Source organism: Mesoplodon mirus (assembly GCF_964341445.2).
Source record: "Mesoplodon mirus genome assembly, chromosome: 1".
Lineage (NCBI taxonomy): Eukaryota > Metazoa > Chordata > Mammalia > Artiodactyla > Ziphiidae > Mesoplodon > Mesoplodon mirus.
In genome coordinates this window covers 19,392,069-19,464,157 of record NC_138976.1, presented here as the reverse complement: position 1 = coordinate 19,464,157, position 72,089 = coordinate 19,392,069, and the positions used below count along the sequence as shown (strand labels likewise).

The 72,089-nt window shown below is 42.5% G+C and overlaps 1 protein-coding gene across 1 annotated transcript; it reads right to left on the bottom strand.

The window, feature by feature from the left end:
- Positions 1–36,607: 36,607 nt before the first annotated feature.
- On the bottom strand, positions 36,608–61,889 carry TNFSF15 (TNF superfamily member 15). Its single transcript, XM_082633272.1, has 4 exons — positions 61,396–61,889; positions 46,721–46,763; positions 45,722–45,769; positions 36,608–42,033 (listed from the first exon to the last, which is right to left on the bottom strand). The coding sequence occupies exons 1-4, from the start codon at positions 61,618–61,620 to the stop codon at positions 41,579–41,581; spliced, it is 771 nt and encodes a 256-aa protein (XP_082489398.1). The 5' UTR covers positions 61,621–61,889; the 3' UTR covers positions 36,608–41,578.
- Positions 61,890–72,089: the final 10,200 nt, after the last annotated feature.

Sequence of the window (72,089 nt, the reverse complement as noted above, 5' to 3'; positions counted from 1 at the left end):
GACCAGGCTGTAAAAATAGAAACTAGACCATGTTTAATATTTACGGTGACTGGGCTTCCCTGGTAGCGCAGTGGTTGAGAGTCCGCCTGCCGATGCAGGGGACACGGGTTCGTGCCCCGGTCCGGGAAGATCCCACATGCCGCGGAGCGGCTGGGCCCCTGAGCCGTGGCCGGCCGCTGAGCCTGCACGTCCGGAGCCTGTGCTCCGCAACAGGAGAGGCCACAACAGTGAGAGGCCCGTGTACCGCAAAAAAAAAAAAAAAAAAATTTACAGTGACTGAGAAGTAGTAGAACAGAAGTGAACCATATTTAAGGAGGCTCATTATCCAAAGGGAAGGGAAAGCTGGACAGAGTATAAAAGGAGCAGGAATTTGAAAAATAAAGTCTTTCACTGTGTATGTACCAATAAATTGAGAGTCTCTTAATCCTTCCAAAAGCCCTGCAGCATAGATATTATCGCCTTCATTTCCAGAGACAGAAATTGAGAGTCATTTAAGTGACTTGCTGAAGGTCACCCAGCTAAAAGGTGGATCTTACAGTGTGATAGCAACACAGACTGGAGAAAGGCACGAGGTGGGGTCGCTCCTATCTCGGAGCGGAGCGGGTTTAAGGAAGGTCTGCTGGAAGAAGTAACATCTAAGCTGGATTTAGAGTGACGAATAGGATTTTCCTGCAATGAAGAGTGCTGGAGTCAGGAAACCCAGAGAGGTGGAGGGGGTCTGGCAAAGGTCAGATGATGCCGAAGAACAGTGGTCTGTGTGTGTAGAGCAACCGTACATCTTATGCAGCTGGATGTTTGATAAGTATTTACTGAATTTCTCTCCATACTTTCTCTGGCAATGTATGGAAGTGCCTTTTCCCACGAACCTTGCCTATTTTGGTGTTCACATAAAAGAAATTGCCCATGAGATTTTCAAAAAATGCCATCTCAGCATTTTATTTTGTATTCTCTGATTGCCAATGAAGTTGAAATGTTTTATTAGTCTGTTTATTGGCTATTTTATTTTCTTCTTTTGTATATATGTATCCTTTGCCCATTTTCCATGGGGGTGTTTGTTTTTCTTCTTGATTTGCAAGAATTATTTAAATAGTGATGTTACTAATAAATTTCCTAGTTTTGGGTTGATTTTTTAAATTCTAGTTTTTGATGAATAGAAATTTAAAATATTCATCTAGTCAAAATGTCTTTCACTTTATGGCTCCTATTGTCAGAGTTTATAGGAAGGTCGCCAGCTTTATCTTCATATGACTTTATCCCTGTTTTCTCCTAGTACTTTTGCTGTTTTATATTTTATCCCTACCTAATTTTATACTTCTTAGTTTTGGTAGGTTTGTAAAATTGAAAAACTTAGCAGAATTACTAGTAGGGTCATAATGAAGGCCTTGCCTTTTTTTCTTTTTTTTTTTTTTTTAAGCCAAGTTCGTGAACTTGAGTGCAGGTAATTTTGAGTTGTTTGTGGTTTCTCTCTCCCCTTCCTTACCTCAAATTCTCCTCTCACTTCCATCAGGCTATGGTCCTGTGGAAGATTAAAGATGGCCACAGCTTCTTTGCTAACCTTCTATTGAAAGGTGAAGACTATTTCCCCTCCCCTTGATTCTGGGCTTACTTTGCTTAGTAGGACATTGTAGAAGCAGTGCTTCGTGACTTCTGAAGCTAGCTCATCAGAATCCCTGCATTTTCTGCCTGGGTGGGTCTCATGGTCTGGTCCCTCTTGCGACACTCCTTCTCAGAACTGAGATGCCGTGAGAAGCCTAAGCTACATGGAGAGGCCACATGTAGTCAGTTTGGTCCATAGCCCAAGTGGAGCTCCCAGCTGACTGCCAGCATTAAATTCCATCCATGCTGGATGTTCCAGCTTGACTGATTGCAGATGACTGTAATCATTCCAGCTCACCACCCGATAACTACATGGAAGAGAGGAACTGCCAGTCAACCCACAGAATGGTGAGAAATAATAAATTGTTCTTTTCAAGTTCTTTTTAAGTACTTGGTGATCTGTTACTTAGTGACAGACAACTGAAACAGATTCCCACCACCACATTGAGACACTGCTTTTCAAGTGTACCAACCATCTTCATGTCAGATCCAGTGGTGGTCATTTCTTGGGTTTTACGTTGTGTGGTCTCCCAGAGTGTCCCTTCTTGAAACGCTCTATTCCCTTGGCTTCTGTGACCTCTCACTCTCCTGGCTTTTTCCCTACCTGACTGGCTGACACTTCTGTTTCTTTTGCCTTCTCTTTCACTCAACCTTTAAATCTTGGGATGTCTCAGAGTAGTCTTGGACTTCTTTCTCCATCTATATCTATATGAGTCTCTCTAGGTGACCTCATTTAGCCCTATGGCTTAAAAACTATCTCTGTGCTCATGGCTCCCTGACATGTAGACTGGTGTTGCTTTCTCCCTGGGACTGTAGATTTATATTGCCCATTGCTTGTCTGCCACCTCCACCTGGCTGTTCAGTAAGCGTCCCCAAACGTACACAGTGGAATATAACTCTGGACTCTCCCCACAGCCAAGGCCATTCCTCCATGTGTTGACTCTAGAAAATGGCAGCAACAGCCACCCAGATGCTAAAGCCCAGAAAACTAGGTGTTAAAGTAACCTTGACTTCTCTCTTCCTTTCAACGCCCACATCCAATCCAGTGTTAAGTCATGTGAGATCTATTTGAAAAACGTGATCCAAAAGAATCCACTTCTCTTGAATCTACATCTATAGACTATGGCTGCATTTTCTCTTGCCTTGGATCATCCAAACAGTCTCCTAACTGGTGCCCTTTTTCTCCTACTCTTGCACCTCTATCATCTCTTCTCTAAATTGCAGACAGATTGCTCTTTGAAAATATAACTCAGATTATGTCACTACCTTGTTTACTGTTAATGGATTCCAACTGCCTATAGATTAAACCCCAACTCTTTTTCCTTATACAGGGCCCTACATGATCTGGCCCCTACCTTCCTCTTTGACCCTATCTCCCACTGCATTGCCTCCCTCCTCCTCATTCTTCTAGGGCTACCCTGGCTTTCTCTTGGCTCCTTGAACACTTCAAGCTCATCACACTTAAAGTCTTTGCACTAGTTATTCTCTGTGCCTGGAATTGTCTCCCGTTTGATCAACTCTAATCTGTTCCTTTCTGCCCACTCAATCACTCCTGATTCCATCCATCACCATTTTTAGTTCTCCTTGTAGTGGCTGCTTTGTTACCAGTTTCCCCCACTAGAATATTATCTCCATGAGACCACAGATGTTATCTGTCCTGCTCACTATGGTGTTTCCAGTACTTCCACTAATATCTGGCATATAGTAGATACTCAACAAATATTCATTAAAATAACTCTTCTTTTTCATTTTTTTCATTCTTCTCTGCTCCCTTTGAGCCAGAGGTAAATAAAATGCTGTTTAAAAAGGAAAACAGCAGTAAGCTGTCAGGGCAGAGAGCTCACTAGAAGAAAGGAATCTCCTGGAAGCACCATCTTGCCTTGACTCTCATAACTCCCCCAACAAAGCCCCGAATCAAGGAGTGCCACACCCAGTTCCACCTGCCACTTCGATCTTATCCACCATTGCTGCTCTGTGTCACTCTCTCTCCCCAGTAAACTCATCTTCTTCCCTAAATAGCCAATTCTCCTCTCTGTTTCTGTATTTTTCCCATTGGTCCCAAAACCGAAATGCCTGTTCCTTTTGTCTCGACATATCCTGCCAAATGCATCCTCAGCCCCACCTCAGCAGGTTGGCACACCTTTATTGAGCTCTCACCACAGGTCAGGCCTGTTTAGTCATTGATGTCGGGCAGACTCAACAGTGGCAGCCACTCCTTACCTGCATTCAACCAATGGCCCAGGACTTGGTCTCTAGAGAGACGAAGAGAGTCAGGGGAAGCTGCATCAGGGAGGGGGAGGCTCTTGGAGTTTCTCCCATGTCACTTCATCAGAGCCACTCTGCTTTATCTGTTGTATAGTAGAATCCGATCCTAACCAGGGTGAGATTTTAAAGTCAGCCCGTGAAAACCCATTCAGAAGGCATGGCTCTGGAGAGAAACTCTCATTAAGCACTGAACAGCCAGTTTTATGTCCGGTAGAGCCACTGCCCCTTTACTTGAGCAGCACTGTCCTCCACTTACTGGGCATGTTTTATGGACAGTGCATATCTATACCTTTAAATGATGGAGCTACCTTCAGCTCACACTCTTAAAGGAAGCGTGGGCTGAGACCACCCCCTGCCCCACGGGTCCAGCAGCATCACACCTGCTCTCCTGGTGGAATGACTGGCAGAGCCCCACACGATCAGACTTGCTGATTTTGTGTTTGCGGGCAATAACCAAAGAAGTTTGGGATCTTGCCTAGTGACTGCCTTGTTTTCAAAGCATCTTATGTTTCATTTAAATATAGGGCTCTGCTATTAACATGTTGCAACCACATGTTGATAGCTGTACTTCAGCAAATTGCTGAATTTGCACTATGCAATATGCATATGTAGTATGTCTTGGAGATGATCTGAGGCCCACAGTGAAATTCTTGCTTTCAAGTTATGGGAGCAGGGAATTCATCACCTTGTGCTATAAATACAGCCATGAGAAATGTGGATACATAGGATTAAATCCAGCTGTTTTGGCTAAAAAGAGTGCTATCGAGGTGCTTTTTGCCCTTTTTATTCTAAATTCTCAGAATGTAAGGTTATTAAATCAGCAAGGTCAAGAGAAAAAAAGGTTCTCAATTGAAAAAATTGAAAGCAGCTTCACTAAGCATTGTGTGAACTGAGTAATTAGGATTTCCAATCTCTTGTTAAAATACCTCAGTGACTTTCAGGAGGGAAATTTTCCTGAAATTTACAACATATATACAGAAAGGACTTGATGATGGACTTGACTGTGCATTTTAGGAGGCAAGTGCATTCAGTTCTTCATTCACCCAATATTTGTTGAGTGCTTACTTGTTCCAGGCATTGTTCTATACGCATTAGGCTATAACCATTAACAAATAGGCAGGGTCTCAGCTCTCAAGGCACTTACATTCTAGTGGGGGTGGAGAGAGGCAATAAAAACAAACAAACATGATTTTTTAAAATTGAAGTATAGTTGATGTACAATATTATGTAAGTTACAGGTGTACAGTAGAGTGATTCACAATTTTTAAAGGTTATACTCCATTTATAGTTATTATAAAATATTGGCTATATTCCCTGTGTTGTACAATATATCCTTGTAGCTTATTTTTTTTTAAACATCTTTATTGGAGAACAATTGCTTTACGATGGTGTGTTAGTTTCTGCTTTATAACAAAGTGAATCAGCTATACATATACATATATCCCCATATCTCCTCCCTCTTGCGTCTTTCTCCCATCCCTCGAGGTGGTCACAAACCACTGAGCTGATCTCCCTGTGCTATGCGGCTGCCTCCCACTAGCTATCGATTTTACATTTGGTAGTGTATATATGTCCATGCCACTCTCTCACTTTGTCCCAGCTTACCCTTCCCCTTCCTGTGTCCTCAAGTCTGTTCTCTATGTCTGTGTCTTTATTCCTGTGCTGCCCCTAAGTTCTTCAGACCATTTTTTTTTCTTTTTAGATTCCATATATATATGTTAGCATACAGTATTTGTTTTTCTCTTTCTGACTTATTTCACTCTGTATGATAGACTCTAGGTCCATCCACCTCACTGCAAATAACTCAATTTCGTTTCTTTTTATGGCGGAGTAATATTCCATTGTATATATGTGCCACATCTTGTTTATCCATTCATCTGTCGATGGACACTTAGGTTGCTTCCATGTCCTGGCTATTGTAAATAGAGCTGCAATGAACATTGTGGTACAAGACTCTTTTTGAATTATTGTTTTCTCAGGGTATATGCCCAGTAGTGGGATTGCTGGGTTGTATGGTAGTTCTATTTTTAGTTCTTTAAGGAACCTCCATACTCTTCTCCATAGTGGCTGTATCAATTTACATTCCCACCAACAGTGCAAGAGGGTTCCCTTTTCTCCACACCTTCTCCAGCATTTACTGTTTGTAGATTTTTTGATGATGGCCATTCTGACTGGTGTGAGGTGATACCTCACTGTAGATTTGGTTTGCATTTCTCTAATGGTTAGTGATGTTGAGCATCCTTTCATGTGTTTGTTGGCAGTCTGTATATCTTCTTTGGAGAAATGTCTATTTAGGTCTTCTGCCCACTTTTGGACTGGGTTGTTTCTTTTTTTGATATTGAGCTGCATGAGCTGCTTGTATATTTTGGAGATGAATCCTTTGTCAGTTGCTTCATTTGCAAATATTTTCTCCCATTCTGAGGGTTGTCTTTTTGTCTTGTTTATAGTTTCCTTATCTGTGCAAAAGCTCTTAAGTTTCATTAGGTCCCATTTGTTTATTTTTGTTTTTATTTCCATTTCTCTAGGAGGTGGGTCCAAAAGGATCTTACTGTGATTTATGTCATAGAGTGTTCTGCCTATGGTTTCCTCTAAAAGTTGTATAGTGTCTGGCTTTACATTTAGGTCTCTAATCCATTTTGAGTGGGTTTTTGTGTATGGTGTTAGGGAGTGTTCTAATTTCATTCTTTTACATGTAGCTGTCCAGTTTGTGCAGCACCACTTATTGAAGAGGCTGTCTTATCTCCACTGTATATTCTTGCCTCCTTTATCAAAAATAAGGTGACCATATGTGTGTGGGTTTATCTCTGGGCTTTCTATCCTGTTCCATTGATCTAGATTTCTGTTTTTGTGCCAGTACCATACATACTGTCTTGATTACTGTCGCTTTGTACTATAGTCTGAAGTCCACGAGCCTGATTCCTCCAGCTCCGTTTTTCGTTCTCAAGATTGCTTTGGCTATTCAGGCTCTTTTGTGTTTTCACACAAATTGTGAAATTTTTTGTTCTAGTTCTGCCAAAAATGCCGTTGATAGTTTGATAAGGATTGCACTGAATCTGTAGATTGCTTTAGGTAGTATAGTCATTTTCATAATATTGATTCTTCGAATCCACAAACGTGGTATATCTCTCCTTATGTTTGTGTCATCTTTGATTTCTTGCATCAGAGTTTTATAGTTTTCTGTGTACAGGTCTTTTGCCACCTTAGGTAGGTTTTTTCCTAGGTTTTTTTTTTTTTTTTTTTTTTTGCGGTATGCGGGCCTCTCACTGTTGTGGCCTCTCCCGTTGCGGAGCACAGGCTCCGGATGCGCAGGCCCAGCGGCCATGGCTCACGGGCCCAGCCGCTCCGCGGCATATGGGATCCTCCCAGACCGGGGCACGAACCCGTATCCCCTGCATTGGCAGGCGGACTCTCAACCACTGCGCCACCAGGGAGGCCCTTCCTAGGTATTTTATTCTTTATGTTACAATGGTAAATGAGAGTGTTTCCTTAATTTCCCTTTCAGATTTTTCATCATTAGTGTATAGGAATGCAAGAAATTTCTGTGCATTAATTTTGTATCCTGCTACCTTACCAGATTCATTGATTAGCTCTCGTAGTTTTCTGGTAGCAACTTTAGGATTCTCTATGTATAGTATCACGTCATCTGCAAACAGTGACAGCTTTACTTCTTTTCTGATTTGGATTCCATTTATTTCTTTTTCTTCTCTGATTGCTGTGGCTAAAACCTCCAAAACTATGTTGAATAATAGTGGTGAGAGGGGACATCCTTGTCTTGTTCCTGATCTTAGAGGAAATGGTTTCAGTTTTTCACCACTGAGAACGATGTTGGCTGTGGGTTTGTCAAATATGGCCTTTAATATGGTGAGGTAAGTTCCCTGTATGCCTACTTTCTGGATTGTTTTTATCATAAATGGGTGTTGAATTTTGTCAAAAGCTTTTTCTGCATCTATTGAGATAATCATATGGTTTTTCTCCTTCAATTTGTTAATATGGTTTATCACGTTGATTGATTTGCATATATTTAAGAATCCTTGCATTCCTGGGATAAACCCCACTTGACCATGTTGTATGATCCTTTTAATGTGCTGTTGGATTCTGTTTGCTAGTATTTTGTTGAGGATTTTTTTTTTTTTTCGGTAGGTGGGCCTCTCACTGTTGTGGCCTCTCCCCTTGCGGAGCACAGGCTCCGCACGCGCAGGCTCAGCGGCCATGGCTCACGGGCCTAGCTGCTCTGCGGCATGTGGGATCTCCCCAGACCGGGGCACGAACCCGTGTCCCCTGCATCGGCAGGCGGACTCTCAACCACTGCGCCACCAGGGAAGCCCTGTTGAGGATTTTTGCATCTATGTTTATCAGTGATATTGGCCTATAGTTTTCTTTCTTTGTGACGTCTTTGTCTGGTTTTGGTATCAGGGTGATGGTGGCCTTGTAGAATGAGTTTGGGAATATTCCTCCTTCTGCTACGTTTTGGAAGAGTTTGAGAAGGATAGGTGTTAGCTCTTCTCTAAGTGTTTGATAGAATTGCCTGTGAAGCCATCTGGTCCTGGAATTTTGTTTGTTGGAAGATTTTTAATCACAATCTCAATTTCAGTGCTTGTGATTGGTCTGTTTATTTTTTCTATTTCTTCCTGGTTCAGTCTCAGAAGGTTGTGCTTTTCTAAGAATTTGTCTATTTCTTCCTGGTTGTCCATTTCATTGGCATATAGTTGCTTGTAGTAATCTCTCATGATCCTTTGTATTTCTGCAGTGTCAGTTGTTACTTCTCCTTTTTCTAATTCTATTGATTTGAGTCTTTTCCCTTGTTTTCTTGATGAGTCTGGCTAATGGTTTATGAATTTTGTTTACCTTCTCAAAGAACCAGCTTTTAGTTTTATTGATCTTTGCTATTGTTTCCCTCATTTCTTTTACATTTATTTCTGATCTGATCTTTATGACTTCTTTTCTCTGTTAACTTTAGGTTTTTTTTGTTCTTCTTTCTCTAATTGCTTTAGGTGTAAAGTTAGGTTGTTTATTTGAGATGTTTCTGGAGGTAGGATTGTATTGCTATAAACTTCCCTCTTAGAACTGCTTTTGCTGCATCCCATAGGTTTTGGATCATCGTGTTTTCATTGTCCTTTGTTTCTAGGTATTTTTTGATTTCCTCTTTGATTTCTTCAGTGATCTCTTGGTTATTTAGTAGCGTATTGTTTAGCCTCCATGTGTTTGTATTTTTTACAGATTTTTTTCCTGTAATTGATACCTAGTCTCATAGTGTTGTGGTCGGAAAAGATACTTGATATGATTTCAGTTTTCTTAAATTTACTGAGGCTTGATTTGTGACCCAAGATATGATCTATCCTGGATACGTTCCATGAGCACTTGAGAAGAAAGTGTATTCTGTTGTTTCTGGATGGAATGTCCTATAAATATCAATTAAGTCCATCTTGTTTAATGTATCATTTAAAGCTTGTGTTTCCTTGTTTATTTTCATTTTGGATGATCTGTCCATTGGTGAAAGTGGGGTGTTAAAGTCCCCTACTATGATTGTGTTACTGTTGATTTCCCCGATTATGGCTGTTAGCGTTTGTCTTATGTATTGAAGTACTCCTAGGTTGGGTCCAAAATATTTACAATTGTTATATCTTCTTCTTGGATTGATCCCTTGATCATTATGTAGGGTCCTTCTTTGTCTCTTGTAATAGTCTTTATTTTAAAGTCTTTTTTGTCTGATATGAGAATTGCTACTCCATCTTTCTTTTGATTTCCATTTGCATGGAATATCTTTTTCCATCCCCTCACTTTCAGTCTGTTTGTGTCCCTAGGTCTGAAGTGGGTCTCTTGTTGACAGCATATATATGGATCTTGTTTTTGTATCCACTCAGCCAGTCTATGTCTTTTGGTTGGAGCACTTAATCCATTTACATTTAAGGTAGTTTTTGATATGTATGTTCCTATTACCATTTTCTTAATTGTTTTGGGTTTGTTATTGTACGTCTTTTCCTTCTCTTGTGTTTCCTGTCTAGAGAAGCTCTTTTAGCATTTGTTGTAAAGCTGGTTTGCTGGTGCTGAATTCAGTTAGCTTTTGCTTGTCTGTAAAGCTTTTAATTTCTCCACTGAATCTGCATGAGATCCTTGCTGGGTAGAGTAATCTTGGTTGTACGTTTTTCCCTTTCAGCACTTTAAATATGTCCTGCCACTCCCTTCTGGCTAGCAGAGTTTCTGCTGAAAGATCAGCTGTTAACCTTACGGGGATTCCCTTGTATGTTATTTGTTGTTTTTCCCTTGCTGCTTTTCATATTTTTTTTTGTATTGAATTTTTGATACTTTGATTAATATGTGTCTTGGTGTGTTTCTCCTTGGATTTATCCTGTATGGGACTCTCTGCACTTCCTGGACTTGACTGACTATTTCCTTTCTCATATTAGGGAAGTTTCCAACTATAATCTCTTCAAATATTTTCTCAGTCCCTTTCTTTTTGTCTTCTTCTTCTGGGACCCCTATAATTTGAATGTTGGTGCATTTAATGTTGTCCCTGAGGTCTCTGAGACTGTCCTCAAGTCTTTTTTCTTTCTTCTGCTCTGTGGTAGTTATTTTGACTATTTTATCTTCCAGGTCACTTATCCGTTCTTCTGCCTCAGTTATTCTGCTATTGATTCCTTCTAGAGACTTTTTAATTTCATGTATTGTGTTGTTCATCATTGTTTGTTTGCTCTTTAGTTCTTCTAGGTCCTTGTTGAACGTTTCTTGTATTTTCCTCATTCTATGTCCAAGATTTTGGATCATCTTTACTCTCATTACTCTGAATTCTTTTTTAGGTAGACTGCCTATTTCCTCTTCATTTGTTTGGTTTGGTGGGTTTTGACCTTGCTCCTTCATCTGCTGTGTATTTCTCTGTCTTCTCATTTTGCTTTACTTACTGTGTTTGGGGTCTCCTTCTCGCAGGCTGCAGGTTCGTAGTTCCTGTTGTTTTTGGTGTCTGTCCCCAGTGGCTAAGGTTGGTTCAGTGGGTTGTGTAGGCTTCCTGGTGGAGGGGTCTGGTGCCTGTGTTCTGGTGGATGAGGATGGATCTTGTCTTTCTGGTGGGCAGAACCACGTCCCGTGGTATGTTTTGGGGTGTCTGTGACCTTATTATGATTTTAGGCAGCCCCTCTGGTAATGGGTGGCATTGTGTTCCTGTCTTGCTAGTTGTTTGGCATAGGGTGTCCAGCACTGTAGCTTGCTGGTCATTGAGTGGAGCTGGGTCTTAGTGTTGAGATGGAGATCTCTGGGAGAGCTTTTGCCATTTGATTTTACTTGGAGCTGGGAGGTCTCTGGTGGACCAATGTCCTGAACTTGGCTCTCCCAACTCAGAGACACAGGCCTGACACCCAGCCTGAGCACCCAGACCCTGTCAGTCACACAGCTCAGAAGAAAAGGGAGAAAAAAAGAATGAAAGAGAAACTAAAATGAAGTAAAATGAAGTTATTAGAATAAAAAAAATTATTAAAAATAAGAAAATTAAAAGGTAATAAATAAAAAAGAAAGAAAGAAGAGAGCAGGCTATCCAAAAAAGAAATCCACCAATGATAACAAGCACTAAAAACTATACTAAAAAAAAACCCAAAAAATAAGCGGACAGGCAGAAACCTAGGACAAATGGTAAAAGCAAATATATCCAGAGAAAAGCACACAAAGAAGCATACACATACACACTCACAAAAAGAGAAAAAGGAAAAGAAAATACATATATGTATAAAAAAAAGAGGAAGAGCAACCAAATCAATAAACAAATCTACCAATGATTATAATCTCTAAATACTAAACTAAGATAATCATAAAACCAGAAACAAATTAGATGCAGGAAGCAAACCCCAAGTGTACAGTTGCTCCCAAAGTCCACCACCTCAATTTTGGGATGATTCGTTGTCTATTCAGGTATTCCACAGATGCAGGTACATCAAGTTGATTGTGGAGATTTAATCTGCTGCTCCTGAGGGCCTGGGAGAGATTTCCCTTTCTCTTCTTTGTTCGCACAGCTCCCAGGGTTCAGCTTTGGATTTGGCCTCGCCTCTGCGTGTAGGTCCCCTGAGGGCATCTGTTCTTCTCTCGGACAGGACGGGGTTAAAGCAGCAGCTGCTCCGGGGGCTCTGGCTCACTCAGGCGTGGGGGAGGGAGGGGTATGGATGCAGGGCGAGCCTGCGGTGGCAGAGGCCGGCGTGACGTTGCACCAGCCTGAGGCGTGCCGTGTGTTGTCCCGGGGAAGTTGTCCCTGGATCACGGGACCCTGGCAGTGACGGGCTGCACATTCTCGCGGGAGGGGGTGTGTGGATAGTGACCTGTGCTCGCACACAGGCTTCTTGGTGGCTGCAGCAGCAGCCTTAGCGTCTCATGCCCGTTTCCGGGGTCTGCGCTGATAGCCGTGGCTCACACCCATCTCTGAAGCTCGTTTAGGTGGTGCTCTGAACCCCCTCTCCTTGTGCACCCGGAAACAATTGTCTCTTGCCTCTTAGGCAGCTCCAGACTTTTTCCCGGACTCCCTCAGGGCTAGCTGTGGTGCACTAGCCCCCTTCAGGCTGTGTTCACGCCACCAACCCCAGTCCTCTCCCTGGGATCTGACCTCCGAAGCCCAAGCCTCAGCTCCCAGCCCCCGCCCGCCCCGGCGGGTGAGCAGACAAGCCTCGCGGGCTGGTGAGTGCTGGTCGGCACCGATCCTCTGTGGGGGAATCTCTCCGTTTTGCCGTCCGCACCCCTGTTGCTGCGCTCTTCTCCGTGAATCCAAAGCTTCCCCCGCCACCCACTGTGTCCAACAGTGAAGGGTCTTCCTAGTGTGTGGACACCTTTCCTCCTTCACAGCTCCCTCCCACTGGTGCAGGTCCCGTCCCTATCCTTTTGTCTCTGTTTATTCTTTTTTCTTTTGCCCTACCCAGGTATGTGGGGAGTTTCTTGCCTTTTGGGAAGTCTGAGGTCTTCTGCCAGCGTTCAGTGGGTGTTCTGTAAGAGCAGTTCCACGTGTAGATGTATTTCTGGTGTATTTGTGGGGAGGAAGGTGATCTCCATGTGTTACTCCTCTGCCATCTTTAAGGTCTCTCATGGTGAGTTAATTAAATCATGTTTACAGCAGCTAAAGAAATGTGTCCAGAGGAAATAAACTTAATTAAGACTATTAACCTTTTGGCAAGAAGAGTTGCTTGAAAAGCTGAGGACATTGGGAGCAACATCAATAGTCAATTAAAAAAAAAAGGCAAATGATTTCAGCTATTTTCCTTGGCTGTTGATGAGTTGACAGGTGTTACCAATACTACTCAGTTGTTGTTTATTCTAGAAGTCACTGCCATTTGAAATGACTAAAGAATCAGCTTCTATGAATAGTCTTTGTGGAAAAATTACAGGTAAGAACATTTTCAAAGAGGTTGAGAAAACTCGAGTTCAGTACAACTTGAAGCGGGATCTGATAAAGATGTGTTACAACTGATGGTGGTAAAAATGTGTGTGAAGAAAAACTCTTAGTTGTGCAAATTTACAAAGGTTGTGAAAATGTGAGGTGTTTGAGACCAATGGTTTATTCATTATGTTATTTGTTCTCATTTATAAGCCTTTTGAAAATTGGAATGTTGAGCCTTTCCTGGTGTTTCTGCTGTGCAACTTCTCCATATGATCCCCTTTTGCCTCAAGTGTTTACAAGTAGGGAAATTAAGATCATAGGTTATTAATGATATATTTTCCTGCTTGGATGGGAATGAAGCTTACAATTAAATAAATGCAAAAGAGTGGTTAAATTTAGAAAAGGTAGCAGAAACTTAAAACCACTACCATGTGTTGTTGAGTAACTGCTATATTTCAGGTACTGGGCTAGTGCTTCATGCACCTTATCACATCTATACCTTGTAAGAAGCACGTGAGACAGCAGATAAAGTCCCAGGTCCTATGGCCAGAATATGGTTGGCTGAGTCTCCAGGTGAGAATAGAATGTTTGCAAAGAGGGGCCATCAGACAGGACTAGATGGTTCCTTACTCTTGCACACAGAGGGACCCATCATTTCCCCAATGGATTTAAGACTTATCTCATACATTCTTTAGCACTTATCAAATAGAAAAAAGTCTCTATTTTTAGATGATCTGAATTGATATTGGTGTATGGTTTTAGAATTTCCAAGCCCTAAACCTTGTAGATTTCATTTCCAAGGCTGAGCTGTCTTCATTAGTGGTAAGGGGGATTAGTATGTTCACCCAAAAATCCTTTAAAATTTTTAGTTTTTGTAATGCTCTTGGCCACTTCTTTAACATTTTTAATAGGGGAAGTATAGTGACTGAGCTCCCAAAGGCACAGAAGTCCCTGAAATACAGCTTCACTCTTCTTCCTGAATTGGCCCCAGGTAAAGAGCATCTTCTCCTTGGTTCTTAAAGATATCATTGCTAGGGCTTCCCTGGTGGCGCAGTGGTTGAGAGTCTGCCTGCCGATGCAGGGGACACGGGTTCGTGCCCCGGTCTGGGAAGATCCCACATGCCGCGGAGCGGCTGGGCCCGTGAGCCATGGCCGCTGAGCCTGCGCGTCCGGAGCCTGTGCTCCTCAATGGGAGAGGCCACAACAGTGAGAGGCCTGGGTACCGCAAAAAAAAAAAAAAAAAAAAAGATATCGTTGCTAACTGTGAGACTCTGCTCTTGTGAGCTAAGTAAATGAAGGTTTCCAAATCACTTGCCAAAGAATTATTTCCTTGATTTTTAAATGTTGTCCCTTTTAGAGCCTCGATTTTAGTCCATTTTACATGGAAATTCTACCCCTGTCCCACCAGGTAGAACTTCTTGCTCCTCTTAGGTTACTTCCGGAGCTCTGCCCTTCATGTGCATCTACCCCTCCCCAGTCTCCTCCAGGTCCAGGTCCAGCCACACTGTCCTCCTTGCTGTTCCTGGAAGATGTTAAGCTTCTTCCCTCCTTGGGACATTTGTACCTGTTGTTGCCTCTGCTTGGCATGCTCTTCCCTCTGATCTTTACCTGGCTGGCTCCTTCCCTTCATTCAGATCTCAGTTCCAACATCATCTTCTCAAAAAGACCTCTGCCCACATGAGCCAAACAACATCCTCACTGAAGGTGAGCAAACAATGATAAACTATTACTCTTTATCATATTATTTTAATTTTTTTCCTCCATGGACATATCATTATGTAAAAATTATTCTGATTATTTCTTATTTGCCTGTGTTCCTGCCCAAGAATGTAAGCTCCATGAGGGATGGAATTTTGCCATTTTTGTGCCCTGCTAATTTCCCCAGTGCCTAGAACAGTGCTGGGTTCAATAAACGTTTATTCAGAGAAAGAATCTAATGTAATTGTTTTCAAACTATTTCCCCCCTCCACCCCCCACCATGTTCTGTATCAAATGTTAGACAGAATGTCAAAATATAAAGCAAGTCAAAGAGAAGTGTCCCAACAGAGACGGTGACAGGGCACCCCACATCCAGTTAGTGCAGTGTGCCCTCCTGCTCCATAGGGGCCAAGAAAGTGCTCTGTGGCCACTGAGGGATCCATGGAACTCAGTGTGAGAACCAGTGCTTAGTCCAACCCTTTGATTGTGCAGAAAGGAAAGCTAAGACTCAGGCAGGAGATGGGACTTGCCGAGGTTCGAACAGTAAATTCACGACCTAGAGAAAACTGGAACCCTGGATTTTTTATTCCTATAGACCAGGACTTTCTATAGTGTTCTTCACTTCCTGACAGTGCTATTCACTTCATTCATCCATTTACTCATTTATTAAATGCATTTTAGGTCCTAGGCATCAAAAAGGGATTTAATTATTTAAGATTTAAGCCAAAGGGATGTCTTCAGATGATGCCACTTAGAGTTTCCGAGTCTCAAGCCCAGAGATCCTCATGTTTTTTGATCCAAACATATCAGAACAAAGTTTGCCAGAAAGTGGTCATGCACCATGCTCCGTGTTTCTTGTTAACCTCTGTGAATAACAAGATGCATATTCCATAAATGTGCAGTGGGTCCCTGCCATGTGAAAGACACAGGGACACAGAGGTGAAACAAGCAGAGTCCCTGCCCTCACAGGGCTCACCGTCCAGGGAAAGAGGCCAAATCAATGCAAATGACACAGCATAGTGGGCAAGTGTTATGGGTGACCTAAGCCCTGCTAGGAAGAAAAGAGGGAAAAGCTGACCCAGTGGCACATGTGGAGTCAACAAAGGCTTCCTGGAAGAGGAGACATTTCATCTGGGTCCCAAACAATGAGTAAGAGTGAGCCAGAGGAGACTGAGGGAGGGGAGAGGGCTGAAGATGGGAAAAGGCTTTCCAGACCTTTGCAATATCCCGTGCAAAGCATTCAGTTACCAAGGAGCTTTTCAGGGAGCTTATAGTGGCTCAGAGTGGCCAAATGTTCTGGGAACAGAGTACAATGGGCACTTTGGGAAGAAAGACTGTGCACTTTCATTCTAACCCTTAGTTCTATCAATATTATATCAGAATTGATATGGCCGAGGACAATGATCCTTAGATCCAACTTTCAAATTAGTTTTACTCCTTCACATGATTGGCACCACCCAATAGCATCCTTTGAACCCCCAAAGCAAGGGCAAAAGCAACAAGGCTGATAAGGTGGGGCTTTCCTGCTCCCTCTCTAAATGTAGAGGACGGTGAGGCCACTGGTGTGGAGGACTGGTCCTCTATGAGGAAGAGCAAAGGGATCCTCAGTCTGTGTGTGTGTGTGTGTATGTGTGTGTGTGTGTACACATGCAAGTGTAAATGTGTGTGAGAATATATGTGTATGTGTGTGTGCAAGCATAGGGGACCAATGCTTATAAAGCAAGGCTTTATAAGGCTTATAAATCAGAATCTCTAAGATTGGGCCTGGATAAGTATTACTTTAAATATTTCTAGGTGAGGTGATTCAGAATCTCTGATCTAATCCTTCCTTCTGCAGGGGAATAAGCTGATGCAGCAAGCAAATAATGAATGATCCCATTCCCTTGCTTAAAACCTTCCAATGGCTTCCCATTGCAATTAGAATTAAATGTCCACTGTGGCGATTTGCTGACTGTGATCTACAAGGCCCTGCATAACAGGACCCCACCTGCCTTTAACCACTCTCCTCCAGGGATTCTCAGGGACTTTGCACTGGCTGTCCTTGTGCTCATAATGTTCTTCCCAGAATTTTTTGTGCCTCACTCCTTCCTATCAGTCTCAGCTCAAATGTCACCTTCTTGGAGAGGCTTCCCCCAACTGTAGCAAGCCTGAACCCTACCCCTGCTCCCATCACTCTCTCCTTTGTTCCTGTTGTCCATACAGAGCATGTGCCACTATCCAAAATCATGTTTGTTTGTTTTTAAACCCAATTAAGAAATGGGCAGGAGAACTGAATAGACATTTTTCCAAAGAGGACCTGCAGATGGCCAACAGGCACATGAAAAGATGCTCAACATCGTTAATCAGAGATGCAAGATAAAACCACAATGAGATATCAGCTCACACCTGTCAGAATGGCTATCATCAAAAAGAACACAAATAATAAACATTGGTGAAGATGTGGAGAAAAAGGAACCCTTGTACATTGTTGCTGGGAATGTAAATTAGTGTAGCCACTGGGGAAAACAGTATGGAGGTTTCTCAAAAAAACTAAAAATAGAACATATGACCCAGCAATTCCACTCCTGAGTATATATTAAAAAAAAAAAACAAACGCTAATTCAAAAAGATACATGCACCCCAATGTTATAGCAGCGTTATTTATAATTGCTAAGATAAGGACGTAACCTAAGTGACCATTGACAGATGAATGGATAAAGAAGATGTGGTGTGTGTGTGTGTATGTATATGTATATACATGCACAGTAGAACACTATTTAGCCATAAAAGTAATAAAATTTTGCTATTTGCCCTGACATGGATGGACTTGGAGGATATTATGCTAAGTGAAATAAGTCAGACAGAAAAGACAGACATGGTATGATATCACTTATTTGTGGAATCTAAAAAACACAACAAACTAGTGAGCATAATGAAAAAGAAGCAGATTCACAGATATAGAGAACAAACTAGTGGTTACCGGTGGGGAGAAGGAAGGGGGAAGGGGCGTAATAGAGGTAAGGGGTTAAGAGGAACAAGCGATTAGGTATAAAGTAAGCTACAAGGAAGAAAATGGCAGCCTCCAGGAGACCTCATGTGGAGGAATATTCTCTGGAGCTTCTGCCACTAGTGTCTTTGTCCCCACAGTGAGTCACAGCCACCCCCACCTCCCCAGGAGACCCTCCAAGACCTCCAGGTCCTATGGAAACTTGTCTGCCTGGTGGAACAGTCATTGGAGCCTGCAGACACTTCCTGAAATCGATTTCTTGACCAAGGGCACTATCTATAGGGATCAGTGAACCCCCAGAGTTTTGGAGGCTCTCATCCATGAGCCAAGCACTTGGAATGGAAGCCGTGTGACTGACAGGGTCTTGGTGCTCCGGCCAGGTGTCAGCCCTGTGTCTCTGAGGTCGGAGAGCCGAGTTCAGGACATTGGGCCACCAGAGACCTCCCGGCTCCAAGTAATATCAAACAGCAAAAGCTCTCCCAGAGATCTCCATCTCAACGCTAAGACCAGCTCCACGCAACGACCAGCAAGCTACAGTGCTGGACACCCTATGCCAAACAACTAGCAAGACAGGAACACAACCCCACCCATTACCAGAGGGGCTGCCTAAAATCATAATAAGGTCACAGACACCCCAAAACACACCACCGGACGTGGTTCTGCCCACCAGAAAGACAAGATCCATCCTCATCCACCAGAACACAGGCACCAGACCCCTCCACCAGGAAGCCTACACAACCCACTGAACCAACCTTAGCCACTGGGGACAGACACCAAAAACAACAGGAACTACGAACCTGCAGCCTGCAAAAAGGAGACCCCAAAACACAGTAAGTTAAGCAAAATGAGAAGACAGAGAAACACACAGGAGATCAAGGAGCAAGGTCAAAACCCACCAAACCAAACAAATGAAGAGGAAATAGGCAGTCTACCTGAAAAAGAATTCAGAGTAATGAGAGTAAAGATGATCCAAAATCTTGGACATAGAATGAGGAAAATACAAGAAACGTTCAACAAGGACCTAGAAGAACTAAAGAGCAAACAAACAATGATGAACAACACAATACATGAAATTAAAAATTCTCTAGAAGGAACCAATAGCAGAATAACTGAGGCAGAAGAACGGATAAGTGACCTAGAAGATAAAATAGCCGAAATAACTACCACAGAGCAGAAGAAAGAAAAAAGAACGAAAAGACTTGAGGACAGTCTCAGAGACCTCTGGGACAACATTAAATGCACCAACATTCGACTTATAGGGGTCCCAGAAGAAGAAGAGCAAAAAGAAAGAGACTGAAAAAATATTTGAAGAGATTATAGTTGGAAACTTCCCTAATATGGGAAAGGAAATAGTCAATCAAGTCCAGGAAGCGCAGAGAGTCCCATACAGGATAAATCCAAGGAGAAACACACCAAGACACATATTAATCAAAGTATCAAAAATTCAATACAAAAAAAAATATGAAAAGCAGCAAGGGAAAAACAACAAATAACATACAAGGGAATCCCCGTAAGGTTAACAGCTGATCTTTCAGCAGAAACTCTGCTAGCCAGAAGGGAGTGGCAGGACATATTTAAAGTGCTGAAAGGGAAAAACGTACAACCAAGATTACCCTACCCAGCAAGGATCTCATGCAGATTCAGTGGAGAAATTTAAACCTTTACAGACAAGCAAAAGCTAACTGAATTCAGCACCAGCAAACCAGCTTTACAACAAATGCTAAAGGAACTTTGCTAGGCAGGAAACACAAGAGAAGAAAAAGACCTACAATAACAAACCCAGAACAATTAAGAAAATGGTAATAAGAACATACATATTGAAAACCACCTTAAATGTAAATGTATTAAGTGCTCCAACCAAAAGACATAGAATGGCTGAATGGATACAAAAACAAGACTCATATATATGCTGTCTACAGGAGACCCACTTCAGACCTAGGGGCACATACAGACCGAAAGTGAGGGGGTGGAAAAAGATATTCCATGCAAATGGAAATCAAAAGAAAGATGGAGTAGCAATTCTCATATTGGACAAAATAGACTTTAAAATAAAGACTATTACAAGAGACAAAGAAGGACCCTACATAATGATCAAGGGATCAATCCAAGAAGAAGATATAACAATTGTAAATATTTATGGACCCAACCTAGGAGTACTTCAATACATAAGACAAACGGGGAAATCAACAGTAACACAATCATAGTAGGGGACTTTAACACCCCACTTTCACCAATGGACAGATCATCCAAAATGAAAATAAACAAGGAAACACAAGCTTTAAATGATACATTAAACAAGATGGACTTAATTGATATTTATAGGATATTCCATCCAAAAACCACAGAATACACATTTTTCTCAAGTGCTCATGGAACATTCTCCAGGATAGATCATATCTTGGGTCACAAATCAAGCCTCAGTAAATTTAAGAAAACTGAAATCATCAAGTATCTTTTCCGACCACAACACTATGAGACTAGATATCAATTACAGGAAAAAATCTGTAAAAAATACAAACACATGGAGGCTAAACAATACACTACTAAATAACCAAGAGATCACTGAAGAAATCAAAGAGAAAATCAAAAAATACCTAGAAACAAATGACAATGAAAACACGACGACGCAAAACCTGTGAGATGCAGCAAAAGCAGTTCTAAGAGGGAAGTTTATAGCAATACAATCCTACCTTAAGGAACAAGAAACATCTCAAATAAACAACCTAACTTTACACCTAAAGCAATTAGAGAAAGAAGAACATAAAAAACCCAAAGTTATCGGAAGGAAAGATATCATAAAGATGAGATCAGAAATAAATGAAAAAGGAATGAAGGAAACAATAGCAAGGATTAATAAAACTAAAAGCTGGTGCTTTGAGAAGATAAACAAAATTCATAAACCATTAGCCAGACTCATCAAGAAAACATAGGGAGAAGGGCTTCCCTGGTGGTGCAGTGGTTGAGAGTCTGCCTGCCGATGCAGGGGACACGGGTTCGTGCCTCGGTCCGGGAAGATCCCACATGCCGTGGAGCGGCTGGGCCTGTGAGCCATGGCTGCCGAGCCTGTGCGTCCGGAGCCTGTGCTCCACAACGGGAGAAGCCAAAACAGTGAGAGGCCCACATACCACAAAAAAAAAAAAAAAAAAAGAAACAACTGACACTGCAGAAATACAAAGGATCATGAGAGATTACTACAAGTGACTATATGCCAATAAAATGGACAACCTGGAAAAAATGGAGAAATTCTTAGAAAAGCACAACCTTCCGAGACTGAACCAGGAAGAAACAGAAAATATAAACAGACCAATCACAAGCACTGATATTGAGACTGTGATTAAAAATCTTCCAACAAACAAAATCCCAGGACCAGATGGCTTCACAGGTGAATTCTATCAAACATTTAGAGAAGAGCTAACACCTATCCTTCTCAAACTCTTCCAAACATAGCAGAGGGAGGAACACTCCCAAACTCATTCTACAAGGCCACCATCACCCTGATACCAAAACCAGACAAAGATGTCACAAAGAAAGAAAACTACAGGCCAATATCACTGATGAACATAAATGCAAAAATCCTCAACAAAATAGCAAGCAGAATCCAACACCACATTAAAAGGATCATACAACATGGTCAAGTGGGATTTATCCCAGGAATGCAAGGATTCTTCAGTATACGCAAATCAATCAATGTGATAAACCATATTAACAAATTGAAGGAGAAAAACCATATGATTATCTCAATAGATGTGGAAAAAGCTTTTGACAAAATTCAACACCCATTTATGATAAAAGCCGTCCAGAAAGTAGGTATAGAGGGAACTTACCTCACCATATTAAAGGCCATATTTGACAAACCCACAGCAACATCGTTCTCATTGGTGAAAAACTGAAACCATTTCCTCTAAGATCAGGAACAAGACAAGGATGTCCCCTCTCACCACTATTATTCAACATAGTTTTGGAAGGTTTAGCCACAGCAATCAAAGAAGAAAAAGAAATAAAAGGAAACCAAATCAGAAAAGAAGAAGTAAAGCTGTCACTGTTTGCAGATGACATGATACTATACATAGAGAATCCTAAAGATGCTACTAGAAAACTACCAGTGCTAATCAATGAATCTGGTAAAGTAGCAGGATACAAAATTAATGCACAGAAATTTCTTGCATTCCTATACACTAATGATGAAAAATCTGAAAGGGAAATTAAGGAAACACTCTCATTTACCATTGCAACAAAAAGAATAAAATACCTAGGAAAAAACCTACCTAAGGAGACAAAAGACCTGTATGCAGAAAACTATTAGACACTGATGAAAGAAATTAAAGATGACACAAGCAGGTGGAGAGATATACCTTGTTCTTGAATTGGAAGAATCAACCCTGTGAAAATGACTACACTACCCAAAGCAATCTACAGATTCAGTGCTATCCCTATCAAACTACCAATGGCATTTTTGGCAGAACTAGAACAAAAAATTTCAGAATTTGTGTGGAAACACAAAAGACCCTGAATAGTCAAAGCAATCTTGAGAAAGAAAAACAGCCTGAGGAATCAGGCTCCCTGACTTTAGAGTATACTACAAAGCTACAGTAATCAAGACAGTATGGTACTGGCACAAAAACAGAAATATAGATCAATGGAACAGGATAGAAAGCCCAGAGGTAAACCCATGCACATATGGTCAACTAATCTATGACAAAGGAGGCAAGAATATACAATGGAGAAAAGACAGCCTCTTCAATAAGTGGTGCTGCACAAACTGGACAGCTACATGTAAAAGAATGAAATTAGAACACTCCCTAACACCATACACAAAAATCCACTCAAAATGGATTAAAGACCTAAATGTAAGGCCAGACACTATAAAACTCTTAGAGGAAAACGTAGACAGAACACTCTATGACATAAATCACAGCAAGATCCTATTTGACCCACCTCCTAGAGAAATGGAAATAAAACAAGAATAAATAAATGGGACCTAATGAAACTTAAAAGCTTTTGCACAGCAAAGGAAACCATAAACAAGACGAAAAGACAACCCTCAGAATGGGAGAAAATATTTGCAAATGAAGCAACTGACAAAGGATTCATCTCCAAAATATACAAGCAGCTCATGCAGCTCAGTATCAAAAAAACGAATAACCCAATCCAACAATGGGCAGACGACCTAAATAGACATTTCTCCAAAGAAGATATACAGATTGCTGACAAACACATGAAAGGATGCTCAACATTACTAACCATTAGAGAAATGCAAATCAAATCTACAGTGAGGTATCACCTCACACCAGTCAGAATGGCCATCATCAAAAAATCTACAAACAATAAATGCTGGAGTGGGTGTGGAGAAAAGGGAACCCTCTTGCACTGTTGGTGGGAATGTAAATTGATACAGCCACTATGGAGAAGAGTATGGAGGTTCCTTAAAGAACTAAAAATAGAACTACCATACAACCCAGCAATCCCACTACTGGGCAAATACCCTGAGAAAACCATAATTCAAAAAGAGTCTTGTACCACAATGTTCATTGCAGCTCTATTTACAATAGCCAGGACATGGAAGCAACCTAGGTGTCCATTGACAGATGAATGGATAAAGGAGGTGTGGTACATGTGTACAATGGAATATTACTCAGCCATAAAAAGAAACAAAATTGAGTTATTTGCAGTGAGGTGGATGGACCTAGAGTCTGTCATACAGAGTGAAGTAAGTCAGAAGGAGAAAAACAAATACCATATGCTAACACATATATATGGAATCTAAAAAAAAAAAAAGTCCTGAAGAACCTAGGGGCAGCACAGGAATAAAGACACAGTCGTAGAGAATGGCTTTGAGGATACGGGGTGGGGGAAGGGTAAGCTGGGACAAAGTGAGAGAGTGGCATGGACATATATACACTACCAAATGTAAAATAGATAGCTAGTGGGAAGCAGCGGCATAGCACAGGGATATCAGCTGGGTGCTTTGTGACCACCTAGCGGGGTGCGATAGGGAGTGTGAGAGGGAGACGCAAGAGGGAGGAGATATGGGGATATATGTATTTGTATAGCTGATTCACTTTTTTATAAAGCAGAAAGTAACACACCATTATAAAGCAATTATACTAAAGTAAAGATATTAAAAATAAATAAAATTGCTTTCTAAGTAATAAAAAAAATTAACTCACCATTGGTGAGTGATTTGTCCTTGCTTGGCTAACATATGAGCTACTTGGAACTTACTTTTATTGTGGCTTCATTTCCGTTTCTCATTTTTGTGCAGAGATTGTGCTGTGAGGACATTTGTTATTTCTAAATTTTCTAGTTCTTCTGACCATTGCTAGCTCACGAATGGGGAATATTGTAACAAATGCTTAGTCTGGTAATGTTGACATATATTGTATTCTTTTCATACAGTTATAGTGCCATTGCATAATAAACGTACTATATTGCCATCTATTTGGCAAAAAAATAATCCACACTCCACTGTACCTTAAAGCGAGACCTCGGAAGTCCACTTTTTTTTTTTTAACATGACAGATTTGCATTGGTAATATTAAGAAAAGTTGCATAATAGGTATAAGCATGAAACTCAAAATGCTCTTAAGTTATGACTGCATTACTGTGATTTACAGTTTACTACATAGCAGTGAGAGGTGATGGGAGTGGCAAATACCGGTTCTGTTGGTCTACTGTGCCATTATTGTGCAAAAGCAGCCATAGATGCTGCCTAAGCAAATGAGCATAGCTGTGTTCTATGCAGTGAGTGTTTTTATGGACAGTGAAATTTGAATTTCATTTAATTTCCCACATGTTGTGAAATGTTATTTCTCTGTTGATTTATTTTCAGCCATTCAGCATTAAAATTTTTTTATCTTTAACAAGCCGTTGTACCTTGTGGGCTGTACAAAATTAGACAGCAAGCCAGATATGACCTGCTTGTTGTAGCTTGACAAGCTCTGCTTTAAAGTCAACTGTCTTTTTTTTTTATTGGCGTATAATTGCTTTACAATGTTGTGTTAGTTTCTGCCCCACAGGGAAGTGAATCAGCCATATGCATACACACATCCCCTCCCTCTTAGACCTCCCTCCCTTCCCCATCCCACCCAACTAGACCATCACAGAACACGGAGCTGTCAACGGTCTTTTAAAAAATTAACAAATAAGGGAAAATTTCTTTTATATTCTCTCTTATATTTGCCATTTCTGGTGTTTTCATTTCTTTGCATAGATCTTTGTTTCCTGTGGTTTCATCTCCCACAAACCTGAAGAAATTCCTTTAATATTTCTTTCAGTGCAGATCTACTACTGATAAATTCTCAGTTTCTGTATATTTTAAATGGTTTATTTTGCCTTCATTATCCCCCCCCCTTTTTTTTTTGATGTGGACCATTTTTACAGTCTCTACTGAATTTGTTACAATACCGCTCCTGTTCCATGCCTTGGTTCCTTGGGTGTGAGGCAGGTGGAATCCCAGCTCCCTGACCTGGGATCGACCTTCCTGCCCTGTCCCCACACTGGAAGGTGAAGTCTCAACCACTGGACTGCCAGGGAAGTTCCCATTATGCCCTTTTAAGTATTTTTATTTTCACAAAGACAAAAGAAAAAAGCAGTGCACCAAATAATGACAATATTAATAACATTTTAAGGAAATTAGAAGCAATTTGTAGTTCTATTATGTAATCACTCATTTATATTCCGTCTTGGCTGTCAAAATATCCAATACTATTAATTTCCAATTAGCATTCACACTGCTTATTAGATACATTTTTCTCCTTTCTTTAGTTCCAACATGATGCTGGTACATTTGTTTATGTGATAATGCACATCTCAAGAGGTGTGTGTAAATAGGTGTATGTGTGTGGTATGTGCATGCATGTTTTGGTCCTCTACCCACAAGTTTACAAATGTCAAGAAAATCTGGAGTTCCTCTTTTCTGGATCTTCTGTGTTACACCCTCTCAGTTGTCTCCATCAAGGCTTCGTGAAAGCTAAGGTCTGCTTTAATTCCAAAATATTATATTCCTCTGCTCTCAATTTGACTCTTTTTTAAACTATCAACCAATTGAAGTTATTCAGTTAGATGAAAATTCAAATTCTTAAGGTTACCAAAATAAAATTCATGTGTGCTTAAAATTCAGCATATGGAACTCTCCATTAAGGAGAAGAAAGTGCGGATATATTGTGGCTTTCAAGACTTTTTTTGGTGATCAAGTTTAAGCTGAAATATTTTTATATGTTTCATAGTTTTCATATACCTCAGGAATAGAATTAACATTCTTTGTAGTATGTTTATACCTTTATACTTGAATTTCAACTTAAAATTTTATCTTACAGACTGGCTGTAATTAAAAACTATAAAACTACTTAGTGTAAATATTTAAAGATGTATGATATCTGCATTTCTGCCTTTCAGTAAGCTATTTTCCAGTTGAGTATTCATTCAGCACTTTTGTTACGTAGTCACTATAGTTAGGGCGCTGTGTTAACTGCTGGGATTCTTCAGTGAAACGGCAGATATTCTGCCTTATAAGCACTTGGAAATAAACTATGTGAGGTGACATGAAGGAAACAAAAGAGATGCAGGGCTACATGTAGAGTTTCAGGGAACTCTTCACTAAGGAGGTAATCAGTGAATTGGACGACTTTGAATAATGACTGATAAAAACATGGGTGAGAGGGATGGTCTCTGTGGGCCATCTGAGAGAACAGTAGATTCATTTCAAGTTACTTGTAGCCATTTGGAATCTAGTTTCCTTTCGTTCAGTCTTCGAAGCGTTCCTATGTGTTGCTGCTGAACTGGAGCTATTGCCTATTGCTACAGCTGAGCTGTATTACCTCCTGAAATGTTAGTTCATCAGTGCCCTGAAAGAGCTGCTGCTGCGAACTGTGGTCCAAAAGACCTAGGGTAGCTTCTGAAGAGTCCACTGGTACCTGAATACCAAGACTGTCAACTATAAAAAGTCCAGATCAACTTGTTCCAGGTGTCCAGATTCTGTGTTTCAGCATTTGAAAATCCTTCAGCTAGGGCTTTATTACCTATAGAATTAGGAAGAGGCCACAGTTCATCTGGGGGATTAGTACTGGGGCCCAGATGCTCAACTACTTCAGTTGAGAGACTTGATGACTTCTAGGAGTACACTTAAATCTTTGCAATTAACCTCCATTCCATTTGATAGATTTTTAAATTTTATTTTATTTATTTTTTGGTTTTGTTAAAAATTTTTAATTTATTTTTTTTACAGTAGGTCCTTGTTGGTTATCTATTCTAAATATAGCAGTGTGTTCATGTCAGTTCCAAACTCCCAATCTGTCCCTCTCCCCGACCCCCGGAATCATCATCATCATCTCCTTTTTTATGATCTCTGTCCCCAACTCCCATCACTCTCTCCATGGCTCCTATTGCCCATACAGAGCATGTGTACTATCCAAATTGTGTTTTTAAAAGATTCTCCACTCCCACCCTACTAGAATGTTAGCTTCTTGAGAGCAGAGACCATGCCTATGTTGTTAATGGTTATAGTCGTGACACATAGAACACTGTCTGGTACAAGGTAAGCACTCAACAAATACTGGGTGAATGAATGAGCTGAATGCATTGGCCTCCTAAAATGATATCCAGCCCCTAGGTGCTTTCTGTTGATATGTTGTCAATCACAGGAAAATTACCTAGTGAAATTCTCTGGGGTATTTTAAAAAGGGAATCCTAGTTACTCAGTTCACACAATGCTTTCTGATCACAGAGGCACAGTATCACATTTACTGCATTGTTTCCATGAAAAAAACTCTGTCCAGATTTTCTCTGTACCATAAACTGGAACACTGAATGATGAGAAGTTTCCCATGCAGTCGCTCTTCATTCATTGTCCCCCAAGCAATGTGCCTTTTTGTTGCTTTTGTTAAGGTTCCCAAAGAATCTTTTTCCATAGAAAAAGTTTTCAAAAAATTTTGGTAGTCAAAAGCTATTTCTGGGTGAACAACTAGAAGAAATTGCCCTTCTGATCGTGGGTCAGTAAAGTTATCATCATCTCTTTCATTCCCTGAGATTTTAACCTAAGAGCTTGAGGGTCATGATTCATTTCATCCACAGACAAACCTAGACTACTGCAATTCTCTCGGGTCTCCCATGCTGCAATCTAATCTCTATTTTGCCTTCATTTCTGAAGCAGAGTTTCACTGAATACAGAATTGTGTGTTGATGTATTTTTTCCTTCAGCAATTTAAAGATGTTATTCCACTGTCTTGTTTCTGTTGAGAAATCAGATGTCATTCCTATCATTGTTTCCCTGAATGTAACGTGTATTTTTCTCTGACTGCTTTAAGATTTTTCTCTTCTCCATTCATTTGAATATGATAACCTTCGTTTGGTGTTCTTTCTTTCTTTTTAAAAAACATATCCTGGGCCTCCCTGGTGGCGCAGTGGTTGAGAGTCCGCCTGCCGATGCAGGGGATACGGGTTCGTGCCCCGGTCTGGGAGGATCCCATATACCGTGGAGCGGCTGGGCCCGTGAGCCATGGCCGCTGGGCCTGCGCGTCCGGAGCCTGTGCTCCGCAACGGGAGAGGCCACAACAGTGAGAGGCCCGCATACCGCAAAAAAAAAAAAAAAAAAAAAAAAAAACATATCCTGTTGGTGGCTTTAAGTTTCTTTGGTTCATGTGTTGTTTTTTTTCCATTAAATTTGGAAAAATTTTGCTATTATTTCATGTATATTTTCTGCTTCAATGAATTTTCTTCTCTCTTTTTGGGGACTCTCATTAAACATATATTGGACCTGATTTTGTCCCTCAGGTCACTGGATTTCTGTTAATATTTTCAGTAGTTTTTCTTCTTCTGTCTTAATTTGGTTAATTTCTATTAACCTGTCTTTGAGTTCACCAATATTTTTTTTTCTGCAATGTCCATTAAGCTGTTAAAAGCCATCCAGCAAATTTTGAAATTTATGATGTGGTATTTTTTAGTGCTAGAATCTTCTTTTGATTGTTTTTATAGTTTCCAGTTATTTACTGAGAGTCCAGATGTTTACTTGTCATGTCCATCTTTTGATTTAAAGCAATGACCATATATATAATATCAAATAGATATTGTCCCCTATTCCCAACAGCTCTGCCATCTCTGGGTATGTTTCAGTGATTTTTTTTTCTTTCTGGCTGCAAGTCACATTTTTCCTGACTTTTGCCCATGTCTGGTAATTTGTATTGTATGGATATTATGGATGCTAGGTTGTTGAGAGCCTGGATTTTTGTTATCTTACTTTGAAAAATGTTGAGCTTTTTTGTGTTTTCTTTTGTTTGTTTTGTTTTGTTTTGTTTCTGGAAGTCTTGATCCTGTCAAGGCATGTTCAAAGGGCTTGTTAGGATGAGAGTAATGTCTACTAACATTTATTCTATTCCTAAATGTGGTCTTTGTAGGGTCTCCGCTGAATGCCTGGGCTTATAGTCATCTGTCTCTACTCTGGTTGGTCAGAATTCCATCATATCACAATAGTGTGTGACTTCTGTAATCTCTATTCAGCTCTTAAGCTCCCTGTAGCTGTTTGCTGTGATGCTTCTGCATTTGCACAGTTTAATATTCAACTAAAGGGACCTGCATGAAGATTTCTGCAGCTTCTCTACACATCCTTCCACACAAATTCTAGTTGTCCCCAAACCTGCTGTTTCCTCTACCTTGTAAGACTGCTGCTTTCTCTTTAGGCACCACTTCCCTGGGTCACTGTTTGTAAACTGCACAGGCAGGAAGCTGAGATGAATGTGGAGCACATCTCACATATTTCCTTTCTCTCAAGATCACAGCCTTATGTTGTCTGTTATCCAATGCCCAAAAGCAGTTGCTTCATATACTTAGTCCAGTTTTACAGCTGTTATGACAGGAAGTCTTTTAGTCATTACTCTGCATGGCTAGAACTGGAAGTCCCAATGTCTTCTTTATCTTTGTTCTCTCAGGGTAGAACTAGGTGCTAATGTTTGTTGAATGAGTGCACAATAATTTTGTTAAGTGACCTGGATAACGGCATGCGGTGGAGCATTACAGGGACCCCATGTCTCTAGCCTCTCGCTCTTGCTTTTCTATACTGTACTGTAAGGGACTTCATTTTCTTCTCTCTATGGTTATGAATTGGGGCCCAGTGTTCACCTTTGCAGAAAGAAGGCTTAAGTTCCCCTCGAATGACTTTTTCTTCCCCGTTTTATGAAATTGACAACCACACTTGTGATGAAACAACTTTTAACCTTTCAGGATTCACTTTGGGGGACTATGGGGGAAGCACAGGCAAATGTTCAGTGTTTTTCAGTACTCTCTTCATAGCTTCCTTCTTCATTTACCAAAGCCATGGAACATTGCTTAGAGCATCTGTCTGATTCAATCAGGGGCTACTTTTCTGTCTTCTTGAATAATCCTAATGATTAGCCTGGTCCATCTGGAGCAACTATTGACGGGCTCACACTCTTTCGAGTTAACGCTGAGCCATCAGTTTCTATTTAAGCCATTTCCTCAGAGTGACTGTGGGGGAAGTCCGGTTAGAAGATTGCGTCAGGTCAGAAATGTAAACCCTGGAAGGAAGAAGGCCTTTGAAAGCTGAGTTCTATTGCTTAAGAAGTGAACAGCAGTGGTCAATTTTCTTACAGCTTTCTAAGCCTCAGTTCCTTCATGTGTAAAATGGGAATATTAATACCTGTGTTCTAGGTAAGGTTAAATGAGTTAACAAGTGTAAAGCACCTTGTGTCACGCCTGCCTCAGGGGAGGTGCTCAGTAATGGCAGATATCCCTCCCTCTCCCTCCCCTCCCCTTCCCCCTCCCCTGTCCTTCCTTCTTTCTTCTTTTGGACACTTGGTGGAGGATGGCCGTGCCTCTGAAGTGCTAGGGCTCATGAATATATGGACGGGGAGAATATCCTAGGGGGTTCTAGGTATTTTTGCTGTGAGCTTCTTTGCCATAAACATCTTTGCCATGAGCCTTTTTGCCAAAAATATTTTTGCCGCATAACAAATTGATGGTAAGGCAATTTTGCTGTGAAAGATAACTGGTTGACAGTTTGTTTTGACAGTTTGGTTTCAAATGGTTGGAATGAATAGCGTTCTTCCCAGTTAGCGATGTTACTGATGGCTTTATCAAGTTGACAGAGCATGATGGTTTGCCCCAAGAGTTGGTTTCTTATTTTGAAACCCACTACATTGGAGGTGAAATGGGCCAAGGGCTTTGAAGGCATGGAGTTGAACCCACCTTTCCCATGAGATGTCTATCAACAGACATATGCCAGTATGTCAAGAATAAGCAACAGGCTTTCACCATGCAATACAGAGCTCGGTTACAAATATGCATCCTAGTATTTGGAAATCTCTCTAATGACAGAAATTTTAGCAAAAAGGAAAATGTATGATGTGCTGAACGAGGAGAAGAATCAGTAAGCTAAAAAATGTATATTACTATGAAAGAAAGACTTGGAAGACAAGTGCTTAGGTACAACCCACAAAATAAAATCAGTTCTTTGTGCAGTATTGCCATGAATCTATGCACATTTTAAATGTATTCAAATATTTTGTATTTTGCAATAAAGTCTTTAACTTTATTATTCATTTTTCATGTTTCATTATGTCCTTTCTTTAAGATTTGAGTTTTTTTGAAATTTTTATTTTATATTGGAGGATAGTTGATTAACAATGCTCTGTTAGTTTCAGGTGTGCATCAGAGTGGTTCAGTTATACATATACATGTATCTGTTCTTTTTAAAATTCTTTACCCATTTAGGTTATTACAGAATATTGAGCAGAGTTCCGTGTGCTATACAGTAGGTCCTTGTTGGTTATCCTTTTTAAATATAGCAGTGTGTACATGTCAATCCCAAACTCCCAGTCTACCTCCCTGTCCCCCACCCTTCCTCCCTGGTAACCGTAAGTACGTTCTCTAAGTCTGTGAGTCTGTTTCTGTTTTGTAAATAAGTCATTATGTCCTTTTTTTTTCTTTTTAGGTTTTTTTTTTTTTTTTTTAAATTTCTGAATTTTATTTTATTTTTTTATACAGCAGGTTCTTATTAGTCATACATTTTATACACATCAGTGTATACATGCCATGTCCTTTTAAATGTCCCTCATTTTTTATTATTTTATCTTTTATGGCAAAATTGCCTTACAACCAATTGGCTGTGTGGCAAAAATGCTTGCAGCAAAGATGTCTGTGGCAAAAATGCTCACAGTGAAAATACTGGACAAGGTCGTGGAGACGTGAGAAGGTCCCAGTGTGTTGGTCCTTACTCCTCTGTTCCTGCCTGCATCATGTCTGCAAGCACTTACAGGGATTTAATTTTGCTGTGCAAACTTCCAGAGTGGGACATGTCTGGCCCTTTTGCTCAGGGACCACACCCTCTAGGGAGGCACTATAGGGGCTGGGAACACTGTATTGGTGTTGATCAGACATGGCTCCCTTTATTCCTATGAATCCTTGGGCCTGATGGTTTCCTCTCTAGGCCTCAGTTTACTTCTCTATAAAATGGTTACTGCCATCCAGACCCTATTCTCCTCTGCATGGAACTCTTGGGAGAAGGGATACATGCCACTAATTCTTTTTTATGGTGTCAGATTGTGTTTCTTAGTGCCAGGGCAATAACTGGGAGAGTTCCCTAGCACAGGAAGCAAAGTCCAGTTGGGTGTCACTTCTAAAAAACCACAGAGAGTGCCAAGAAGCGTTCTCGATCCCCACGCAGTGGTACAGGAGACATGTTACCCATCTGAGAGCATGGAATGGAGCTCCAGGGATTGCTGGGGTGGTTGTTACCAGCCGTGCCAGAAGAGTCCAAGGTGTAGCTCATTTGCTTTTGGCTCAGGGACAGCTGGCAGCTGGCCAGTGCTCAGTCATCTTGTTCTTTGCCCCTGAAAGTCCTAGTAATTAGCAATGCCCGCTGGGTGAGTCATGCTTGCTATCAGTCAGTAATTGTGTTGTGGAGTCATCAGTCCAAATGTTACTAAATCAGACACACTGAATCACCTATGTGGGTCCCTCTTGTTCTCTGTCTTCGCACCCTGTTTGTTTCCTTTAGATGATGGCTTATCAGAATGTATTATTATTTTTTAATTCCTTTATTGTACCCCCCTCACAATTTCAACTCAATAGCTTAGAAGCTTGGTGAGCTCAATAGCCATGTCGATTTCACTCACAACTCCCTGCAGGAGCCTAACACATGGAGGGTGCTTATTAAACATCAGTTGAATGAATGAATAACCAAATCTGCAGCTCATCATCTACCCTACCCCATTTCATTATAATCTTATAATTTCCGTAATTTGGTTTTGCTTCCTAAAATGCGGAAGAAAAGAAATACAGGGAGCAGAATCTCCAGGTCATTTTCTGACAGAATGACAGCTGCCATTTATTGAGCTCTGACCAGGGGCCATGCACCCTCATGGGCAATATCTCATTTTATCTTCACAAGGGCACCTGAGGCATGCACTATCATCATTCTCATTTTGCAGATGAGGAAAGTCAGGCTCAGCTAGACTAACTAATCTGTCTGAGGTCTCACAGCTGGAGTAGGGTGGAGTTGAGAACATAAGGCACATCTGTCTAGCTACAGGGCCTTGCTTTTCGCTTCATACGCCAGTGCTTCAAAAATTCTGGTTCAACTCTGGCTGCACCTTGGAATTACCTAGGGGTTAAAAAAATACAGTCGCTTGTCTTGCATTGTTGGAGATTCTGATTTAATCAGTCTGGGGTAGTGCCTGGACATCAGGTTTTGTTAATCTAGCCCCATGCCCCACCCCAGCTCTGGCCAAAGTGTAGTAGTCAAAATTGAGAACTATTGCCCTGAAAAGCATGAGATAAACATACAGCCAGACAAGCCGCTTTGCTTGGGGGCAGAGCCCCTGGGGAAAGGCTTTGATGACGGTTCATCATGGTCCCCTGGGATGAACGCACAACCTGGAGAGGAGAGGGCTCTGGGTAGGATGTCCCCTTAAAAAGCAAGACCTGATCTTACTCATCTATAATGTGGGGATGATGACAATTCTGGCATTGCTCAGTTGGGATACTGAGAATCTTAGTCTGGAAGCGAACTTAGAAATTCACGTTGTGGCCCAGAGACGTTAGATGGCTTGCCCAAGGCCCCGCAGTGGGTAAGAGGTAGAGACGTGGGCAAAACAGAGAAGCAGAACATGACAGTGGATAAGAGGTTGGGAGTAGACTGACTGATGGATCCAAATCCAGATTTATCACTCTGGCTGTGTGCCTTTGAGAAAGTCACTGTGCTTCCCTGAGCCTCAGATTCCTCATTTACAAACTAGCCATACTGGTAATCGTATCTACCCTCTAGTGTTTTGTGATGCTAAAAGGAAATTGTGTTTGCAACATGCTTAGCATCGTGCTTGGCCCTGGGTAGGTGCTCAGATCTTTCTGGGGTTGACAAAAGCAGAATGGAGAATCAAGACAAAGGCAAAATGGGGCTCTAGTGGTAGGTGATGATATTGCCAAGACCCTGGGGCCAGTAGAGAAGGAAATCAAGTGAGCTGGAGCTGGTGTGGGGGATGAGTGTGGCCAGATTTAGGGCGTCCCAGCCGGGGTGAGTTTGGGCTGACAGGACAGTGGTGCTGCCAGTGTTCCTATTCCAGGTACCAGGATTAGGACATCAAGGGGGACGTGGTATTCAGGAAGGGAGGGCATCCTTGGATCCCTTCTCAGCTTAGAGTGGTTGTTCAGTCGGTGGTATTACACTGAACGGAAGACCAAGTCACCTTTGGAGGATTTGGAGGTCCGTTCCTGGGAATGCCAATCTCTGTGGGGGCAGATGTGTTTTACTGATTTGAGACTAGGAAATCAGCCTCTGACTGAGGATTAAATAAGATGATGCAGTGCTTATCTAAGTGCCCACTAAATGTCAGTGCTTGTTATTTACTGCTAACAATAAACCCTGAGAGTTGGGCACTTTTATCCTGCCTGGGTTCAAATGTTGACTTAGCTGAGTAATTCTGGGCAGGTAAACTTAATCTTTTAGGCTCCATTTCCCTCATATGTAAAATGGGATAATAGTGCAATCTCATCACACTGGGAAGTAAGATGAACTGTCTGATGAGTTGAGTTCAATGTGTGTCATAAGGTAAGAACACAAAAAATGCCTGCTCTAAGCACTAGTGTTAAAGTCCAATCTCAGCCCGTGAGGGGCCATCCCTGTTATGTGGAATGGTGAGTGGGCTGCCATATCCGGGTGGAGAATCGGGGTGGGGCGGGGCAGAGGGGCATGGAGAGTGTTGTCAGCATGGAACAGCGTTCACCGACCCTGGAGTTGAGGTCTCAATTCCAGCTACCTTTCCATTTCATGATCCGAAGGGATAAAAAGTCCCTGTGTGCCAAGTGTAAGGTACATGAAGTGTACAGCACATGGGGAATTTTGCTTTCTCTTGCAGAAACCCTCTCCTCTCCCCTCACACACTGAAAAAGGGAAGCTCCTTTGAAAGTCAAGCATTATAAGCATAGAATATCGAGACCAGTTTCTAAACTACAAACGGAAGGGGCTTTAGCTCACTTGATCCACTGCTACTCATGATTCTCACAGGGGGACATTGAGATTCGGTAGGAATGAAGTGGCTGGCCCAAGGCCTCAGAATTTGCCAGCTGGCAGACCTGGGCCTGGAACAAAGATCTGTTGACTCCAATCCACTGTGTTTTCTACAGTTCCACCCTGGAGCATTATTATTATTGTTATTACTATTATTTTGGTGTGTACATGTGGGAGAGTGGAAGCAATGTGAACAGGGATGGTAAATAAAGATAGTCAAATGATCTAACAGTTGGTCAGTTTTGTCTCCTTGATCTGAAGTTCCTAGGGATGTAGAGTCTCTTTGAGAACTGAGTGCAAAAGTTGTGTTTGGTGAGCTGGATTAGAACAATCTTTTTCATCTGGAGAACGGGCATTATGACTTTTGTAGACATTTGACTTTTAATAAATTCAGGGCAAATAATTCATTTCTTTACATAAGGGTAAAAAAATGTTTTGTTCTTATCACTCCCAGGAGTTGGGTACAAGCTAAATGTGAGAACTGAATTTCAGAAGGACACTATTACATGCTTAGATTTCCCACTGGGAGGGGAAATTTTGAGACTGAGTTTTTGGAGGAGAGTGTTATCCTCTTCTGCCTTAATCCATGTCTCATTTTACCTACAGCTATTAGCTGGAAACAAATGAAATTTCAATGTGACCCTTTTTGACCTACAGAAATGGCAATTTAATATGGTCCCACCCTATTACTGGCTGAGCATCAATGGTGACTCCAACTACTGCTCTGGGAAATGGAAAGAGATGGATGAGTTGAACCCTTTTAATTCTTGCTGACTGCCATTTCATGAATGGCAGCATGTATAGTTTCAGAGAGACCTGGGTCCCAATTCTGGCTCCATCAGGTCCTAATATGACTCTCTCTGGCCTTTCTTTCTCTTTTCTTAGGGTTGTTTGGTATGAGTTTAAGCCACTTACCCACAGAGTCTCCTAATTCATAAAAAGAACTAAGTATATTCCCTCCTTCTCTTCCTTTCCCTCATCTGACCGGAGTGGCACAATCTGTGGGGTTTCATAGTCAGTTTGTCATAGGATTTATTATAACCTGTGAAAATTAGTTGCCATTTTGAATTCAAATACATGGAGAACTAGAGGCATTTTAAAACCCCAAGAGGTTATCCTTAGACCTTAATCTAGAAAGAAAAATAAATGAACAGATGGACAAAAGAATGGATCTAATTATTAAAATTCTGCAGCTTTCAATGCCAATTTATTAAGTTACATCTATTAAATACTTTAAACATGTACAACATTTCATTCACAGTGATTGGAATTCATACAGTAGTGCTGGAAGACAGGGCACACATATCAGTTAAATACATATCCAACAACATACAATATGCAATTTACCTTGGGTTTGAGATGTTTTAACATAAAACATAAAATCAATAAAAGCACATGGGGCTTATCATTAAAACCATATAAACACCTATACTTATTTAATCTTTTCACCCCTGAAACAAAAGGGGGGAAGTTACATATTTTAATGACTTTACAAATAAAGTCATCTGATTAAGTTCAACTACTTTATTTACTCAACATTTTGTGTCTCCTTCCTCCTGAACGCATATGCAACACGATAGTGGGACTTGCCTGTCATACTCCCTCTTGCCTTGGCTCTCCAGCATCTAGGTAAATGCTGCCATGTGACATATGCTCAAGAAAAGAACTGAGTCATGGATGACATGGAAAGATTGCTGGGCTGGGTGTCAGGAGATATGCATTCTAGCCTCACACTGCTACTAGCTACTGTCTGGCATTGGGCCATTTACATCACCTTTCTGAGCCTTGCTTCCTTCATCCTTAAAATGATGTAACTTGGAGCAGATAAGCTCTGCAGATCCCGTCAGCTCTAAAATTCCATGACGTGCTCTATCGGTCAACATCTCAGAGTCACTTGTGTTGGACAATCTCTGAACAAGTGGGAAATGGCAACCACTTCTAGGCTAGAAGTCCTGAACTCTTGACAAGACCTGCCAGCTTCTTAATGATCAAATAGAACACACAGAAGTCAATTGAAAAATGACCATGTAATCAAAGATTTGGAAAAGACCTCAGAAATCCTTTGGCTCAATCCTTTCTCTCACCTCAGTGAAGGAATGGTTTCTACAAAAGCCTTGAGATGAGCCCTTTGCTTGAATGTCTCCTGGGACTGAGCAATCACTATCTGGGGACATTCTATTTTGGAGTGGAAAGTTCATTTGGATATCAAGCCAGAAATGGTAACCCTGTAACTTCAACTTATTAGCCCTAGCTTTTTCCTCTAGGGAGACATGGAAGAAATTTCTTCCCCCTTTCTACATCAACCCATAGATATTTGATAATATTTCACATGTCTTCCTCCAATTTCTCCTCCAGTTATTATTTATTATTATTTAATAAGAGCAGAAGGTAATTGGGTGAGCCTAAGAATATGATTCAGGGGAATAGTATCCTAGCTCTAGATCACCATTAACTCATTGTGTGATCCTGAACAAGTTAGTTCTGTCTGAGCTGGTATGGTATTTTCTTCTTAAAATGGGTGATGGAAGGGATGGCAGGGGGCAAATGTGTCTCAGAGCTTGGAAAGTTGTAAATATGGTTGACAGAGTGGAGCAGGGCATAGATGTGACTACTCTGACCCTCACTCTCTCACTGCTGGAGCAAAAGCATTCAGGGGTTAATAGTCCACTGAATTCTTCCCAGGCCCAGCTGCCAGTGTGATGCAATAGCTCTCAATATCCAGGACAGCGGTACATCGTTTAAAAAATTTCTTCTAAAAACGGCAGAATACTTCCAGGACTCTGGGTCCTGGGAGAGTAAGAAGTCTTGAGGCGAGTGGCTTCTGCGTGTGTTTTGCAAGGTGTAGCGTGTAGAGAGTCCTGTGCTGAAGAATTAATTCCCAATGTCACAATCATGGAAACACGACAGGGAGAGGACTTGGGAAAATACCTTGCAAGAGAAACTTGGCAACAGACCTGCCGTGTGCACAGTGAGCTAGTTGAACTTTTATAATCCAGAGGGGTTATTGACGATCACAGAGGTGGAATTTCCTCTGCGGTGACATAGCCTAGACTGAAATAGAGCCAAGGGCTCTGGCATGCCTAGTTATTGAACTGAACCAGACACCTTTCAGGATGTGAAAGTGTACTTTTTCACATTCTACAGTATGTTAGTCAAAAAAATCTAGGAATTTTAGTAGCTTAAGCAATTTTTTTCCAAATAGATCTAAACCAGGGTCAAAATACTAGTGACCCCATGCATTTTGATCATGGCTCCTGTATTGGCTGAGAAACACAGGCTTTTCAAAACATCTGGGTTATCCATAAAGTTCTAATATTTACATGGGTGTTGATGGCCAAACTCTAGTCCAGGAGATAATAAACCTTTCTCTACATGTAGCTTAAATAATGGATTTTAGCATAGAAAGTATCTTTATTTTCTCCCCTTTTATTTATGGAGAACTATCCTTGAATAGCTATTTAAAAAACCACTTAGAGTAAACACAAGTCATTTTGTTAATGATCATCCTTCATCAAATGGCACCCATTTTTGTAATGAGAAAATATCCATGTGTCTAAAGTTAGCTAATTAATTAGCTAATACAACCAAAATAAATTAAAGGATCTGCAGACAATGGAGGTGCTAAGCAGTTAGAATGACGACGTCTGATACTAAAATAATTTATCTTTGTATCCCCAGGGCAAGTAGGTACTCAGTAAGTGTTTGTGGAATTGATTTGAATTCAGCCTTTTCAGAGACATTGAATCGGTAAAACATTTTCTCCCTAAATTATTTTCTAAAGCACGTGAATATGCTCCTTTTTCCCTTCCAAATCTTTGGATGTACCCCATTTACTCCTTTTAGGGGACCATCACATTCTTAAAAAGCATTCTCCCACCTCATTCTCCCAACTAGTATGCTAATTTTTGCTATGGACATAATGCCTAGGAAACAGAAGTTCTGACTTGAGCCCCACTAGGAACGTCTGGCTGGGCCTATCTGAACAGTAAAAGAAATATCAGAGAGAATTTAACAAATTCAGCAGTGAAGACTTGAGCACAATACAATCTTCAATAAACAAGCTTATGACAGGAGCAAAACAAATATGTGGCAGGGATTTTTCCAAAGCCTCAAGTCCTCTAGGATAGTAGGAAATTCCTATTTGTTGGATAAACTTCCAAATTCACCAGATTCCCTGTGGAACAGAGGGAAGGTTTGAGGGCCCTTGGTATAGGGGCTCCTTTCAGTGGAGGGGAAGGTGAGCAGGCCCCTCTGGACTCTTCTATGCCTGCAGATCCTTTGCCATATCCCAAGTTGCTGGGTGTGCTCATGCAGAGCATTTTATTTCCCTAATAGGGTGTGTGTTCTGATCTTGGAGCCAGACTAGAGTCATTGATAAAGCATTCCTGATGTAACAGTAAATATTGTTCTAGGAGTCGGTTGAGGAAACGTTCTCTCATCAAGCTGGGTTTGTAGTTACTGAGAAACCTTTCCTTTCTGCTTTAAGTAAAGGGTCATTAGTCTGTCTGAGATGCCCTTTCCCTGAGGCCATCCGCTGCCTGCCTACCTCCTTTCAGGAGTCACTCAGGCTTCCCTTCCGTTGTGAAGTCACTTCTGAACCAGGTGTGAGGTGACCGTACCCTGCTGTGTGCTCATGCTGGGCCTGTGCTGACTGTTTTGAGAAGCTGAGGGCTTTAGAACCTTAACCCCCCAACTCAGAAATCAGAAATTAATTTTTATTTAATTATAATATAAAATATATAAAAATATAATTATAGAGAACATTTATTATAGAGGCCAAGGTGCTGGAGGTCACTCCGCATGTCACACTGACATGCTCTCAGACTTCCCAGAATGCTCGAAGTTAGCATGTTTCATCCCCATGAGCTCATTTGATCCTGGGAAACAGATTGGTGGATTCCTCCTTTACAGACAAGTCAACAGAGGCTAAGAGAGCAGAAATGCCTCTCCAACCCTTGACATATGAGTGCAGGAAACTCATACAGATTAGAGGATATGAACTCATTGAAGCAATGCAAGGACCTTCTCAGTGTTCAGCCTCTTCTTCAGGAAAGATGCCTTGGCTGGGCTGATTAGCCAATTCCACATTTAAATCCCTTTGAATATTTTAAGAGAAAAATACCCATATAACTAACACTCTGCGTATAAAGTTGTGAATCAAACCTCAAAGCAGATCTTGGTTAACATCTCCAGATTTGGTGACTGATATTTTCCCCCCAGGGAATAAGTCCATTGTCTCTTGGCATCAGTCAAGTTTGTTATATAATTGGTCTGTTAGCTAGAACTCTGTCTTCAAGTTTTTTGAGTGACCTAATCAGCTGGTTGTATTACATAGTCAGGAGAGCTTCAGAAATCTTCTGTAACAGTGTCTGACTTGTTAGGACTTAGAATTAGTCCTTGGAATATGTTGAGCAATATTTGACCAGAAGCCATCTGGTGGTATTCATATACATTTGGGTAGAGTCTGTCTCAGTCTTCATAGCGTCTTTTGGGTTAAGGTAGCACACACGTAAAAGGCGCTCAAGAACACTGTTCTGAATCAATGCTGTTGTTGTGTGTATTTCGACATATACATGTGGAACTCACACTTGCTTGTTTTGATGCATGTGTACATAGTAAAGAGAAAGGTAGTTTTTCTCACTTGCCATAGATGGCGTGAAAATCAGTTTCTTTTTTTGAGAACATTTGTGTGAAATATCAGCTCTCTTTTCATTTTTTTAGGCAAGGCGTTAAAGTATGTGTTCAGAGGAACTGACCTAGGATTTTGCCTCTGAAGGGTTTACACTGCTTTCTAGGGCGTTAGATTTTGTTTTTAAGGCTCCTGAACTGAAGCAAATGCTTCATAATAAAATTGAACAGTATCTGGGCCCTCTGGGGACAAATGTGTAGTAGGAAGGCGTGGAAATGCTCCATTCATCTGATGATCAGTGTTTTAATGTTTAGAAACTCACCACTCTTCCAAGCAACCATGATAATAGGTCTGTTCTCTTATGCCTTTTTCCAATTAGGATTCTCATCAGTAAGGCACATAAAGTGTGAACTTTGGGCCCCTAAATTTCATGGCTTAACCCCTGTCTCTATGGATGTTCCAAAAAAACCTTCTAGTTATAATTACATATGAATGAGGAAAATTAGGAGCGAAGAGGCAGAGGACCTTCACACAATGACATCTGCCTTGCCACTATAGCAAGAAGGCTCCGAAGAAGGTTTTATCTTCTTTTGTGTAATCCACCAAAGAGATGTCACTGACGTTCACCATCAGCTTGTCCCCTTCATTCAAGAAGAACATGGCCCCTAGGTAGATGGGTTGGAACCAGTTGCTGCCTATTTCACACACTGACTTGGTCCCCATTAGGAGCTGGGTTGGCTCAGGGTAGCTGTCCGTTACCTTGGTGATGACCACGATGATGGAGTCTGGCTTGTTTAGTCGGCTCCCTTGGCTGATTTCCCCACACTCGGACGTGGTCCCTCGGAATGTGACCTGGGAGTAAACAAAGTAGTCTCCCGACTCTGGGATCACCAGGAATTTGTTGGTGTAGTTCATCCGGTTCTTGGTGAAGGCCAAGCCAAGTTCATGTTCCCAGTGCAGAGCTGGGAACTGATTTTTCAAGGACTGCGTGGGAGTTTGTCTCACAACTGCAAAGACAAGAGGGAGGTTTCATTCGCTTGTGTCAGGACCTGTGGAATTTGCTAAAAAGAGTCTTAAATCATTTTCAAAGAGTAAAGAGATTGGATAAAACCAACAGCTAACAAGTTCCTTGAGGAGGAATGAGTAGAGGCTGTGTGAGTGGACATACACATCTGTTCAGAGAGTAGCATCTTAGGTAGGTGACCTCAAGCAAATCGCTTTGCCTCTCTGAGCCTGAGTTTTCTTATTTGAAAATTTTGAATTTTTCCTGAGCCCTGTGATCCTGGAAAAGAGTTAAGGTTAAAAAATCTCCTTACTCCTTTGTGCTTTGGAAAACAGCTTACAACAAAGAACTACTCTTCCCCAGTGACTTAGATAAAACTGATGGATGCCTTCCCTTGTTAACCTGTGCCAAGCCCAGACACCAGACCCTCCCAATTCCCATTCTTTGCTTCATAAGTGATTAGCTGGACTGTTTTATCCTCACTGATTCATCAGAACAAAATGTTTTTTTTTTTTTTTGCGGTACGTGGGCCTCTCACTGCTGTGGCCTCTCCCGTTGCGGAGCACAGGCTCCGGACGCGCAGGCCCAGCGGCCATGGCTCACGGGCCCAGCCGCTCCGCGGCATGTGGGATCTTCCCGGACCGGGGCACGAACCCGTGTCCCCTGCATCGGCAGGCGGACTCTCAACCACTGCGCCACCAGGGAAGCCCGAAAATGTTTTTTAACCAAACTTTAGTTAAGTTTCTCTCCTTCCTCCAGGCCCCTGAACTTCGGCCCACCCTCATCCTGACCCTCAACCTGAACCAGACTCCTGAAAATAGGCTGGCCTCAGGGTAAAACATTCTCTGAGCCTACCAAGCCAACCTTTCATCCCACTTGCCCACATCTGGTTCTTTTCAGCTTTGTGTCCTCCTCTCTATAAAAGAAAAACCCTTTTAGCCCAACTCTTGAGACACTTGCGGACTTTATGGTCAGAGGCTCTCCTGACGGCAGGAGCCCCTCCCTCCCCTCCCTCTCCACCTTGTGATAATCCTTTTGCTTAAAGTATTTCTTTACTGAGCGGAAGATTTGCTTTTTTGACGTACCTTTCCTTAAAAAACAAACAAATAAGAAAAAAAAAAGGAAAGGAAAAGGAGATAATAATGCCTGTGGAAAGGATTAAGAGATGGTTAATTTTTTTTTTAATGTGGAATTAGGAATATCCTCTAAACTACATTTACTTTTATTAGCCTGGTTTCAGAAATGCTCTGCTACAGAAAGAGGGCATTGCAGAGAGAGAGAGTCATGTTCCTTGTTACTCCCTTCCAATGCATGGTCCAAAGCCACATGAAACACAGGCAGTAATTAATAAAAAATTAGCATGCAGAACACCAGAGATCCAGAAGATTTTGCAGATGCTTCTCCCACATCAACAGGGCCAAAATGTAAGACAAAATATAATTGAGTTGTGGAGTGAAAGGGACTGGGGCTCCGGGCCACATAGGCCCAGTTCCAGTCCCGACTCTGTATCATATAGGTTCTTCTCTCTGAGTCTCATTTTCCTGTCTGTGAACTGGAGACAAAGCTCCCTTATAGTCTTGTTCTGAAGAGCAAATGAGTGAAAGAGACATGGACATATTTATCATGATGGCTGGATACAGTGTTACTCAATACATATTTATTTTCTTTCCTCAAATAAACTAACATCTTTCATTTTGACAGATTAAAAAGTACGCCTGTTTCATTTTATATATTTTTATATGTTTTTATGTTTGCATTATTTACAAGTATATGTTATATAGAACATATGAATGAATGCTTTTTATGAGGTTATATCTATAGCAGAAAAAAATGAACAGAATCACACCATTGATTCAAACCATTGATTTCAAATAAGATAACCTGCAATAAAACTAATACTTTTCAGAAAAAATTAAAACACATTTTAATTTCCTACAGCCGCTTTTGAAATCCATAGCAATTACCATTATGCACCGCTGGCCATGGTTTTGAGATAGGTCATATTTAAGTAAGTGTTAAGCAAACTTCTCACCTGGTAATTGACCAAAAACCTGGTTCCTGGATTTTCTAAAGTGTCTTTCCCATTGCTGACTAGACTATGGCTTCTTTTGCAATTATGACACATGTTCAGAATGTGTGTGTCTCCCCTGGCCCCTGCACTAAGTGGCCCCTGGAGAGCTCTGTTGCTTCTTTGCAAAATCTGTAAAAGGGCATTTTTATTAGTCGCCTCTTATAGTCTCTACTCCTTCTTTGTGGGTGATGCAATAGATTTAAAAAATTCATCTCAGATGATTAAAAGCAAAAATCATGTATTTTCTAGACAAAGCAAGTTCTATTAACTTGGTATGCAATTAGGCCAACACAGCAGCAAGTAGGAGTTTGGGTAGGAAGTATTTGTAATGGAAACAGTTGGAGTCAGTCTCAAATCTCAACCTTCCTAGTCCTGTGACTTGGGACAAGTGAATTTAGTTGTCTGAGCCTCAGTTTCCCCATCCTGTTGGGCTGATATGCAGAATAAAAGAGATCCTGGATGTAAACTGCCTACCACAGTGCTTGGTACATATTAAAAGCTCAGTAGAACCTAGATTCCTTTCCCAATTTCCACTTCCCCCATTCAATAGGAAGAGGATTGGCATCTCCATACTCAGTTTCTAGGATTTTCCTGCCCAGCCTGTTCAATAACTCCCATTCTTATAGGCAAGTGGTAAGTGATAATGACTGGCATCTCCCTGGTCCTAATCCTCACTCAGGACTCACCACAGTTCCCTCTTGGTCAAACGTTAAGACAGATGTTGTGGGCCACAAGGATATCCCCTTGTGGGTTGCAAGTTTTCTTACAGATCAGAAGAATATGCTTGTTTTTTAACTTTCTAGTTTTTCAATGGATTTTTTTTTGAAAAATCAGCAGAGTTTATTGATTTATTTTAAAATTTGTATTGGAGTGTAGTTGCTTTACAATATTGTGTTAGTTTCTACTGTACAGCAAAGTGAATCAGCTATATGTATACATATATCCCCTCTTTGTTGGATTCCTTCCCATTTAGGTCACCACAGAACACTGAGTAGAGTTCCCTGAGCTATATAGTAGGTTCTCATTAGTTATCTATTTTATATGTAGTATCAATGGATTTTTAACACGTATTTTTCTGCACTGTCTTGCTCTATTCTCTGGAGTCGTAGAGGTATGTGTGACTCCAGATATGAGGTGTCAGGAATTTTGACACTAGACTTGGGAATCTGGCCAACTGGTGATGTTAAGAGATTGCTCTTAATCTCTTTACATCAATGAAAATTATTTAGAAATACCTACGTGAATGTAAGTGTCCAATAACTTTTTGAATGGACTCAATAAATTGGCTTAGGGGAGCTTTCATCTTTGACTAGATTCAAAATTACATCAATCTCTGAATCTGAGGAAAGCCATTTCTGAATGACTGAGTGTGAGAATGAAAGAGAGAAACAGTAGATACGGAAGAGAGCTGATAGAATCTGGAAGAAAATGCCCAAGAAACATGGGGCTTTGGACACTTCGAGGGAGGAAGACATCTGAAGACCCTGACTGAGAGGAGGAGTCTGTTACCAAAGGGTGTGGTTTCTAGTTTAAAGCTACAAGAATGAGTTTTGGCAAACACTGAAAGAAACCTCAGGCCCAGGACCCATAGTCTCCTGGAAAACACACCCGGAAGAATTACCTGTCAGGTGTGCCCTTGGCTTATCCCCACCGGCTCCAGGAGGTGCGTCTGTAAGGAAAGGAGAAAAATGCTTTCTATGAGTCAGAGGGTGACTGGAGTGAAGACAGCCTTTGGTGAGCTGCGTGGTGCCTGCAGCTGGAGAGAAACATTCCTCTCCTCCAGTTTGGTCCAGGTCTTTTTTTGGGAGGGGCAGGGACGAGGCAGCCTCAGGAGAAATAATCTTGAACACAAATGAACCTTGGCCCCATGACTTTGGACAAGTTATCCATCCTGTCTGAGACTCTGTTTTCTCATATCTAACATGGGTACATCAATTCCTACCATGGATGATGGGTGTTCAGAATGATTCCTGGCACATGCTTGGTGTTCAGCAGAGCTCACCTTGCCTCTTCTTTGCTTCTGTTGGTTCTATGGGAGCTGGTTGGCCTTTTGCCTTCTTCATAGTCCCTTTAACCATATCCACTGCGCCATCTGGATGTCCTAACAGAGCTAGGTGGGGACTACTCTGTAGCTCTATGACCTTGGCAAATCCCTTTCCCTCTTTGGACCTGTTTCCCTATCAGTTCTCCAGAAGGCCTCAGCATTTCCTTTTGGTTCTCAGAGATGACTATACTGGACAAGTGTGTTCTGACTACAGTGATAAAGATGATGTTATTGATGATAAAAGGAAAAATTATGGCATACTTTTGATGTGCTAGGTATTGTTCTAATATCTTTAAAGGAATTAACTAATTTAATCCACACTAACCCTGGGAGGTAAGTACTATTATAACCACTTTTATTGCTGAGTAAACTGAGACAGAGAAAGGTGAAATTATTTGCCTAAAGGCTGTCAACTCCACAGGCCATGCACTTGGCCATGGCACCATATTGCCTTCTTAGTGAGTGGGGAGGAGCCTCTCTTTTCCTCTGGATCTGCATCTTAACTTCCCATGTATCAGACTATGAGAAATGTTCTTGTTCCCCACAAGAAAAGGCATAAAATATGAACACACTTACAAGATCGCTGATGTGAAGGTCCAAGCTCCTGTCCTTTTGGAGTCTATTGGGAAAGAAAGATATGGTTCATATTATCTTGTGGTCCTTTTGACCCCATACCCATGCAGCTGCCCATGTTATGGGCGTGTTTAAGATGCTGCTGCTACCCAGCCTCGGTACTCAGAGATAAGGGAAATGGGAATGAGAATATTGGGTTGATGGGAATCTTGCACCCAAGCTCTCTTCTTTCATCTTCCAGCACCCCCATTGGGGTGCCTTTCTCTCTCCTATGCTTGTCTCTGAAGCTCAACTTTAAAGTTTTGTCCTGAGAGCTTTTCCTGTTCCATTCTAGGGCACTCTGTCATCTTATCATTGCTTCTATTATTTGAACAAATAGCTTCACTTGCTTTATTTTCTTTTCTTCAGCACAATTTAAAAATTGGAACTGTTGCAAAAAGTGATACCAAAAAAGAAATGACTATGCTCTCTTTCTCATCAACCTCCACAATTCTGCCTTGTTTCTGTGCAATATATGAAGACGTTTTTATTCTTGCAACCCTAGTTTGTGAGCCATTTCAGATACCACATGGTAGTTAAAGAGTAACTGCTTTGGGGGTAGACAGACCTGAATTTGAATCCTGGTTCCAGCATTTATTAACAATATAATCTTGAACAAGACACTTCTACTCTGAGTTTTGGTGTCTTCATTTGAAGAATGGGAATAATAACAACCCCAGCGATAGATAACTCCCAGATTTGAGATGAAGAAAATGTATGAGTCAATAAAAAGAATGCATGGAAAATGAAGAACCACCATTCACAAGACCTGCATATAAACTCAGGAGCAAAACTAAGCTCTTAGTTTAGGAATGACATCACTCTCTTACATTTTCCAATGTTCTCTTCTCTGATACAATTTTGACTCAGCCCAGAGTCCTCTGATTTGATCCTCATAACTACACAGTCCCCAAGACCACTGATCCTCATGTCACCATGAACACTTGTCAATTTTACAACTTAAAATTCATGTGTGTTTGTGTGAGTGTGTGTGTGTGTACTTGTGAATGAGAAATTGTATGTCCATGTGAGTATGAGAGAAGACAGCTTCATCAGTGGAAGAGGGTATGAGTCAGTGTGTTTTTGCATCTGTGTGTTTACATGTGTCTATGGTCTGGTGTGTGCATGGATTCTCTACATGCATGTGTGCTTGTGTGGCTGCAGCTGTGTCATTGGTGAGTCTAGGTCTGCGAGCAGTCCTGTGATAACAGGGATCTTATTAGAGCCCAGACCACCAGGCTCTTTTTACTCCAAGACATGTTACCCAACCTCTATTGGAAGCCCTCTTGAAGGCAGAGATCTTGTCTTTGAATGACTAACTGACTTTCTCCCCTTTCCAGTGCTCTTTTTTCCACTTCCCAATTCTGTTGATGGCAACACTATTGCCTCTCCTCAGTTACCAAGCCTGAAATTTCTTTCTTTCTTCTTCCACAAACCCAAGCTGTCATTTATATTTTGGAGTTTTTCTCATTCATGTCTCTACTCCAGGCCTCAGCACGCTGCTCTCCTGGATTCTTCCCATAGGCTCCTAACAGAGCTTCCTCCACCTGGTTCCTCCTTTTCTTGAACCCATCTCTTAGCCTGCCTTCAGAGGGCTTTTTCTAAAGCATCACTTGGAGACAGGTCTCTGTTCATAAACCTTCAATGGCTCCCCATAACCTTTAACACAGTCCCAAATACTTATGTTGGCATTCAAAGTGCCAACTGCCATCCCAGTCTTGTTACCTACTATTTATCCTTCTCCAAATTCTCTGTACTCCAGCCATAAGAGGCAACCGCAGTGAATGATTTAAGGGACATGAAAAAGGCAGTAAATGTAGCTACCCTTTATTCGCTGAGTAGTGGCACTGGGCTGTGATAAGCCCTTCACATGCATTATCTCCTTCAGCCTGGCAGTGACTCTCTACGGTGGGTGGTATTTATATCCTCATACTGAAAATTAGGCTTAGGACATTAAGAAACTGGCCCAGTGTCTTATACCTGGAAAGTGGAGGAGCAGGATTTTAGCCCAGGTCAACTGACTCCAGAATCCCAAGCCCTCAGCCATTGCTCCTTATAACTTCCAGGCAAGCCCCTCATCTGCTGAGGTGGATGGATAAGTACTAGTGGTTTCATGCACTGTGACAGTGGGGGAAACACAGAAACCAGAAAACAGGAACCTGGCCCGGAAGTGGGAGAATCGGGGAATTACACCTGAACTGCGTCTTATGTATACTCACAGGTATATAATACTCACAGGTATTAACCAGGTAATAAAGATAATGACCATTTCAGACAAGGCTGAAAGCTTGTGCAAGAGTGAGGAGGCCCAACAGAGCACAGGAGCAGTTGGGAAACTGCAAGCATTTCTGCTGCCAAGTGAATATATTATACGCTTTTAGCACAGGGTCATGAGTACCATAGTCTTTGAAAACCTAAACCCAATCGACATGACTACTTATCCAGCATCAATAACTTTGATGAGCTTGGGAGGTGGAGAAGCAGCCTAGAAATGGCCTTATTCTGTAGGCTGTTTCCTTACTTGCTACTGACAGAACTGACAAAGGACTCGATCCTTTGGCAAGGCAGAAAACTGAAGGTGAACTCTCAGAAAGAATTTGGGAGAGCCTGGTTGCATCCCCTTGTGTAGGAAATGGCTGCCTTGGTTGGCCACCTTCTACTTCATTCAGTTCTCTGCTGAGAAACCTTCTTGAACATCCTACTTATTTTTGTCTAAGCAGACCCTCAGCTAAGAGTCCGGAGCATTTCTTTTGGCTCAGCGTCCCATTGTCATTAGCAAGAATTCGGGAGTGAACACATTTCCTTATTTGCTCTGCTGGATTTCTGTAACTTGGACACACATTTTATTTTCATATATGGATGGATGTGTGGGTTTTGAGTGGCCCACCCAGAATACTACTAAACATCTGGAGGCTACGATAGTGCCTGTTGGTAGGTTTGAAGAACGCAACATTCCAAGAGTCTCCAAGAAGAACATCAGCTGGGACTCTCTCCAAGAACAACGTCTAAAGCCTTCCATTGCTGTTTCTCTTAATAATCACTCTGTTTATTATGGGAGGAAGATTATTGTGATAAGAAGCAGGAATGAATGAGGAGGAGATTTGAGAGGATGAACTAGTAGGCCTTTGAGGAAAGGTTTATGCATGTGAGCTGGCTCAATGCCTGCTCTCAAGATGGTTGCTTATAAAAAAAAGTCAATAAATGGCTTACTGTCTTCCAACTCTGACTCATCTCCATCACTTCTGATTATTCTGGGATACCAAGGAGATGATGTCTCCCGAGAGATGCTGGTCACTGCAACATTAGCGTCCAAATCTGAATAGACATGGAGTCCAAGAACACCCCTGAAGAATGTGATTTATTTCCCCTTAAATACCTTCTCAAATCACTGGCTGAGAACCACGATCCAATTTTATTTCCCCTTCGGAGCATTTATTACTCCCTCAAGTGATATGACTTATTTGTATGCTATTGATTTTCTCTCTCTAGCAGAATTCCAGCTGCCTGTAGAATTCTGCCTGTCTTGCTCACCACTGTATTTGTAGCACCTCAGACAGTGCCTGGCACTCCCACTGGATTATCCATTTGGTAAAATACACTGATGCTCAGGCACCAGTAAGGCAGGCAGAAAACAGAGCAGAAGATGGAGTAAGATTCAGCTTCAGTGACTTTATCCAGAGTTTTACAATTAAAAAAACTAGGAAAGAGCCCCTTTAATTTTAGAATACATGCAAAGTTTTGAGTTTTTGTTTAAATTAAAAAAACTTGATTATGTAGAGGTGGGTAGCCATAATCTTTTAGTACTGGGGCCTCCAAAGTTTTTCATCAGGCTCTGCTTGGAGCATTGCCATGGCTCTAGAAATGTTTGTTGAGAGTTGTGACAGTTGGCCGGGACCAGAGCCAGAAAAGGCAAATGTGTCTGCCGATGGGCATACATATTAGTGGGAGAGTGGGTTGCCTGCCACCCTGGTATTTATTAGCCCGAGCAAAGTAAGCTGGTGCTTTTCACCCCTTAGTTCTTATAGGTCAGGGAATTTTCACTCTCACTTGATTTTATTTCCTTTTTTCTTCTTGCTTCTTTTTTGGGCGGGGGGGCTGCATATAGATTGGTAAACCCCAACTCAAACTAACCATGACCTATTACTTTAAGCATTTTCAGAATTCTCTAATACTTCCAACAGGGAACAAAGAAGGAAGGAGGGAAGGAGGAGACTACTGTCTAGCTGAGGGTTTCCCTGTGCCAGGCCCTACTGATGTTTATGTGTGCTCCTCATCTAGTAAGTACTCCAGCTGCTCTCAGAAGGGGTTATCACCTGATTATAGTCTTTGTAAGCCAAAGGCAAAGAGTACATGAAAGGCCTGGGAGCTAAACCTTTAGACCAAGTACAGACTGGCACATATGAGGAGCCCCATAAACATTAGCTGACTACATAATGGATGAGCCTGAAACGATGTGGTCTTTGAGATTCTCTTATTGGCATTTCCCCAGAAAAATCCCCTGAGCGTATTTTAACTAATGACCCATTTAGCCTTTCTCCCATATTCTGTACTCACTCTCTAGTATATTCATAAACAGGAAGAGATATCTATTTCTTGCCATCATAAATGCCACAATTGCAAAGGCATAAATGTTTTATGATCCATAACATCCTCCCCGCACTTCTAGGAGAAATATGCAGACATGTGCCTTTGCCTTTTCCTCTTGCAATTTCCTGTTTGTACTTGCACAAGGATAAATCCAGCCTGGACATGTTTGATTCCAAGGTTGTTTCATTTCATCCTCCTCTAAGGTACACTGGACGGTGTTGTTTTTTTCCCTCCACATCTTTATTGGAGTATAATTGCTTTACAATGTTGTATTAGTTTCTGCTGTACAACAAAGTGAATCAGCTATACGTCTACATATATCCCCATATCCCCTCCCTCTTGAGCCTCCCTCCCACCCCTCTAGGTCATCACAAAGTATCTAGTTGAGGGGCTTCCCTGGTGGCGCAGTGGTTGAGAGTCTGCCTGCCGATGCAGGGGACGTGGGTTCGTGCCCCGGTCCGGGAGGATCCCACATGCTGTGGAGTGGCTGGGCCCGTGAGCCATGGCCGCTGAGCTTGCGCGTCCGGAGCCTGTGCTCCACAACGGGAGAGGCCACAACGGTGAAAGGCCCGCGTACCGCAAAAAAACAAAAACCAAAAAAGTATCTAGTTGATCTCCCTGTGCTATGCAGCAGCTTCCACTAGCCGTCCATTTTACATTTGGTCGTGTATTTATGTCAATGGCTACTCTCTCACTTTGTCCCAGCTTCCCCTTCCCCCCCATGTCCTCAAGTCCATTCTCTACGTCTGTCTTTATTCCTGCCCTGCCATAGGTTCATCAGTACCGTTTTTATAGATTCCACATATATGCATTAGCATACGGTATTTGCTTTTCTTTCTGACTTGACTCTGTATGACAGACTCTAGGCCCATCCACCTCACTACAAATAACTCAATTTAGTTTCTTTTTATGGCTGAGTATTATTCCATTGTATATATGTGCCACATCTTCTTTATCCATTCATCTGTCGATGGACACTTAGGTTGCTTCCATGTCCTGGCTATTGTAAATAGAGCTGCAATGAACATTGTGGTACATGACTCTTTTTGATTTATGGTTTTCTCAGGGTATATGCCCAGTAGTGGGATTTCTGGGTCATATGGTAGTTCTATTTTTAGTTTTCTAAGGAACCTCCATACTGTTCTCCATAGTGGCTGTATCAATTTACATTCCCACCAACAGTGCAAGAGGGTTCCCTTTTCTCCACACCGTCTCCAGCATTTACTGTTTGTAGATTTTTCCTTTATGTCCATTCTGACTGGTGTGAGGTGATACCTCATTGTGGTTTTGGTTTGCATTTCTCTAATGATTAGTGATGTTGAGCATCCTTTCATGTGTTTGCCAGCAATCTGTATATCTTCTTTGGAGAAATATCTATTTAGGTCTTCTGCCCATTTTGGATTGGGTTGTTTGTTTTTTGATATTGAGCTGCATGAGCTGCTTGTATATTTTGGGGATTAATTCTTTGTCAGTTGCTTCATTTGCAAAGATTTTCTCCCATTCTGAGGGTTGTCTTTTCGTCTTGCTTATGGTTTCCTTTGCTGAGCAAAAGCTTTTGTTTTATAAGGTCCCATTTGTTTATTTTTCTTTTTATTTCCATTACTCTAGGAGGTGGGTCAAAAAGGAACTTGCTGTGATTTATGTCACAGAGTGTTTTGCCTACGTTTTCATCGAAGAGTTTTATAGTGTCTGGCCTTACGTTTAGGTCTTTAACTGGACGGGGCTTTACATGCAACACTTAGAGCGGTACAGAGCAAAGAATGTGGTGTTTGCAGCCCAGCAGATGTGGAAATCCCAGCTCTATTATTTCCTAGTTGTCACTTAACCTCAGTAAGACTCAGGTTTCCTCATCAATAAAAGTAAACAATGATTCTTTCCTCCCAGGACTGTTGTGATGGCTAAGAAAGACCAGACACATAGAGTGGATAGCCAGTTCATTTTCCTTCTGCGTTTGTGCTCAATCAATCCTGTGGTATGTGTTTTTGGTTCTATTTACCTTCCCCTTGGTCCCACCACGCCACCTGTGTGTCTCTTTATGACCAGCGGCACAGAGATAATTTCGGAGCTCTGGACGGCTTCCCCCTTCTCCCAACAGGAGGGGCTTCCTCAGTCCACAGTTTGCTTCTGGACTCCTGCCGTTTCAGCATCTACAGGAGTTTAGGGAATGGGATATCCCTCCCCCCATTCATACTCCACGCTTGTTGCTGCTGTAAGCTCCTGGGCCTCATTAAGGACACCAGGCTGGGAGCTGACCTCTTACAGCCACGGTGCTGCGGCTGCTGGGCTGCCTGTGGTCTGTTAGATGAGGAAGCTGGGGTTGAGCAATGTGCGTGTTGATTTTAAAGGGGGAATGAATGGATCGTGGAATCACCAGCCGGGAGCTGCAGCGGAGGTGTGGGATTCACACTCCCTGCTCGCTTGCCCTCCCTTCCTTTCATTTCGACAGCACACCCTCACCTTCTCTGGATTCTCTGCCCTTTGCCCCTGGTCTGACCTTGGGAGTGAGCTGGGCTTCTCCTCCAGCTGTGCCAGGGCTCCCTGAGGCTACAGCAGAGGCAGCCACTGCGTGCTCAGTGTTTTGCAAAGGGGCTTATCGTTCCTGTCCTCGTCCAACAGAGGGAATAGCTCGAGTGAAATGAAAGGCTCAGATGTGGAGTCAGCAGAGAAGTAATGTCTGTGGAGCATCTACCTTGTGGCAGTAGCTTTCCGGACTTCTCCTTGCAGAATCCTCAGCAAAATGCTATGAAGAAAGTGTGTTACGCTCCCCATTTTGTAGACAGGGAGTGTAAGACTTAGGGAGGTCAGGGACCTCGTGCATCTCTCCAGCCTTCTCTCCAACCGGGGAATGCTTAGTGAGTGCCCTCTGTATGCCAGGGATAGCTAGGCGTCCCCAGGGGAGGAAGGGAACTAGCATTTATGAGCACTTACTATGTGAAAGGCATTTTCTAGGGTATCATTTTTAAATCCACCTGGCCACCGCCAGAAAGTGAATAATTTGCTGGGTTTATACTCAGAGGCACACTAGCGTAGTGGTTAGGAGGAACATACACGTGGGTTTGAATCCCAGTGTCACACTCTGCGTGACTTTGGACATGTGGTTTCGATTTTCTAAGCCTCAGATTCATCTTCTTTAAAGTGGAGATAACAGTAGCACTTTCTTCATTGTGCAGTTTCAAAGATTAACTGAGATGATGCATGAGGTACCAACGGTAAACATGTAGTACACGTGTTATATGCCAGACCTCACATTAAGAACTTTATAGCATGATCTCATGTACTCTTCTCAAAGGGCTAAATATGAAAAAACTTAGAATGGAGTCTGATTATATAATAAATTATTATAAGGTCACAGTTGTGATGTGGTGGGGCCATGGCTTTCCTTCTAATCTGTGTACCTCTGAAGCCTGAGCTGGCATCACTATGGGGTCCTGCTGGTCTGGATGGAAACCAGGGCGTCTCAGGGGAATGTGTAGGAGAAAGGAAGTGCAGGGAACAAGGGCTAGGAGCCTTGCGTGGATTTTCAGGAAGGGTCGAAAATGAGATTGCAGGGGACCAAAGAGAGGTGAGGAAAATGTGTGCAGATGATTCTAGAAGTAGGACTTGGAGGGAAAGACAGAGACTGACAGTGGTGCAGCCCTGGGAAGCAGTGCCTCCCTTGGCATCCCTGACTCTTCATTGCACAGTGCTGAGTGCCTGTTCTGTGGGCTGAGCCAGTGTGGTGCATTCAGTTATGCCTGGAGCATGGAGTCCTGTGTTCTGGAGCAGTGCTTGGGGAAGACAAAGGCCTGGCCTCTGGGGACCTGTGGACCAGAGCGGGGGCAGTGGGCCTGTCCTGAAGGCAATGGATGCCACTAAGGACCAAAAGAAGGCCCAGGCCATGTCAAGTGCAGCCGGTAAAGGATGGATTGAAGCATGGGTTGAGGGTACAAGACGAGGGTGGAGGAGGAGGCACGAAGATAGCTCACAAATATCAGAGGCCAAGAAAAGCCCTCCAGTGCCAGAACCTGCTCTCTGGACTGGTGATGGCAGATTCCAGGGCAGCTGCAGAATTTGTTCTCTTTGACATAATTTCCATGAGCAGGGAAGTTCCGAGGACATAACTGTTACAATTGCTAATCCTCCGCCCCCTGCCAGACACTTTAAGGGTTTTATTTCTAATTATCTCTATTTCATACATTAAAAAGCTGAGGCCAGGAAGGTTAGGTAACATGGCTAAGAAGTGGCTAAGCCAGAAATCAAACTGGGTTTGAACTTTTGACCCATGGTTTTTCCACATTGCAAATCTATCTAACATTCTCCAGGAGTCTAAAGATCCTAAAACATTTTACTGTGTCTCTCTCTCTCTATTTTATATATATGTGTATATATATATATATATATATATGTATTTTTTTTGTATAGGTAACATATACATTTTGTACAAAAGGATATAGGTTCGAAAATGTGTCCCCATTTCCCTTGTTACCCAGCCACCCAGTTTCCCCATCTGGACGCTAACAGAGTTACCAGACTCTTTGTTCATCTTCCTGAGGTAGTCTGTGCATTTATAAATACATTCATACATATTAATGTGCATTATTTTTTCAGAAAATGAAGTGTTTCACATTCTATATGCTGTTATGTACTTTGATTTTTTCACTTAATATACATCTTCAAGAAATTCCCCATCCTTACACATAGAGATGCTTCATTTTAATTTTCCATTGCATGAAAGGACCATGATATATTTAATTGATGCTATATTTATGGTCACTTCACCTAAAGGCAGTTAACCCAACCTTCTCAAATCTAATTTTGATTTCTGCTCTGCAACTTACTGGAGAATAAGTTTGTCGTGTTGAATCTTTTTTCCTTACACACCCCCTGAAGGAAGAGTCCAGTTTAAAATATTTTTTAACAGTCCTGGTGACCGTTTTTGTTGCTGCTAATAAAAACCTGGAACATTACTCACAAGTTGCTGTTGCTTTTCCACAGTCTGGTCTAGGGACCCGGCAAGAAAGGAGTTGGTCCTGTTTTCTGGTAGAACGAGGCCAGGCAACATAGAAATAGTATCTAGTTCTAGGTCTGCCCCCAAGCTGCTCTGTGACCCTGAACTTTTCCTTCCCATCTCTGATCCTTGGTTTCTTCAACTATAAAACGAGGAGATTAGACTAGATCAAGGGTCAGCAAACTTTTCCTGTAAAGGGCCACCTAGTAAATATTAACTTTACAAGTCATATGGCCTCTGTCACAAATACTTAACTCCACTGTTCAGTGTGAAAACAGCCAAGGCAGTACGTAAGCAAATGGGTGTGGCTGTGTTTCAATAAAGCTTTATTTATAAAACATGCAGTGAGTGAGATTTGGCCCGTGGGTCATAGTTGCTGACCCTGGGACTAAGGGCACTTCCATCTCTTAATTTCTATAAATCTGTGAAGAGCTTTTCCACTTAGGGGAAAGAAAGGGACAAATACCCAGCTGGTGCCCATATTGCAAGCACTTGTGAGGGGCTTTATAGAGATTCCTTAGAATCCTCACTGCACTTCAGTAGGGTGGGTATTATGGGAAGACTGAAACTCGGGGAGCTTCTGTACTTTGCTCACTCTCTTCCTTTCAAGTCCTTTTGAGCCTTCTCTTCTCAAGCCTCAACTCCCTTCTAAATTAGAGTAGAAAAGATTCTCAGGGATGCTGGCCTCCTCTGGTTGCTACAAGGATGGAATGAGGAAGTCCCTTAGGGCAGCCCTGGCAGAGGGAACAGCCCCGGTGAGGACGGGGAACAGGAGAGCACTGGAGTCCTGAGGGAACTGAGGGAAGCCGGGGTGGCTGAGAGGCCAGAGGCAGGAGAGAAGGCAAAGGGGTAGAAGATGAAGCCACAGAGGTGACACAATGCAGCGAAAGTTTCCAGAGAATAATTTGGGCTCCTATGTGGAGAATCAAGGCCAGGCCCATCTTTACAGAATTTCTTGTTTTACAGAATACTCCTGTTCCCGATCCTCCTCAACACGTGAGGCTGATCCCCTCATTCATCCACAGAAAGGGCAGATGGAACGTACTTTCGTTGATCAAGAGCTTGACTGTGGTTGGGGAGGAGGTGGAAGGGAGGCAACAGGGAAACCAAGAGAAACTGGATTTGCCAGCTCTGAGGCTTGGCCCCATCCGTCCCCGGCTGGGACCTTGGGTGCTCACGCAGACGCCCTCTCTCCAAATTCCTCGTCTGCCACATGCCACTGCTCACCCTCTTGCTGCATCTCTGGGTTGGTGTGAGTATCCAGCAGGATCCTGCTTGTGAGAGCTCCCTACAGGTCTGAGGTGCGAGCTCATATCATGTCGTTTTTATTGTCATTATTATCCTCAGCTTATCCTCTGCTGCTGCCGAGCCTGCTCTCCAGGCCTGTGAATGTATCTGAAGGTCTGTGTGACCCTCCTCTCTCAATTTCACTTGTGTTAGGATTGAATTGCCTTTTGCCTGGCCACTGCGGGAGTGGAAAACTCATCCCATAAACAATCTCAGATTCCATGGATCTCCTGAAGGCTGTGGGCAGAGGAGGAGGACTGTGGGGCTGCGTGCGGGAGGGGAAGAGGAGGAGGGAGCGAGGCTGGGACACAGGGGAAGCGGGTGTAGGCGGCGGCGAAGGTGGTTATTGGCCCCTGGGTGAGTCTGGGGGAGTCCACTCGGGCAGATCACAGTGGGGCTTTGTATTTGCAGGGCTTGTGGAATGTTCCAGGCTTTGAGGGAGACAGATCTGAGTTTGAGTTCTGGATCTAGGTCTTACTAACGGTGGGATCTAGATCATAAGGACAAGTGCAAATGAAAAATAAGAGGCTTAGTTCCCCCTGTTGAACATAAGGGATGAGATTTCTTTCCCTTCCTTTTTCCTAGAGCATTTTGGTTAGAAAACTTGTAAGTACTTTCTTCTTGCTTTGAAATGTATATAAATCCTTTTGAAGAACATAGGCCTTTTCTTCCCCCCCCCACCCCGCCCCCGTGACCTGGGAACATCTCTCTGAAATGTGAACATCAGGAGAGGTAATGCCCCCATCTCCTAGTTTCTGTAGGAAGACAGGTGCCTAATTTAGGTGGGCACCTTGCTCCAATTTGCCAAACTACCATAAGGAAATTAGAAGTTGGTTTTTCCCCTGGAGAAAGCCAATTACCTAACACAGATGGCCACTTCAATTACAAGGAGAAGTTTGGATGAACTCTGCGTGACAAATGGTGCCGTCGGGTCCTGTTACCGCGTACTTGTAGTTCTCTCCACATTCCCGACATGTAAACTGCTCCTGCACGTACCTTATTAGTGCTGCCAGAGTACTGATATTAGTATCTTTTTTTGGTAGAAAGAGAAACAGACTCCAAAAGAAAAGAAAAGAAAAGAAACCATGTGCTTATTTACACAGCTGGAGGTTACGGAGCTGGGAGTCAAACTCCTGTGACTAAGAGTCCTGACATTTCATTGTTATGTCCTCAAGCTGTCCCGGTGACCTGGTTTTCCTACTTGAATCCCATCTTCTTGCACCTCTTTTGAGCTGGTTATTGTCTGTGAGCCCCTCCCGATCCACTCTATGCCCTGAGCCCTCACTGACCTCCTGGCACATTTGCTCCTTGGCTCTTTTGAGCCCGGCTTCCAGTTGAGTCTGGCCAAGGGGATGAGTGGCTGGGGGCAGACTGGTCAGAGTTTTCCCTCCCTGCTTTCTGTTCCCTCCCTGCTGCTTTGGCAGATGGCCTTCCTCAACTCAGCTCTCAACTCCTCCAGGCAGGCCCTCTCCTACGTTTTAGGTCTCCTTGGGTTCCTCTAAAACTTTTCCCTCTATTTGCCTCTTCAGGCCAAGGGGTGGTGATCAGCTTCATACTGTTGGTAACCCCAGGATGCTTCCGGCCCTGCTGTTCTCATCTGTCTGCAACTCAGTAAATTGACCTTTCTTGGAACTCTTTAAGCATTCTTACTTAAATCTCTTCTTTGAATGGGCCAGGTGTTTCTTTTCAGTACTCGGATTGCTGCATGTGCCCCAGCCTTAGCCCCATTTCCCTTTCTTTTTCTTCTGACGTAAGTTATATAGCCTGGCCAAACCACAGCTCCAAAGGTCCCCATGACAGAATGGGGTATTGGCCTTTGCATCTCTCTTTTTTTTTTTTTTTTTTTTTGCGGTATGCGGGCCTCTCACTGTTGTGGTCTCTCCCATTGCGGAGCACAGGCTCTGGACGCGCTGCTCCGCGGCATGTGGGATCTTCCCAGACCGGGGCACAAACCCGTGTCCCCTGCATCGGCAGGCGGACTCTCAACCACTGCGCCACCAGGGAAGCCCAGCCTTTGCATCTCTTGAGTGCCTGCAACAGGGCAGGCGTGCAGCTCCTTCCCTCAAGGGGCTTCCTGGGCAGTGCCAGCTTGTGCTTCACACTCTCTTCCTAAGCACATCACTGGCCTCTGCTGTACCGTGACATCCCACCTGATGGACTTTTAGATCAACACAACATGGGCAATCTCAGACATCGTTTGGGGCAGAGGGAGTGTTTTTCATCAGAACGCAGGAGAGCTCAGGTTACTGGAAGCCACTTAATGCCTCATTCAAGAACAGCCATCTCGGGCTTCCCTGGTGGCGCAGTGGTTGGGAGTCCGCCTGCCGATGCAGGGGACACGGGTTCGTGCCCCGGTCCCGGAGGATCCCACATGCCGCGGAGCGGCTGGGCCCGCGAGCCATGGCCGCGGAGCCTGTGTGTCCGGAGCCTGTGCTCCGCAACGGGAGAGGCCACAGCAGTGAGAGGCCCGCGTACAGCAAAAAAAAAAAAAAAAAAAAAAAAAAAAAGAACAGCCATCTCTTTCTGGCTAAAGAGGGACTGAGTCCAGAATGCTGACTGCACGCTGCAGTTTGACTTTGTTGGAACCAGCCCCATGGCGGTCTAGGCGTCACAGCCTGAACCCCCATGCCCTCCCATTCTCCTGTAACATGAACAGCATTTCCGGTCGTCTGCATATTTCTACATTTCCTGAATGATGGCATGTGGCCATGGATGTTGCTGTCTGAATCTCAGTCTGTTTGCTGACCCTCATGGGTGGTGAAAGTTACACATTAACCATGGCTTGCTCGTGGTCTCTGCTTTGAAGTTGCCAGCAGTGCTTAGAAAACAGGTTTCCAATTAAACCAGCTGAAAAACCTGTTTGCCCCTCTGGAATTTAATACTTTGGACCGAGGTTAAATTGGCTACCAGAGATTACGTAGGAGAGTTGTTTTTGTTTTTGTTTTTGTTTTTAAAGGGTATCCCTTGAATGACATATTCTTCAGGTTTTAAGGTTTTTGAAGTTCCTAGTCTAGAACTATGTTTTCCCCATCACCTGTCAGCACCTGCCCACCATTGCACCATTGTTTTCCCTAGACTCTGTATTCTTTTTTGACTAAGCTCCCTGACACCCCACCCCTACCAAGACCAGAGAGATAAATGATCAGGTAGGAGATTCTTTCTTGAGCTTCGAAAAAGAATATTTCTAAACCCAAGAAAGGGGAGTTGATTAAATTATAGCACATACGTACATAGGAATACAGTACAACCATTTATATCATCATGCTGCTGTGAATTTACTAACAATAAACAAAATCATAATAGGAGACTCAAAATAATCCTATCTTATTAAAAAATATGGAATTATATATTGCCAAATGTTAATAATAGTCACTCTATGCAGTTATGGGTAATGATAATTATCTTCTTTTCCTTATCTGTGTTTTCTACCTTTTTTTCAATGACTATGTATTAGTTTTGTAATTTAGTGGGTTTTTTTAGTTTTTCATTTTTTTAAAAGAAAATGTTCCCAAATTATCAGTGCACTATGATAATAATTAACTAAAATAAGTGGCTTGTGGTTGTTTTCATATAAATCTAAAAAGGCACAATTCATCCCCCAGAAATACTGAGAATAAAAACCAAATTGGAGTTCTCCACTTTTCACATTCTACCTTTCCTTTGCATATGGAAGCAGGGACCATGATGGGCCAAGAAGCTCTGTCCAGAGCTGCGATAGCGGCCAGGTGGCCCCAGGGGGGTCTGCTGATCCCCCAGGTCACTGCGGAGTCTTGCTTACCTGGAACACACAGTCCTCTCCTTGGGCCCGGAGCTGGCCAACGAGCAGGTAGGCGGTGAGTCCTGCCAGGATGGGGAGCAACACAAGGCAGCAGGTCAGAGCCCAGCGTGCACTGTTGCTCCTGGATGCGAGCCCAGCTCTGGCCTTGGGCCCGCAGCCGCTGTCCTCGGGCAGCATTTCAACACTGGCTGTTTCCCCAAAGCTCGGCCCTAGATCCACTGCCATGCCCCTGATGGTCTTAGAGTTGCCTCTAACTCCTTCAGGACAGAGAGACCCCCCATTATATAGAAGCCCAGCTCTCACAGTGGGTGAATTAATCACTGCCTACTCCTCCCCCTGCCCTCCCCCCTCCACTTTCCACAGCGCACTGTGCCCCGCCCTACCCTGCTAGGGAATGCACCGCCTACAACAGAAACCAAGTTTGGTTTAAGAAAAAAAAAAAAAAAAAAAGAGAAGGAGAGAAGAAGAGGAAAGCTTTCCCAAGCATATTTATATATACAGTGTGCTCATGTGCACCGGCCTTCCTTTACAGAAGGAAGTTAGGAAAGTCCCTGGAGGAGGAGAAAATGAATTCATCAAGTCAGTGGGAGGGGCCAGTGAAAATATACCTGCTCCCTGAGCTGGAGGCCTGCCAGTGTGCCAGTCTGGGGAGTGTGCTTCTTCCGGAAGTGAAAGTGAGTATGGGTGGTGTGGCTTGCAGACTGGGAGATGGAAACCACGTTTGCATCACCAGTTTGCTAAGTGCTGCCAAGCCCTCTGTCTTTTTGAGTCTCCTAGGAGCTCGTTCCCATTGCACAGATGGGACTACGGACGTTCTGGAAGGGGAAGGCACTTGCCCTAGGTCAGCCAGGGATTAAGACAGAGGAGCCAGGAAGAGGACCTAGTTTTTCCAAATCATGGTTTAAGGTTCTTGCCTCTACTACACGGTTTTCTGTGAAAGGAAAGTGTATTTCTAGCCTGTGTTGACCAATTGCCTGAGGAAGGAATATTAGGTCATAGAGGTGACTGTCCATAAGGGGAGGACATTGACTTCTACTCTCCGATGAGTCCAAAGTTGACTGAGCCTACAGTTGGGTGTGTATGCGGGCCACAACATGTAACAAAGGCTAAGACTGATTAAACGCTGGCTTTGGGCCAGTCACTCTTCGGAGTGAGTTAAACGTATCCATGAAATTATTCCACCTTGAGATAATCTTTTGACGTAGGAATGTTGTTATTTCCACCCGACAGATAAGGAAACTGGAGCAGGAAACTGGAGCGTAGAGAGTACGCAGTAAAGCCAGGCTTGGAACTGGGGCAAGCTGGTTCCAGAGCATCCTGATTTTTATGCTCTACTGTATGTGATGCTACACAGTGCACCTACACAGATACCCATACCCAGTCTACCCGGAGTAGGTCATCCCTTCCAGTTAGGGGTTGTGAGGCTTCCTGGAGAAAGAGATGGTATTGGAACAAGGTCTTGAAACTTGGGGAGGGTGATAGTGGACAAGAATAGAGGGCCCTGCAAAAAGATGGGTTACAGAAAGAGGAAAGCTTAAGGATGTCCTGCGGCATGTGGTGGAAACCAGTCTGACTAGTGCCTCCATTCAGTGGCTATTTCTGCTTATATCATAGCCTAAACCCTTCAGGCTACTTGGAAAAGCCTTTCATGACGTGCCCACCATCATCCCTCCTCAGCATCCAGCTCTTCTCTTACTACGTTCCAAGCTGCAGTTTCTCCAGATGCACTGTGGGCCAGCTGCATTGTTATATCTGCTGTTCCCTTCACTGGGAAATCTTCCGTTCCTTTCCTTTCATATCACCAAGCTCCCGTATTTTTTTCAACTTCATGTAGAAAACTTTCCTGCATCTCCCTGCCTCCAAGATGGGATGAGATGCTCATCTATGTTCTTATAGCTTCCCATTCTTCCTCTGTGATTGACTACTTCATACTAGACTGTGATTGGTTGTTTTTCATCATCCTCATTAAGGTAGCAAATCTAAGAGGGCAGTCACAACCCTTCCCTGTAGCTTCTAACATAGTAACTGTCACACAGAAGACTCTTAACCAACATCTGTTGAAATAAGCATCTAACATATTTTCAAAGAATTCCAGCAAAGGATGATTTTTTTTTGTGTTCCGTGGTTACCCTTTCTTGGTTTAACAAATCAAATAAGAAACTTTTCCTTGAAGCTAACCTAACTCTTTGCTGTTGTAACTTTTAAACACAAAATCACACTTAACATCAAATCATCTTGAAGGGATTTACAAATGTGTTCTTACCCTTGTATTTCTTTTTTAGAAAGTTGGTGTGCTTGATCAAACCAGGGTCTTAAAAGTGGTAAATGTATGGGTTCAAATGAAGAGGTATGTATTATCATCCATAATATAAGAAGGCCTTAAAAGATGGTGAATACTAAAAACACCAGACTGGGGATTTGGAGACCTGGGCTTTAGTCCCTTTATTGTGTGACCTTGAGAACTCTAGCAGACTCTCCTCATTCTAATGTATCTAGCTATCTGCAAAATGTGATAACTAAGCTTGTTATAATTCTGTTTAAAGTAAGGGTCAATGGATTCTGAGTTTGTGCCTGGGGAACTTCCTATGGGAAGAGGGTAAGAGTTTTAGGGCATGGACCTACAGACATTTATTTCAGATAACTGTAGAGGTAGATTTACATATAGTTGTAAGAAAAAATACAGAGAGGTTCTATATACCCTTTACTCTGCTTTCCCCAAAGACAACATCTTGCATAAGTATAATATTGATATAATACCACAACCAGGAAGTTGACACTGATATTCAGATTCTACCAGCTTTATATGCACTTTTTTGTGTATATGTATTTAGTCCTGTGATGTTTATCACATGTATAGAATCCTGTGACCATCACTACAGTCAAGATACGGAAAATCTCCCATCAGAAAGATCCCTCGTGCTGCATTTTATGGTCGCAGCTGCCATCCTCCCCCTCTTCCTTCCTTAATTCCTGGCAACCACAAATCTACTTTCCAACTTGGAATTACGTTATTTGCCAATGTAATATAAATGAATCATGTGGTCTGTGTCTTTTGGGGACTGGCTTTTTTTCCCTGCTCAGCATCATTTCCTTGAGGTCTATCCAAATTATTGTATGATTAATACTTCATATCTTTTAATTGCTGAATGGTGTTCCATGGTATGGATGGACCACAGTTTGTTTAACTAGTTACCCACTGATAAACATTTGGGTTATTCCCAGTTTAGAGTTACTATGAATAAAGCTGCTATGAATACTGGTGTACAGGTTCTTGTGTGAACATGTTTTTATTTCTCTAGTGTAAATGCCCAAGAGTGAAATTGCTGGGTCATACAGTTGGCACATATTTAGTTTGTAGGTAACTGCCAGACTCTTTTCCAGTGTGGTTGTATCATTTTATTTCCCACCAGCAATGTGTGAAAGGACCAACATCCTCTCTGCATCCTCTCTCCAGAATTTGGGGTTACTACTATTTTTTATTTTAGCTATTTTGTTAAGTGTATAGTGATATCTCACTGTGGTTTTAATTTGCATTTCCCTAGTGGCTAACAACATTGAACATCTTTTCATGCACTAATTTGCCATCTGTATAACCTTTTTTGTGATACAGACATCTGTTTTGGCTGCTACAAGGTACTTCTCCCTTCCTTCTTGATTCTCAGTGGATTCTAAGGCAGAGGTAAATAGCTTACAGATAAATAATGAGCTCTTGCACTTGAGTGCTTACTATTGGGTACAAGATAGTGTTCTAGGTGATGGGATAAAGCAGTGATGAAAACGGATAAAAATCCCTGGTTTCATGAAGCTCATATTCTAGTGGGCAGAGATGGCCAGTAGACAGCAAAAATAAGTTACATTTGTAGTATGGTAGATGGCCTTAGTGCTTTAGAAAAAAAAAAAAAAACAGAAAAGAGAGCCAGGGAGTTACCTTAGTTGCAATTTAAAATAGGGTGGTCAGAAGAGGCAACCTTTCCTGAGAGTGGACATTTGAGTGAAGACCTGGAGTGAGGGGAAGCCCTGTGGGTGTCTGGTAGATTTCTCCTGGCCTTGAAGCAGGCGTGTTCAAGGAGCATCAAGGTGGCCAGGATGGCTGGAGCAGTGTTGGAGGAGGGTGACCACACAGGGCTTCTGGGGTGAGAGTTGGGTAGGACTTGGCTTCTCCTTCATGAGTTGGGGAGTCTTTGGAAGGTGTGGTGCAGAAGGGTGGCGGGTTCCGATTTCAGATTCAGAAGGATGATCCTGGTTGCTCTGTTGAGAGTGGCCTGAAGACAGGAGGGTGGCATCAGGGAGACCATGTTGGAAACTACTGCAGTTTCCTAGGTGAGGAGTGATGGTGGATTGGATAGGGCGGTGGCAGGGAGGATCGCAAGAAATGGCAGATTCAGGATATATTTTGGAATAGAGCAGATATAATTTCTTATCGAGCTAAATGTGAATGAGTGGGAAAGAGAAGAGAAAAGTCTGAGTCCAAGTTCTTGGCTGGAACATGGGAAGGAGGGAGATGCCTTTCATGGAGACAAGGAAGACTGGGGGAGGGAGTTCAAGATCTCGGATCAAGATGTGCATCCTTGAAGGTGATTTAGACACCAAGTGGAGAGGACATGATGAGGAGGCAGTTGGATGACTGGGGTCCTGGGGAGAGGCTTGGGTGGAGATATTAAATTTGGAGTCACTTCTGAGGCAGTACCTATCACATAGTTAGTGCTTTAAAATGGAGGCTCCTATTGATTGATTGATTGATTGATTGATTGATTGTACGCGGGCCTCTCACTGTTGTGGCCTCTTCCGTTGCAGAGCACAGGCTCCGAACGCACAGGCCCAGCAGCCGTGGCTCACGGGCCCAGCCACTCCGCGGCATGTGGGATCTTCCCGGACCGGGCATGAACCCGTGTCCCCTGCATCAGCAGGCGGACTCTCAACCACTGCGCCACCAGGGAAGCCCGAGGCTCCTTTTTAAATCACAGGTCCTCAAGTCCTTAATGCAAAATCCTCGGGACCAGGTTTTAGAAAAGCATTAAGTTGAATATGAAATTGCCGTTATCTGACTATTCTTGACCTACAATAATAATAATTTTATATGGTTCACTGTAATAGTACATTCCAAATGCCTTATATTATGTAACACTCCCAGTGAGGTCTGGAAAAGTACTCTATAATCAAACATGGAGGTGTTTCTGTAAGTCCAACATACTCATACTGAGTGGGATTTATCTACACACACACACTCACCCTTTCAGGTCAGCTTTGCTGCCAAAGGCATCATAACAGTGTTTTACATTTGTGTCTCACAGGTTTAGATTTTGGATTGTGAACTTGTATTATTATCATTGTTGTTATTTTTATTTTACCATTCTATGTGGCATCCACAGAGTTGAATGAGTGGAAGGTACCGAGAGGCATATTTCAGCTCAATTTTAAGCCTATGTCAATACTCTTCAATGATAAATCATGGTGCTTCCAAAGGTGGGAGCTCTCTGTCTTATGAGTAAATACAAGACCTGAATAACCACTTATTGGGGGATATTTTAGGAGAAATTCAATCATTAGAGAGATGATTGGAGTTGATGTCTTTTACAGTTCTTGATCTCATTGAGACAGGATGACTAAATCATTTCTACTCTTCAGGCCTCGTTCTCTGCATCTGTAAAATGGGGACAGGGAGTTGAACTTTGTGATTGCTGAGGTGCTTTTGGCATTAACGTTTTCAGGGTCTCTCTGATTCTCTGTATCTTCTCACTGGTTGTTCCCCCCACCCATCTATCTCTACACATCCTTGTCTGCTAAGTAACCCTTGTCCATACTGTACCATGGCAATTTCTCCACGATGTGCAATGAGGGATCAGCATGGGCAGCTGGGAAAGGGAGGCCGAGGTGCCCCTGTTGCTTCCTAAATTGGGAAAAAGTCATTTTTCAGGAATTACTTCTTGACCTCTAAGTGTGTTTTGACTTGTGCAACATCCACAGTCTTCCTGGGAGATTGCTAATCCAGAACACAGCTCCACCTTCCTGGAATGGTGTTCCTGGTTGCAGGGCCTCCCCTTTCCAGTTCTGTTGGGAAATGCGTCATTTGATGAAATAATTTTTCTTCTTTTAAAAAAAATATTTATTTATTTATTTAGTTATATTGAAGTAGAGTTGATGTACAATATAGTGATTCACAGTTTTTAAAGGTTTATAGTCATTACAAAATATTGGCTATCTTCCCTGTGTTGTACAATATATCCTTGTAGTTTATTTTATACATAAGTTTGTAGCTTTTAATTTCCCATCCCTATATTGCCCCTCCCCCTTTCCCTCTCCTCACTGGTAGCCATGAGTTTGTTCTCTATATCTGTGAGTCTGTTTCTTTTCTGTTATGTTCACTAGTTTGTTGTATTTTTAAGATCCACATATAAGTGATATCATGCAGTACTTGTCTTTCTGTCTTACTTATTTCACTTAGTGTAATACCCTCCAAGCCTATCCATGTTGTTACAAGTGGCAAAATTTCATTCTTTTTAGTTTGTTTTGGCTGAGTACTATTCCACTGTGTGTGTGCGTGTATGTATGTGTGTGTGTGTGTGTGTGTGTGTATATATATATATATATATATATATATATATATATCACATCTTCTTTATCCATTCATCTGTTGATGTACTCTTGGGTTGCTTTCATATCTTGGCAATTGTAAATAATGCTGCTCTGAACATTGGGGTGCATGTATCTTTTCAAATTAGTGTTTTTGTTTTTTTCAGATATATACCCAGGAGTATATATCATATGGGTCATATGGTAGTTCTATTTTTAGGTTTTTGCAAGCCCTCCATACTGTTTTCCACAGTGGCTGTACCAATTTACATTCCACCAACACTGTACGAGGTTCCCTTTTCTCTAAATCCTCGCCAACATTTGTTATTTGTGTTCTTTTTGATGATAGCCTTTATGACAGGTAAGAGGTGCTATCTCATTGTGGTTTTGATTTGCATTTTCCTCATGATTAGTGATGTTGAGCATCTTTTCATGTGCCTGTTGGCCATCTGCATGTCCTCTTTGGAGAAATGTCTATTCAGGTCTTCTGCCCATTAAAAAAAATTTTTTTAATTAATTAATTAATTTTCTTGGCTGTGTTGGGTCTTAGTTGCAGCACGTGGGATCTTTCGTTGTGGCACACGGGCTTCTCTCTAGTTGTGGCGTGCGGGTTTTCTCTCTCTCATTGAGGGCGCATGAGCTCAGTAGTCATGGCTCACGGGCTTAGTTGCCCCACAGCATGTGGGATCTTAGTTCCACGATCAGGGATCGAACCCGCGTCCCCTGCATTGGAAGGCAGATTCTTTACCACTGGACCACCAGGGAGGTCCCTTCCGCCCATTTTTAAATTGGGTTGTTTGTTTTTTTTGATGTTGAGTTGTATGAGCTACTTATATATTTTGAATATTAACCCTTTATTGGTCATATCATTTGCAAATATTTTCTCCCATTCAGTAGACTGTCTTTCATTTAGTCAGTGGTTTCCTTTGCTGTACAAAAGATTTAAGTCTAATTAGGTCCCATTTGTTTATTTTTGCTTTTATTTCCTTTGCTTTAGGAGACAGATCCAAAAAAAATATTGATACTATTTTATGTCAAAGAGTGTTCTGCCTATGTTTTCCTCTAGGAATTGTATGGTTTCCAGTCTTACATTTACATCTTTATGCCCTTTAGACTTATCAAAATTCTCAAGCAGGTTAGAGCCAACTGGTCCACTCCTAGGCACCTGCTCAGGAGAAACTCTTGCACACATTCAGCAGGAGGTAGGTACAATGACCTTTGTCGTAACAGTCACCACGGTAGAAAAAACCTGGATGTCACCAGGAAAGGTGGTGAATAAAGTATGGCAAAGCCACCCAATGGGGCATTATACAGTCTTCCAAATGGAGGAACAACGCAACATGCCTCAAAATGGATGAATCTTAGCAAAATGATATAAAATGAAAGGTTATATACAGCAAGGTTATATAAAGAGGTTATATTCAGCAAGATTATATAAAGTTAAAAACCATGCATGTACCTGTACACACACAGAAATACATACAATACAACTAATTAAAAAGGAGAATAAAGCAATGATGAACACAGGACCCAGGATGATGGATACCTGAGCTGGGGCAGTTAATGGGTGGCTGCAAGAGGTTTCATATAGTGTCATATGATACCCCTCAAGGTCCTGGCTTTCATTTTACATCATTGGTTAATTGGTATTTACAACGTTATAACTAATTAATTAACTAATTAAAAGGCAGTCCAAGCATGGACCATGATGTGTGTGACATGATCCAGGGATTATGACAATTCCAATTCTGTCTTTTTGAGATGCAAAAATAGACAAGAAATAAGAATCAGTGGGTGCTGCGTGTGGTCCTAATAGACTTTCCAACGAATCATGTGGATGCGTGTTAGTACATAGATTTCAGGGTAACTGTTTTGGCCTCACAGAGGAATGTTTTTATTTCTTCTTAGTTCTTGATTCTGGTCCAGCAGCTGGTGTTGCTAGATAAATGAAGTCTTGTTGAACCTGGTCCCATTGTTAAGTCTTTCCTTAAATCAGCATTCCTTTAAAAGGGCCTGGAGTTATGATTGTGTATTTGTTGACCATTTGATTATGGTAAGAAGATGGTGGAGAGCTGTCTCTGGACAGATGACATGTTCTGGTTGGGAGGATAGTGCTTGGGTGAAGAGAGGGTTGGAGCAAATTTGGAGCAGGCAAGATGGAAACAGTTGTCTTGGCCAAACAACTAGACTATTTCCTTGAACTCTTTCTTCCTTCTCTGGCTTTTATAGTATTCAATCAAGAATGTTGCTAAGTTGTGAGGCCTGGCTGTGGCTGTGGGCATTCTCTGATTCCTCGGATACCTACTCTGTGGCCCAAACTCAACCAGAAACTGGATACACAGATGTGACCCAGAGCTGAGGTTGACCACCATTACTATTTTGTCCTTGGCTTATTCTCTCTCAGCACGGACAGCACTGGCTCTTCGTGCAGCACTGCATCACGTGGATCTTGCAGTAGAGGAGCAGCGGGCTCAGCCATGCAGCTGCATTCACAGTGGTAGCCCCAGGCAAAGTTAGAGCTCCCTCCTCTCAGTATGTCTAGCCCACACCTCAGTTACTGAAGTCTTACCACACCGCATTGTCATGGTTCATCTACACAGCTCTCCCGCCCACTAGCCTGTGAATGTCTTAAGGGTAGAGACTATGTGTTTTTCCTTGCCAAGTCTCCCAAATTCAGGACAGAGTGTAGATGCTACATGAATGTTGAGGGAGCATCATGCATTTCATGCCATCAGCGCCCAGTGACTGGGACCTCAAAGTGGGGACAGATTATCACTGTTTGGAGGAGTCCAGGGAAGCTCAGAGATAAGTGGGGGGTGGTTTGGTTTGGCCTTTGAAGTGGATTTCATGGATGGAGATGGAAGGGGAAAATGGGGAGGAGTGGTGGTGATCGTGGGGTGGGGATATGCAAAGTAAATAACAACTGGAACTGCGTGCCTGCTGATCCATCAGAGTAGACACTGGTGGCAAATATCAATAGTACTGCTGTCCCGGGGTCTACCAGCGGCAGGTCAGCCAGGGAGACGAGGAGGGACCTGGGGTTTGGGTGGTGACGAGGTAGAACAGGAGTAAATGTTTCCCCATCACCTTCTTTATTCCAGCTCTGCATCAGGAACTTCCTATACACGATCTTATTTGATTCTCACACAACTCTGGCAGGTAGGCACTAGGACTCCAATGTTTAAAAGTAGGAAAGAGACAGTGGAGGGGTGATGCAGCTTGCTCAGAATTACCCAAAAAGTGAGCAGTAAAGCAGGAGCTGACGTTGAACCCAGACCCCCAAGGTCCTAGCACGTGCCCTGCTCCCTCTGCCATCCTGTCACACTGCCACGTGTGGAGGGTGTGGCCAGTGGAGGTCAGGGTGAGCCCCAAGGCATGAGGCAGGAGCCATGAGACACATCCAGAGGACTGTGTGGAGGAGGGGCAGGAATGAGGCTACAGCAGAGGGCTGGGCCGCTCCTGAGGCCGGGGTGGGTGTCCGTGGTCAGGGACATTCTCTGTAGAGTCTGTAAACCTCCACCCTTCATTCCCAAGAAAGTCCGCAGTGGCCACACCCTCGTCATGGGCTTTCTGGGGAATGTTTCTGGAACTGGACAGAGAGCTCGGGCAGGGAAGGAGGGCAAGGCACTGCCCTGGAACCAGGGCCAGAGATGATTTTGGAATTTAGAAGGGACAGGTTGAGCACAAGTTTTCAGCCTTTGGGGCTGGAGATGAGTAATGTCTGGTTGGGGGAGGAGCTACAATCTAGGGATGAAAAGGAAGTGATAAAAAGAGAATCAAAGGCAGAAGATGTGGCTGAACAAGTAAATGGTTTTAGTCCCAGTTCTGCTGGGAGAGAAGCCCAAGGACTAATTTCAAGGGGTCATCAGAAAACGTCTGAGTGGTATATTGATGGAGACAGTGTATGTGGGGGAGAGATAGAGTGAAGATTGGGAGAGAGGAGAAAAGATTCACAGGAATCGAGAGGGAGACTGAGGTGGAGGCAGGAACATACAAAGGTAAAAGAAAAACACAAAGACACAGAGACAACACACCCTGGAGATCCAGATGCACATAGAAACCAGGGCAGTGAGAGAGAGAATCAGAGAAGCAGAGAGATAGGGACAGAGACAAAGAGAGAAAGG

What these genes read in the sequence shown, in the direction of transcription:
- TNFSF15 (XM_082633272.1), bottom strand. Translation starts at nt 61,620, where the DNA reads ATGGCAGTGGATCTAGGGCCGAGCTTTGGGGAAACAGCCAGTGTTGAA. An exon ending in ACCTTCACATCAGCGATCTT is followed by an intron (nt 45,770 to 46,720) that starts GTAAGTGTGTTC and finishes CTTTCCTTACAG; the next exon opens with ACGCACCTCCTGGAGCCGGT. An exon ending in GCCAAGGGCACACCTGACAG is followed by an intron (nt 42,034 to 45,721) that starts GTAATTCTTCCG and finishes TTGTCTTTGCAG; the next exon opens with TTGTGAGACAAACTCCCACG.